The sequence below is a fragment of the Ixodes scapularis genome, unplaced genomic scaffold (genome assembly GCF_016920785.2).
Source record: "Ixodes scapularis isolate PalLabHiFi unplaced genomic scaffold, ASM1692078v2 PGA_scaffold8__174_contigs__length_109621045, whole genome shotgun sequence".
Taxonomy (NCBI): Eukaryota; Metazoa; Arthropoda; class Arachnida; order Ixodida; family Ixodidae; genus Ixodes; species Ixodes scapularis.
This window is the reverse complement of record NW_024609883.1, coordinates 11098271-11168750: the sequence shown is the minus strand read 5'-3', so window position 1 is coordinate 11168750 and position 70480 is coordinate 11098271. Positions and strand designations below refer to the sequence as shown.

Below are 70480 nucleotides of genomic sequence, written 5' to 3'. Positions count from 1 at the left end.
AGTGTATTTGGGGTTTCAAAAGACCAATCTCACTGTCGAAATGCGCTATGCCACTACTTCCGCAGTGCGTAAAGGAAAATTTAGTTTTGTGTACGCATGGCATTGCAAAGCACCAGATGGCACACACAGCGGTCTCTCACTGTGAGCTAGTTATGGCGATGTCACTTATGCAGAGGGTTTTGTGAGCTCGGTCTATTGGTCAACTACTGTTCACGGCATTGTGTTGCAACCAAATGCATTGCTTGCATTACTCAAATATGCAGAAATGTATAAAGCTGTAGGCATTGCTGAACACGGTACACCAGCAAACTGGAAATTTGTGCCTATTGTGTCCGCAGCGAAAAAAGAATCAGCAACGACTGGGAAAGTAGGAAGATCATGGTACATTATTGCTCAGGAAAGCTAATTGTTATATTCTTCTTTCATTGTATACGACATACACTGTCGTTTCAGTCATTCAGAATGCGATGAACGTTAAGTGTCTGAACCAGGCCTCGTGTAAACAAGCAAGCTCGGCGTTTGGACATAGCGGTTGTCACAGCACATGTTGGCTTCGTTGCAGATAACCAACTTAGCCAGCAAAGTATGACTGCAAGCCTGGGGTTTTTAATTTGCACTAAAATGTTCATCTAGATTGAAACGGGCAGAGGTGGGGATCAACCCCACGATTCTAAGATTCTGAACAGATAAATGTGCAGAATCCCCAATGATTGCACATATCAGGCACTATTCAGTCACCCGACATCCACAGCTCTCAAAAATAATCTCGCATGGGAACAAAAGCATACGGAAATGGAATAATCCCTATCTATGAGTGTGCATTTTGTCTGAGCTTTGGAAAGCTATCTGCTAAAAGTGCTAAAAGCAAGGTACCCTTGAAGTGCTCACGAGAATGAAGCCATTTCTTTCTTTGTTTACCAGCTAACAGAGTTTGTGTAGTTGGGTGCCAGCTAACACGTTATACACAATTGACATTCCGAGTTAATATAACTAGGAAAGCTTTAATGGTTCTTTTTTTGTTTGCAGTTGAATTATCCGAGGACGAGGAGGAAGAGGAGGAGGAGGAGGAGGAGGAGGAGGAGGAGGACGACGACGACGACGACGACGATAGTGTTCAACCCACGGCAACAGCAAGAACTCGTAGGGCACGGCCCATGGCAGTGGGTGCATCTGTGAGAGATGCACTTGTTCGCCATGCTTTCACTTAGAAGGACAGTGAGGTTGTTCTGAATTTTTTTTTATAATGTGCGTTCTTGAAGATTTTGGGTCACACATGTGACAATGGTATAATAAAGTTCCCCCAGTGTCATGTGCTTTGCTCTGGCATTGTTATCAGCTCACTGGGCCATTAGAGTCCGCTGTTATGCAAGATACTATGTTGATATGGGGCGTAGTACATCGTTTATTCCTCAGGAAGACTTGTCGTCAAAGTGTACACCATATTTGTGCGCCTTCAGCGGCACCAATTGCTGCTGCGTCACTAGGAGCTGCTGCTGCGTTGCCAGCAGGCCCTGCTGTGCACTGACCAGCAAGTCAAGCTTCTCCAATATTGCCCTTTGTGACTTCAAGATGTCGTGGCCAACCTCGTCGTTGCTGCCTGATGGGGTCGAATAAGGATGAAAGTTTTGTTAACAGAATGCACACATGTACGTGACAGGTACGCATACGGCACATTGATACTTTTGCCCTATGTTGCAGGTGAAGAAAACCAGACTCTGAAATGCAAAAAAAGTCTACATTTTTATATAAGCTTTACCAAAACATTCGGTACTGGAGAAAATGAGACCTCAGCATGGCATATTTATTGGAACTGTTTTTGTTTACGTTCAGCTCTTCAGTTTGGTTTGCTTGTTGCCACCATAGACACATGCCCAAGCCCATCACCTGAGGCGATTGAGGGCTGACATCATTTGTCTAATGTAATGTAAATGGCACCCGACACTTCGTTGCCATGATGGTGACAAACCAGGCTGCAGATCAAACTAGACCTCACCGGCAACATGGGGTCGAAGGTACCAACATGCCCTACTGACCTTCAAAATATTGTCTCGTCTTTTTTTGTTTCAGAATTTCTGAGAATAGCTTTCCTCGAGAAGTGGTCATGTTTAAGAATGAAAACATAGAACAGGAATAACCATCCACCTCTCCTAGCAAAGCTCATTTGCAGTGCGGCACGTTAAATTTGTACTGTTCGACACTCACTCTGTCGAATCGTTGCGGGAGTGGTGGCAGGTCTCTCCGCAGTTGAGGCACTTGCAGCCCTCGCAGCTGCAGCTCTTACCGCTGCAGGCCGGGCTGACCCAGGTCGCGCCGATCCTGGTCTTGCTGAGGCAGGCCGTGAGGCCGTGGCACACGCTGCTGGGTTTTCACCTCTGTTGGGGCCTTTGAAGTAGACAAAATATGATTGGCCCATTATATGCTCTGAGACTACCCTGTAATGACCGAAGCGCCACTGAGACACTACCTTAAACAACCAAACCATTCTATAACGCGTCTGAATGAGGTTAAGTGGAATCGTGACCTCGGTGTTTAACAGTGCACACCAGCAAAGTAGGGTTTTCTGGCATTTAGTGTTATTTAATATGTTGACAGAATGCCCAAACGCATTATCCTCAATATGCTCTCTCTCCCTAAACCAAAATATCCTTTTCCTTCGCTACTCTCTCCAAACCAAAATATCCTTTTCCTTCGCTACTCTCTCCAAACCTAAATATCCTCCTCCCTCTTTCCTTTCTCTCCCTGTAAGCCCAAGGGAGGAAGAACTTAGTTTGTAACTTGGGTTTACATTGGATGTAATGCCATGTGAGACTTAAAATAACTGGAAACGACTTCAACAACACTGTTAGACTAAAAAAAGTAATCTTTTGTTGCCACTGACAATGCTCTATATTGTACAGAAAGCTATTAAAAAGGTGTTCGACAAGTCCGAATGCCACATTTTTTCTTAGTATAATGGTATGAAATAGTACCATATTATCAAGTTATTTGTGACTAGACTTTCAGATACATTAATTTCCTTTTGGAGGGCCAGACCTCAAACACTGCTCTGAATTTAATTACACGCTAACCGTACTATACATTTCACATGCTAAATACAAACATTTATACATCAACACTTGACCTTATTGTGGTTCATAATACTCACTCTGGTTGGAAAGGTCCCCCATATCCCCCAAGCTGTAATTGGAAGAGACAAGAGCACCTTTAACAATCATTTGCACCTGTATATGTCACTCCCTCACTGATCAAAATAAGAACTGACTTTGAGTGCACGGGCCAACCTTGGTCTGGAGCGCTGCTGGGTCCCGCTCCCGGATCCGCGACGAAAGCTGAGAGTACCATGATTATGTCAGGATTTTGTAACAAGCTGAAATATTGCGAACTTACATATGGGTGAAATAAACACCGAGCCGCGGTCGGCGCAACTGCTTGGGGTGGTTCCCGAGCGTCTAGAAAGTTGAAAAGCAAATAGGATGACACTCAAGACGACGCAGTTTTCGATGGCTCCTAATGCCCGCAATGAGTGTCAATCGCACAGTGAAGCCTAGAAGTGCGGTAACGGAACGAATAATATTCCTTCCCGCAGCCGCGCGCTTGAACGCCAGCACCTCGGGCATTGATGAGCATTTAGCACTTACCAGACTGGCGTGCTGGGCGCACACCTATATCGAAGGCCCCTTCTATGCCCACGAGGGCATTTTCACTAAGGAGGCCTATGACGCGCTCCTCAGCCTCCGTCAAATCGGGTTCTCCCGGGCCGCCTCCCGTGGCGTTTTGGCTGCGCCGGACTGCAGCTCCTATGAATTGCGACAAGCTGGAATCACAGTGAGCTCCACACTACATACGTAAGTTAAGAGCGTAGAAATCGACCTTACCGCGGATTTTGTTGGCACTCTTGTAGTCGGCCCACTTTTTTTTTACGTCGGCGACCTCACGTCGGATCCCTGACACCGCGAATAGCGTCGCCGTGATGCGTTCCCACGCCCGCCGCTTGGCTTGGGAGCCGTGCGGGCCGTCTCCCTTCGCTTCGATTGCTCTCTTATTTTTTTCATATCCGTCCACCAAGGCGGTGATCTCGGACTCAGTAAAATTTGGCATCCGCAACTTCTTTGGTGCCGACATCGTGGAAGAGCGTAGCAGACAGCCTCTGTTTTGTGTCTGGCGCACGTGCTCTGCAGCCCGCCGTGAAAACGAGCTCTCTGATTGGCTGATCAGGTTGTTGTAGACGCTGTTGTCATAGCAACAGCCCGCTCTCGCTGTTGGCGAGACACCGGAAGTCGTCGTTTGCCCGCGAGAGAATTTCGCTTTCCTCCTCTCACTTAAGAACGCGTTCGTGAATACCGATTTCTCCTCTTCTTACGATGTTCTTAACTTACGAACTTCTTAGCTAAGTTGTCGTAGCCTAAGAAGCTCTTCGTGAATCTGGCCTCTCTTCTTTCCTCAACCTGACCTAACCGGCTGCGCCCCCCCTTACTATCAAGAAATTCTGGCTCCCGATCACGAGATGGACCGTCTCTTTACGCGCGGAGAACTCGAGTGTGCCTTGAATCAAGGGAAGTTGCACACGGCACCGGGATCAGACAAAATCACTATGGCTATGCTACGAAACCACCCAGACAACACGAAAGAACAACTCCTAGACATGATCAACCAGATCTGGGAAACTGGCAAACTTCCCCAGCAGTGGAAGCACTCCCTCGTCATTCCAATTCCCAAGCCGGGCAAAGACAAAGGTGCACTCTCCAGCTACAGGCCAATCTCTCTAACGTCATGCACATGCAAGTTGATGGAACGAATGGTACTTGCAAGAATCGTATGGCATCTGGAATCTACGGACGCCTTCCACCCCGCCCAGACAGGGTTTCGACCGAGTCTCGGAACGCAAGAAAGCCTCACCCTCATATCGGCTGACGTAATACGAAACATCAACCCCAACCGCGCAACCATCAGAACAATTGTGGCGATTGATGTCAAGAAAGCTTTTGACTCGGTCCCACACGCATCAGTCATCAACGAAGCCCGAAGACTCGGCATAGTCGGAAGGCCGCTGAACTTTGTCAAGAACTTCCTTGAAGGGAGAACGTTCTCGGTACGCTGCGGCTCGCACGACAGCGAACCGAGAGTGAACCGAGTCGGAGTCCCACAAGGCTCCGTGCTGTCACCAACGCTCTTTAATATCGCGATGGCAGCCCTGCCTCACGAACTTGCAAAGATCCCCAACTTGGGCTTCACCGTGTACGCGGATGACGTCTCGATATGGACCAAGAACGACGACATTGCAAGACAGCAAGACACTCTACAAGCGGGCCTAGATACAATCGAAGCCCACCTATGCAGAGTGAAAATGCAAGCCTCTCCGGAGAAAACCAACTACACCGTAATCGCACCGAAAAGACACCATCTCGCCAAGATTGCAGAACAACTAAACCTCGTTCTTGCAGGCAAGCGAATCGAGCCATCCACGTCTGTCAAGATATTAGGGATCACTATTGAGGAGACCGGTAAGGCAGACATCTGGCTACAGGACACACTTAAACATTGCAACTCTGCCCTTAATGCCATTCGGCGCATCTGTAGCGCAAGGGGTGGAGCGTCAGAAGAAATTGCCAGAAGAATGGTCAAAGCTTTAGTAGTTTCGCGTGTCTGCTGCGGGGCTCGACACTACTGGCTGACCAAGGCGCAATGGCAGAAGCTCGAAGCTCTGAACAACCAAGCAAAAAGAATAATCACGGGCCTGCACAAGTTCTGCCCCCTGGGCAAGCTGAACGAACACGCTCAGATTAACTCCCTACACGAAACCGTTGTTGCCCGCACGGTCGCACACGGGGAGAGACTTAAGCACACACGACAAGGGAGAAGGATCCTGGAACTCCTATTGAGATGTACCGGAGACCTACCCAAGCTACCACAGGAACTCCCGCCATGGGAAGATCACGCAGAAATCACAGACAACAAGCCAAGCACGCGGAAGGGCGACAAAAAGCAACAAGACCGCCTCGCTAGGGCACACATCAAGATGACGGAGGCGTGGGAAGAAGGAACGAACGGGATCGTGGCTGCATACACGGACACTGCTTCGATAGACGGCCCAGTCACTCTAAAGACCGCGGCTGTTATCTTTCCAACACTAGGCACAAGCGCAACCAAGAACCTTCCAGCCCGCACCTCGGTGAAAGGGGGAGAACTTGCAGCAGTCGCCTTGCCCTCGAGACGGCCCTTGCATTACCTGAACCACCACCAGAGCATCTCCGGATATTTACGGACTCTCAGGAAGTGGTAAAAGAATGCAGAAAATCAAGAAGCCCTAGCGCAGACGTGCGTAATATCAAGAAACTCGCCTCACTGCTACTAGCAAGAGGCACGACTACGAGAATAGCCTGGATTCCAGCACACGCAGGAATACCCGGCAACGAAGAGGTGCATCGACTCGCCCGCACGTCCCTTCTCGCTCCCCGTGACCGAGACGATACACCTTCACTGCAAGACCACGACCACGGCTACGCTCCCGTCCGCGATCGGGCACCGGCTAGTCGAGCACGAAAGGAAGACTGCAACGATGGAGGGTACGATCCAGGAGAGGAACGTGCCCAAATCAAGCAAGAATACCAATCAACACTCTGGGAGAAACTTCCCCCAACACCAAACCCTCCTCTGCCAACAGGGTTTGGAAGAAGGGCCAAGGTCCTCCTGACCAGGATCAGAACAGACACAACATTAACACCAGCGCGCATAGCATCTTGGAGCCGCGGGAAGAGATCCGGCACCTGCACCAAGTGCAATATGGGTGCCAAGGCGGACACTTTTCACTTGTTGTGGGAATGCCCCAAATACAAGATCACCAGGTCGAAGCACCGACCGAGTAACGTCGCCTCTCTGGAAGGTTGGACACACCCGCCAGGCGAAGAGGACAACAAGAGAAGCATCCTCCGAAGTCTCATAGATTTCATCTACGAGGCGAACCTGGATATCTTTATTTAGCCTAGTTTAATTATTTCTTCTTTTTTTTTGCCAGCGTCCAGACCTTGCAGCCGCCGACGCACTCCCCCATCCCTTACCCTTATTTTATGGCCAATAAACGCTTTCTGAACTGAACTGAGTTGCCATCCCATCTGGCTTCTTATAAAAAGAAAAAGAAGAAAACTGCATATTCTTCTACTGACTTAATGAAAACGGCACCACCAGCACTACCTATGACCAAAATCAGTATCAAGAAAAAGAAGAAAAAAAAAGAGTAGGGGGTTCTGAGTTGCCATCCCATCTGGCTTTTTATAAAAAGAAAAAGAAGAAAACCGCATATTCTTCTACTGACAAAAAAAACGACGACGACGAGTCAGAACAGTAGGTGACTTTTCTGATCACTTCCTTCATATCAACTGAAGTAATCGTATAATTTATTCGCGTACTAACTACAACTGCGGCACTTCATATTTACAATCCTTCGCCCCACGCCCTGAGCGCGTGTGGGGCTTTTGGCTCTTCAACACCATGCAAAACACCGAGCTGAACGATCACGGAACACACTCGTCAGAGTACGTCATATAACATTCTTACTCTGCTGAACCGAGCAACCCAAATGACGTTCCTATGGATTCTAGAGCTGCAGACCTTCTTCCTTCATCACTTTCACAAGGCAGTGAAGCGTCATTGACACCCGGCCAAGGCACACCTCGTGGTACCGACGACGACATGGAAGAATCTGCAATAGCTCAAAGATCTGAGCACGACCGCTACACACTGGTAACATCGAGAAAGCGTCCCAAACCAAGCGAATCACCGCCTAAGGCTCCACAAGTAGGACCAACTGTCATATTTGTACCAGCGAACCACACAGATTCCCTCACCAAACTTAGCATCATGAGAGTTTCCTCCGAGCTGGAAAACCACTGCCCAGAAAGCATCCAGATGATACGCCCAAACAACCGACTGAACTTGATCGCAGTAGACACCAGAAACGCACAGGCTACTCGATCGCTTCTAAAACTAACATCTCTGTGCGGAGTCACTGTGAAGTCGTACGAGCCCGGACCCCGCGATGGAGCCGTCGGCGTCATCAAGGGTGTTGGCGACGACGTTGATGATGCTCTCCTAAAAGCTGGGCTAACCTTGGAGATACCCGTGGTCCACGCCAGAAGACTAGGTAAATCTCAAGTAGTCAGGATCCTTTTTAATGGCCCAAAAATGCCCAAGTACGTGCTGCTCTCACGGGTCAGGTACCAAGTTTTGGATTTCGAAGAGCGCCCCTTGCAGTGCGCCAACTGTGGCCGTTTTGGCCACAAGACTGTGGTCTGTACGAAGAATCAGATGTGCAGTCGATGTGGAGGCAGCCACAGTCGAGCGAGCTGCGACGCTTCTCCCCTGTGTGTTAACTGCGGCAGTGAACATGATGCCCTTGTAGCTTCCTGTCCCAAACAAGTTTAACAAAGAGAACTTGCCAAGAACAAAGGAAGATTTCAGAACAACGATCAGAGCAGCCACAAATACACGCCAGAAGTGGGGCCACCTCCAGAGATTTTAAGGCCCCTACAACCACTCAAACAAGCCAGCAAGGAAACTGCCATCCAGCACCCTGCTGCTCAAGCAATGACACCCAATCTTGAGCCCCGCAAGGAAAGGGGGCCTCCACAGTGTAGCTATAGAGACGCTCTAAAAAATGTGCAGGACAAGAAACATCCACCTACGCCCCCACGTAGCACCCCAACTGCAGCAATGCAATCAAATACACAAGAACATACTAAGGTAAACAAAGACCGAACAACAAATGAGCCCTCTACTCATAACGCTAAACAAGAAGCAGGGTCATTTTGTAGGACAGCAATTAATGTCGTAATTGATTATGTTCGCCGCTTACTTAATGACAGCCAATCAGAGTGGGCGAAAGTTTTACTTAAACTGGTCGACTTCGCACTTCCGTACATCTACACCTTGGTAATGTAGACCCATTTGAAGTTATTCTAAATGCAGCGACTATTTTCCAGTGGAATGCTAATGGACTTAAATCAAGGCTTGGAGATCTAAGACAGTTCACGTGGAAACACCAATTTCCTTTAATTACAATATCAGAGTCTGGAATTCCAGACAAAAATGCCATAAAGCTTTCAGGATATACCTTCGTTACCTCACAAAGGTCAAATGGGGTGAGCAGAGTTTTAATAGGCGTAAGAAAAGATTTAAGTTACATAGAACATGAAGTGGCACCTCATGACACAAATGAATATGCTTGCATAACAGTTAAAAGTAAATCGCGCAAGCTTACGTTGATATCACCGTACATACAACCAAGAGCAACATTCGATACCCAACGGCTAGAAAGGCTTATTCAAGACACTCCTTCCCCTCATATACTTTGCGGAGACTTTAATGCACATCACGAGCTTTGGGGTGGCACCCGAAATGATAAACGGGGTAACACGATTAGCGAACTCACCTCAAAATTAAATCTGGTGCTACTCAATGACGGAAGCCCCACGTTCTATAGAGGAACAACGGTGAGCAGTGCTCTCGATCTGAGTTTTGTCTCTTCAAGCTTTCTTCAAAACGTTTCATGGACTACAGATCTCGAAACTCGAGGTAGTGATCATTATCCTATTCTTCTCACAGTTCGTGATTTTGCCGGTTGTAAGACATCCAACGCCCTTTCATATACTGACTGGAACCTTTTTTCAGAACTAGCAGGGAAATGTATAACAGCAGCAACAACAAACGAGGAGTTTGCACCGTCTATTGCTCACTGCCTAAAACTGTCGACAAAACAGATACATGTACATTTCCATTGTACTGACATTGATGCTGAATATGAAAGATTGCGAGCTATTCGAAGACGAGCTGAACGGAAAGCAAGAAGAACAAAAACTTTAGAGGATTCTCGTGCAGCTCGGAAGGCACAAAAAAAGGTTCACCGCTATTTAGACGCTCTTAGCCGTCGTCGATGGCGCGAATTCTGCAACTCTCTTGACACTGCGAAAGGTCTATCTCATGCATGGAGGGTCGTGAGAGGCCTGAAGACTCGAGCGCAACAACGCCACCCATTCAGAGCATTAAGTCTGTACTACGGATGCTCAGACATTGAAATCGCTGAAGCTTTTTGCAAGCAAGTTACACAATTATATCACCCACAACTTAAAGATCAACCATTCCAAAATCCTGCGCCCCTAACACGTGATGCTTCCTTAGACCTTCCGCTCACATTAAATGAACTAAACTACGCTTTACAAGATATCAAAAAGCACACTTCCCCTGGCCCACACGGGGTCACTTATTCTGCGTTGGCCTGTTTAAACGAATCTGCAAGACTTAGACTCCTGGAATATTATAATACATCATTCCTCACGGGCACACTTCCCACAGAGTGGAAGCAGGCAAACATGGTCCCCATCCTTAAACCCGGTCGGTCTCCTCTCGACCTTGGATCATTCAGACCCATTGCACTCACTAGCTGCATATGTAAGGTCATGGAACGCATGATACTCGCAAGAATGTCATGGTTTCTCGAGAACAGATCATTATATCCAAAGGAGACGGCTGGCTTCAGAGCAGGACGCTCAACTGTAGACAACGTCATTGAACTTATCAGCTCTATCGAACAAGGCCTGCATGAACGCAAGATAACGTCGGCCGTTTTTCTAGACATAGAGAAAGCATTTGACTCAATTGACCATCACTGTATCCTAAACGCCATGAAAAATCAAGGTTTTGGAGGTAGAATATTCAACTGTGTTCAAAACTACTTAAGTGAACGTACGGTTTTTATGGAAACGATTGAGGGCCGAACAACCTTACATAACGTAAAAAGAGGAGTACCACAAGGGGGAGCCCTGAGTCCGCTGCTTTTTAATCTCGCGCTCTTCGACTTACCCCGTCAGGTTTCTAAAGACGTCCGCCTTTCAATATATGCTGACGATATTTGCTTATGGGCCACCAATGCAGATCGCTTTGTCACTCAAAGAAAACTCCATAAATCACTCATAAAAATCAGTAATTTTCTTAATCGTTGTGGTATGAGCCTGTCGGTCGAGAAGACGGTAGCCATCGCCTTTACTCGAATGTCGATGAAGCGATTTCCTATCGTCTTTGGTGGACGAGTAATTCCATTTGTTCTAAAACACAAATTTCTCGGTTTTACAATAGACAAACACCTAGGCTGGAATCACCATACAAAAGAACTAAAATCCAAGCTGGCCTCAGCCGGCAACGTGCTACGCTTCCTGACTGGCACCACGTGGGGAAAATCCTCTAAATCTATGCTAATGCTGCAAACGTATTTAATTAATAGCCTTCTCAGATATAGCTTGCCACTTTTAACTAACATATGTGTATCGGGCACAAAAATCATTGAGGCAGAGCTTTGTAAGTCCCTCAGGATATGCCTGGGTGTACCCCCGGGCACATCAAGTATCGGCACTATTGCCGAAGCAAGGGCATTGCCTCTAGCGATTATGGCAAAACAAGAAGCATTATGTATTCACTTGAGACACAAATTACAACACCGTCAACATCGCTTGTCAGACATAACAAATCTGCGACCAATGTCAAGTTTTGGCAGAATATTATTTATATGTAACAGCAACGTTCCAAACTATGCTGAATTCCATGCAGTCCCAAGATGCCCCCCCTGGACTCTAGCCGTACCCCACGTAATAATAATAATAATAATAATAATAATAATAATAAGTTTATTCACAAAGAAAGCATACATACAATATACTTAGTCTCACAAAAGCACTTGCGTGCTTGTGCGTGAGTACTTACAGTCCAGCATGGGATGAATTTAACAAATCGGAATTATGTAAAACTAAATTGATACACTGATTGGAGTCCTTTTTATGCGGAACTCAACAGAAGTGAAAGAAAACAAATGGTTCATCGCCTTAACAGTATACAAGCACAAACTTTTAGGCCAGTAAGCATGAAACGAAATTACCTATTTTTATACAATATTAGTAATGATTTACATAGACTTTGTAATACCACAAATGACACAGAATAATAAACTCTAGCTTTTAAAATCATGGCAATACAAACAGTCGCGAATAGAACAACAGTGAATGCAGGCGTGCAAAAGGAATGCGAAAATATATTAGGAACGTGAAGAAAGAAAAAAAGAAAAAAAGGCATGGGTCTGGGAGCTCTCTATTCTTCTCCTGGCGTACTGCACCATTTACGCATTTCTTTTTTCACCTGTGCTAAGGATTGCAAATTAAGTAAACCATCGGGAAGATTATTAAAATATGTTGGTACATAATACTCCCTCGACCTTTTCCCATAATTAGTGTATATTCTTGGTATGTGAAATCTCTCTGTGTGCCTTAGTTGTTTTTCTTTAGCGGATGGTATTTTGAAATCGTGTGTGAAATAATATTTCGTGAGGACCATGAATTTATGCAGGTCATTCACTGTTAGCAATTGGAGTTCTGACAGCTGTTCTTGAAACGAAAGACTTTCTAAGTGTGTACCATACGTCATGTTTTGTATCATTTTTTTAATTAGGTTATTTATTTTCTGTAGTTTGTATTTGGATGAAAGTGCATATATGTGGATACCATATCTTAGTTTTGATTCACCTAACATCTGATAAATCAATCGCCTTAGATTAATACTTGCAGAACTTCGGAGTTTATAGAGGTATGAAGAAATTATTCGCAGGTGTTTGAGTAGGTAGTCAATATGATGATTCCAAGATAAATACTCATCAAAGTGTATACCAAGGTACCTAGTTTCACTGGCGTAAGGTAGTGGTAAGCAAGAACATTGTCTACATTCCGATGAATGCAAAAAGATGGGTTGATTAAGGTTAATTCGTTTCTGGTGAGTTCGAAAGCACACGAGGTTCGATTTATCATTGTTCACAAAAATATAGTTTTTTGAAAACCAACTCACAATTTGTTTGATGTCATCCTGTAAAATAGAAACGGCAGTATTATAATCTTCGTGTGTAATAACCAAGGCTGTGTCATCAGCGTATTGATACATTTTTGATTTCAAAGGAAGCAAAGATAGATCGTTCACATATATGTTAAACAGCATGGGACCCAATACCGAACCCTGAGGCACACCAGAGTTCAGGTGCGCAGTAGAACTTGTGCTATTTCCTATTCGAACTCGTTGGGTTCTTTCAGTGAAGTGACCTTTAAAAAATGTACGGAAATGCCCTCTGAAACCAATTTTATCTAGTTTCTCAATTAAAAGTGAGTGATCTATTGTATCAAAGGCCTTTGTCAGGTCTAAAAACAGCGTAAGTACTATTTTGTTATTATCAATTTGTTCATTAATGAAGTCTGTTATCTCCTCCAGTAGAAGTATCGTGCCTCTTTGTTGCCGGAATCCATACTGGCAGTTGCTTATTAGTGAGAATTTGTCACAAAACGAAGTCATGACTTGTAAAACAATTTTTTCCATTATCTGAGAAATTGCCGGCAACAACGCGATGGGCCTGTAATTAGCAATATCTTTCTTGTTTCCTTTCTTATAAATTGGCCGTACTATTGAAACTTTTAACTTACTGGGTATATTTCCTGTAGACAACATACCATTTATTATAGCAAGCAGAACGCGTTTTAAACAGTCTATGTTATGTTTTATATCTCTAAATCTTATTTCATCAAATCCTGCTGGCTTTGTTATAGACATATTGTTAACTATGTATTCTAGATCTGATTCTGTCATTTGGGGCAAGTACGCCGAAACAGTTGAATTCCCTAATAGCTTAGCTGTTCCTACCATGCTGTTTACTTGGTTACGCAAGTCTTGTATCTTTGTGATGAAGGTGTTATTAAACTCATTGCTCAGCTTATCAAAGTCAGTTGCACCGAAAGTTTTTTGTATACATGCATCTATATTATCTTTAGGGGGTCTGCCAATTATTTGATTTACGATATTCCATGTTTCTCTTAAGTTCTTCCCGCACTGCCGGAGTTGCGTCATATGAAATCTCTTTTTAGCAAGTCTAATTTTCGCAGTGAGGTTGTTTCGTACTCGTCTGAATTCTTCTTTTAATTTTATGTCATGCGGATTTTGCTTACACCTATTCCATAATTTGTTTTTTTTCAACACTCATTTCAAGTATTTCTTTATCGATCCAATTATTTCCAGGTTTCCTCGGCTTTAGCTTTATTGTTCTAGTAGACTGTTTGTATATATTTTTAAATGTTTCAACTAACGCATCATAGAGAGTGATGTGATCCAGATGAAGCAAAGCATTCCAGTTATATCTTTGAATAATGTCATCTACTTTCTTATTGTCAATGATTTGTTTACGTTCGTTTTTCCCTTTCACGGTCGTATGCTCTTCGTTTATTATCCTAAGCGCAACAAAATAATGATCTGCTACCTTTTGTTTAATAGTTCCCCCTAGAAATTTTAAGTTACTCAACCTTACTATCACATGATCAATGCACGATCTGGTAATTGTATGCCCTAGGTACTCTTCCCTTGTGTAATCGTTAATTTATTTATTTATTTATTTATTTAGATACCTTAAGGACCCCCTTGGGGGTATTACATAAGGGGTGGGTACAGAGCGTAAAACAAAAGGGTAGAAAACACGCCAAAAACAACTCGCGTACAAAGAGCAAAAACACACAAATGTGAAAGGCAAACTGTACACATATAGATGGTTCGTACAAACCTAAAGTGGGGAGTCTAGCAAGCGTTTCTTAAATTCTATCGGGTCATGAGTGATGATGACGTTCTCGGGAAGATCGTTCCAATCAATGGCAGTGCGTGAAAAAAATGAATTCTGGAAGGTGACGGTTCTTGCTTTGGGGCGTCTTACGCCGAGGTTATGTCCCGTACGACGAAGCCGGTATTCTGAAGATATGATGTATGATGACCGGAGGCACTGACTGTAGTAAAATTTGTGAAAAAGAGATAGCCTAGCAAGTTTACGACGGACAGAAAGGACAGGGAGGTTTGCACGGATTTTAAGATTAGTTACGCTAGAAAAGGAAGAATAATCTGAGTAGATAAAACGTACTGCACGATTCTGGAGTGATTCGAGGTTATTGATGAGATAGGCCTGATGCGGGTCCCAGATGGCAGATGCGTACTCCAATTTAGGACGGACAAGGGATGAGTAGGCAAGCAGCTTTAGGTGAGGAGGGGCTAGCTTAAGGTTACGTTTTAAGAAGCCTAGTGAGCGATTAGCAGTGGAGATAACGTGACTGATATGAGTAGCCCAGGAAAGATCAGATGAGAGGTGGACTCCGAGATACTTATAGGAAAGGCTTTTCTGCAGAGGTACGTTATTAAGTGAGTAGGAAAACACGGAGGGGCTTACACGACGTGTAAATGACACGAGCTGGCATTTCTGGACGTTAAGAGACATCTGCCATTCTTCGCACCACGCTTGAATTCGTATGAGGTCATCTTGAATGAGTTGGTGGTCCGAAGGGTTAGTTACTTGGTGGTAGATGACGCAATCGTCAGCGAAGAGGCGAATATGCGACGTGATTGATACGGGTAGGTCGTTAATGTATATTAGAAATAGGAGTGGTCCAAGGACCGATCCCTGAGGAACGCCTGAGGTGACTTCGGCAATAGAGGATGATGACTGGTTAACGGTAACGAATTGATGTCTATGCGTAAGAAAGCTAATGATCCAGTTCAAAATCGCGGGGTCTAAGTTAAGTTGATTAAGCTTGTATATGAGACGTCTGTGAGGGACCTTATCAAAAGCTTTAGCAAAGTCTAGAAAGATGGCGTCAGTTTGAATGTTAGAGTCGAGGTTAACATGCAGGTCATGGACGAAAGACGCGAGTTGAGTTTCACAGGAGAAGTTTTTTCGGAAGCCGTGTTGGGCGGAATGGATATAGTTGTTTTCTAACAAGTGATGAATGATTTTGGAGTAGATGATATGTTCCATTATTTTACACGACACGCTTGTTAGGGAGATGGGACGGTAGTTAGAAGGGGAGCATTTGTTTCCGTTTTTGTAGATTGGGACGATCTTCCCAACTTTCCAGTCGTATGGCAAGGAACCAGTAGAAAGTGACTGTGCAAAAAGCTTTGCCAATATTACGCTAGATATATCTTTAGTATTTTTCAACACTTTTACATTTATTTCGTCAATACCGGCTGATGAAGAAATCTTAAGGGTGTCGATGATTTTCACAATGCCAGCCGGTTCAAACGTGATCCCATCCATGGATGTAGGAAAGGCAGGAGGAACCATAGAAAACATATCATTGCACTCTTGTGTGAACACTGAACAAAAAACATCATTGAATTTTCCTGCACATTCGTCATCAGGAACCAAAGAGTCATCGTCGTTTTTAAGATTGATTACTATTTCAGGTTTAGGATTAACGACATTCCAAAACTTTTTTGGGTTGCTCTGCAGCATGCATGGGAGATCAACATTAAAAAACGCTCGTTTTTGTGTTCTGATTGCGCTTCTGAATTGTCTGTCGGAACTATAGAACTTATCCCAGTCCGAGCTGCGCTCCGTGGTTTTGGCTTTACGAAAGAGTCTCTTTTTTTTCGTGCTTAAACGTTTCAGGGTAACATTAAACCATGGAGCAGAAGCGCTTTCGAAAAATGTCACAGTTGGGATAAAGCTTTCAGCTAGTTGTTGCATTTTAGATTTGTACATAGTCCAATTTTCACAGACGGACCGATTGTCAAAGTCTATTAAAAGGACATCTAAGAATTTCCCTAGCTCAGTATTCATTCCTTGATAATTCCCTTTCTCGTATAGTTTTACGGTTTTCTTCCGCTTCGATTTTGACTGAATATTTAAAGAAAATGTGCAGTAAATCACTTTATGGTCACTTATTTCGTGTAGGTAGTTTATCGACTTTAGAGAGTCAGGATCAGAAACAAGGATGAGGTCAAGGATGTTCGAAGAGTGGGTGGTTGATCGTGTGGGTTTAGTTACAAGCTGCGAGAGATCGAAATTGAAGCAAAGGTTAACGAAACCAGTCGCTTCACTCGTATCAAGAGGGACCGAAACGGATAAGGCGGGCCAATCAATAGAGGGGTAATTAAAGTCACCGAAAAGCAGAATACTGGATTTGGGATATTTAAGGTACAATTCATTGAAAGCGTCATTGAGGTTAATTAGAAAAGATGGATCGCTGTGAGGGGGTCGGTAACATACACCGATAAGGAGCGAAGCGTGTTGAACCGTGCAAGAAAGCCATAGCATTTCCAACGGTGAAGACAAGCTTACTAGGTTGCACACAAAACTATCTTTTATCGCAATCAAGACCCCCCCTCCCCGGCCACTTTCCCTATCTTTGCGGAATATATTGAACCCAGAAGTGCCCGTAAAAATTTCTGTATCAGTTACCGATGATGACAGCCATGTTTCAGTAAGCGCAATAATGTCACAATCGGTAGATGCAATTAGGCTACATATCTCGTCTTGTTTAGATATCACACTTCTTATATTTGTGTAAATAAAGGACAGTGGCTTTGGGGGAGTGGGTTCATGACCGCGGCGAAAAGATCGGGTTAGTTAAGAAGGACACTCTTTTACGGTGTTTGACGCGTCATCAAAATAGTATCGTTTTTGTCCAATGAGGAGCGTTTTGAAACGTAAGGAAAAGGGCATAGCTTGGTTACGCGCGAAAGTTAACAAATTCCTTCTAGCAAGCTGAACCGAAGGAGAGAAATCTTCACTTACAGCGAAGCTAGTGTCCTTGAACTTTTTACCCTGAGAAAAAATTCGTTCTTTGGTTTTATGAAGAGCAAATTTTACAATTATCGGGCGGTTCTGATTGGGACGATATCGACCTAGTCGGTGGGCACGCTCGATGCCGTCTGGCATGATGTTGATATCAAGATGTTGAGAACAAAGGTTTATTATTTTCTGTTCCGACTGTGCCCACGTTTCCCTATCAGAGTCAGGGAGGCCAAAAAAAAGAAGATTCGAGCGCCGCGATCTATTTTCCGAGTCATCTACGCGTTCAGCCAGGGTCGCTAAACTGTTAGTAAGGGTCGCCGTGACACCGTGGAGTTCGTCAAGATCATTTCGAATTGAATTAAAATGCGAAAACTCCTGCTCTATCCGCGTCATTCTGTCAGACAGAGCGTTGACCGTCTGGTCAGTGAGTGTAAGTTTGTTTTTGATTGCTTTCAGCTCGTCGAGTACAGTTGTTTGGCCGGCGTCAAGTTTAGTCAGCAACGCCATCATAGCTTCTGTGGTGACAGGGCCGGGATTTACCTCTACATCTCCACAGAGGAGCAACAACTGCCGTATCACGGCAGTACACTCAGACACAATGGCAAGACAACACTGGGGGCCTGGTAGCAAGAGCAAACACCTATTACTACTCTTTTTCGTATAAAGGCAGCAGGAATTACGCACTTGTACGAACAAGACGAACGGCGAGTTAGTGCTCATCGTGGTAGCGATGCCACCAGGCCCACAGTCCGGCGCGGTCAATGCTTCCTCGTTTATAGGCGAGTCCGTTGCTGTCGATGCCGCTTGACTTGTAAACTGGCCGAAGATAGTGGCCCAGTCGAAAACGCCGAAAGACAGGCCAGGGGAGTTGATCGCACCGTCATCCCACGAGCAATCAGATGTAGCAAACCACGCACGTGCCGGGCAAAAGTCAGACACAACCGCGGGCTCAGCGAAGGAAACGTTGAAGATCAGGATCTGTACGAACAAGACGAACGGCGAGTTAGTGCTCATCGTGGTAGCGATGCCACCAGGCATTAAATTATATAAACCGTAGTTAGACAATATGTCGAGCTATTCCGTAACACCCGTTTTCTTATGGCACATGGTATCTATATTAAAGTCACCTGCTAATACGAGTTGATCATTGTTATTAAACCTATTTAGTAATTTCGAGAATTCTTCATAAAACAATTCTAAATTATTGCTGGGCGGTCTATACACAGAACAAATTGTAAATGACAGTTCTGCTTTATGAATAGTAATCACAAGAACTTCTGCGTGTTTCAAAGACAGCTCAATACGATCAGTTAGCCAGGTATTTTTTACGTATACAAGAATTCCTCCTCCTTTTCTGCCTTGGCGGCGTGCTGAAAATGCGTGAAATTCATCAAAATTAAAAGACAAAGGCTCTGTCGCCTCGATATTTATTTCGGTTAGTATTAGTACATCTATATCTATGAGTGTATCCCTCAGGTATACATTTAGTTCGCCCCAGTGTTTTTTAAGGCTTCTAACATTGATTTGAATGAGATGGAGAATCTGCCGGCTGCCTTCTATTCCGTCCTCAACTAGTAAATTGTTGGTGTACCTATCCCAATCTGTAAATGAGTTGCACGAGGTCATCTCAGCGGATGTGGTTCAAGTCACTCTCATCCTCGATACGTATCACAGCCGCCCCGTCTTTCCGCCTTCCTAGAATTTTTCCATTACTCATCCAGACATATTTATAGCCTTTTTCCTTTGCACATTCTTTCGCGTTCCAAAACAACCATCGCTGGAGCTTCGTTAGGTTCTCGTTGATAAAAATGCGTTCAGATTTTAATGCGGAACGCTTATTGACCCATCTATCTCTCTCCGACCTGTCCCTGAACCGCACGATGATTGGCGGGATTTTTCCTTCCCTCGCTTTCAATCTATGCACAGACTCAATCTTATCCGGTTGAGGCACAGGAAGGTCCAGCCTTGCTGCTAGATTACCGAGAACCGCTGCCAGGTCTTCTTGATTATACTGGACGATACCGTGAATTTCTATGTTCTTCCGCCGCGAATATTGCTCAGCGTTTTCAACCGCCCATTCAAGCTCTTTAATTCGCGCGTCCCTTTCTGTACCTAGTTTTTCTAGTTCTTTTGTCTTTTTTTTTCAGCTCGTTTGTGACATGTGAGAGTGAGTCAACTTTTTTTATCAAGTCGTCGTACTGCTTCGACAGCATGTCAGTTGTTTTCTCGATCGCTTCGATGGTCTTTTCCTGCTTATCCAGTTTCTGAATAACTGTGTCATGCTTTGTTGCCTGCAAATTTAGTTTTTTTTAATAGTCTCGATTCTACTCAAGACCTCCATTAGTGTTTGGTTAGTTTTTAAGAGCTGCGTCATCAGGTCTTTCTGAGACTGAGTGCCTTCTTCAGTTTCGGGGGCAAGTGCTCCTGTCTGACTGTCAGTTGGCAGCGATTGCCGCTGGAAGTGTACAGTACATGTTGTACACCTCCAAGACAACAAATCAGAGGGAGTCATAGCTTTGAATTTAGTTTTGCTAACTCCCGCACATTTTCCAACATGGTAGAAAAGGTTGCATTCTGCACATTTTAGCTTTTGGCTGTCAGGTGTTAGTTGTTTCAAACAAGCGATGCAATCAATGCTCTCTTCAGGCGAAGACATGATTTGCAATGCACCACAGCAATGTACAACAGCAGGCAGACCAGCGGAGTGATGAATGCAGTCAAAGGTCAAACTAAGACCTGCACCCACCTGAGGGTCAAAGCGGAGATGTTAAAATCGCCTCGTACACTCCGCTGGACTGCGCTGCTTCCACGCTTGTCTGTCGCTTATATGCCGCGGCGTCGGTGGGCGTTGCTCCGTATCTTCGACATCCGCAGCCCGTCAGCGGTCCTTGCGTGGTGACGTTGCAGCTGCGATGGTAGTGCAGTTGCAGACGACCGGCGATGTTAGCCTGAGGGTCAAAGCGGAGATGTTAAAATCGCCTCGTACACTCCGCTGGACTGTAAATTTTAACATTCCTGGATTTACAAAAAAGACTGCTCAAGCTCAACCAGTCGTACTGCAACACGTACTAAACCTTCTACATGACAAGTACCGTAACAGTACTCATGTTTACTCTGAAGGGTCCACGCGCTCGGAAAGTTCATCATCTGCATTCGTCATACCCAGACTAGGTGTTGTGGAGGCACTGAAACACTGTCGAGTTGTCTCCTCTACCGCAGCAGAACTCTGCGCGCTGAACATGGCCCTATGCTACATTACCAAGTCTACAAGGAGATCGAGGTGGACGATATTCACCGACTCACGAGCGGCATTACAAATGCTACAACGGTCACCTTTAAAATCATCAAACCCAGCGCTGGTTGTGAAAACACTTTACAACTATGCCGCAGCAACAAACAAGGGTCATACAGTTGACTTTCAATGGGTACCCGGACACACAGGAATTCCTGGGAACGAGTCGGCTGACGCTGAAGCAGAAAATGCGCATAACCTTGCTCCATCTGAAAACATTCCTTTCACTCGACAAGAGGCTGCAAGACATGTGGCATCATTCGGTAAAAACACTTTCCTGGGTGAATGGTCGTCCACCAAAAACTGCTACCCATACCTCCACCAAATCGACCCGGGACTAGAAAACTCTATTCCTCAAAAATTACCTCGAAACGTGTAAACTTGTTTGCATAGATGTCGCTTGAATTCTGCTTTCAGAAATATTCAGATGCACAAATTCGGGTTTATTTCAAGTCCGAAATGTCTACAATGCAACGTCCCTGAAGACCTCCACCACGTCATCTGTGAGTGCGAGTTGTTTAACAGAGAGACGCGCACTTCACGACACTATTCAGAAATTAAGTAGCGATCCATTCAGTCTAAACAAGATCCTTGGCCCTTGGAACGATCGAAAAAGCCAACAGAGCGCTATAGACGCCTTAGTGGTTTACTTAGAGAAAACAGACCTAATTAGCCGTCTTTGATTTAAATTCCTTACCCAAATAACTTCTAGCTCTTGATAAGGCAGGGAAGTGACGCTGTGTGCAGTAGATACTTAATGAGGTGGAAACGGCAGTCACTGAACCCCCATCTCTCTTTACTGTAGAAATATCTGAATATCCGTTTCATTGTGACATCTCTTATGTGACGGTCTTTTAAAGTGTCCGGAGACCTCACGGTCGAACTCAACCGAACACAATGTTGAATGATACAGACTGTTATACATGAAGATGGGCTTTTTAACTAACACTGTCGCATTACAAAAGCGATCTTTTTTTTTTTCTTTTTTTTTTCATTGTGTACATATTTACAAATTTTCACTATTCTGTGATAACTGATTTGTTGCACCAGACTGTATGCGCTCCGTATTTTGCTACCTTTATTTTTTCCTCTTCCCTGTCCTCTGTTATCCCACTCCCAATCCCCACGCAGAGTAGCCAACCGAGACTCCTTCGGTTAATTTCTCTGTTTTTTCCTGATCATTAAATGAATGAATTCTACTGACATGAATGAAAACGGCACCACCAGCGCTACCTATGACCAAAATCAGTATCAAGAAAAAGAAGGGAAAAAAAGAGTAGGGTGTTCTGAGTTGCCATCCCATCTGGCTTCTTATAAAAAGAAAAATACGAAAACCACACATTCTTCTACTGACATGAATGAAAACGGCACCACCAGCACTACCTATGACCAAAATCAGTATCAAGAAAAAGAAGAAAAAAAAAGAGTAGGGGGTTCTGAGTTGCCATCCCATCTGGCTTCTTATAAAAAGAAAAAGAAGAAAACCGCATATTCTTCTACTGACATGAATGAAAACGGCACCACCAGCGCTACCTATGACCAAAATCAGTATCAAGAAAAAGAAGGAAAAAAAAAAGAGTAGGGTGTTTTGAGTTGCCATCCCATTAGGCTTCTTAAAAAAAGAAAAAGAAAACCACATATTCTCCTACTGACATGGGATTCTGGCCTCAGCTCTCGAGGAGACCAGACGCACGTTCCTGAGCTCCCGCTTCAGGCTTAACCATTGCCCCAATCCGAGGGGGTCTCAGCACCCCCTCGTTGCCGCCCTGGACACCGAGGACCGACGCGGAGACCTCGCCTAACCAACCGACAAGCCAAGGAATCCTTGGACCTCCTCGAAAGGGGATTTTCAAGGGTCCGAAGATGAACAATGGAAGCGGAACGCCGAAGCCTAACGCCGCTCTCGCGCAGGCAGTTCAAATGAACAGCGGCAACGCTGCAATACCGGCCGCAGCTCCACAACGCAGCCTCGTAATTGACTTTGACTACTTCCGGACGTGCACCGCCAACAAGGAATGGGTAAGCACCTGCATGGCGAATCAAGCATTTATTCAGCAATGCATAGACCAGCGGGAGAGACTTCAACCCTTTCTGTCAGCTCTGAAATGCGACGTCGGTTCCAGAGAAAACATCGACGCAAGATCACCACCCTGCAGTCAAGTTTCTGCTGTGTACGAAGACTTTCCCATGCTCGCGAGTAGCTCGCCCAGAGATCTGCCGATGACAACCTATGAAAAAAAAACCTAAATTTGACGAACAACACAGCCCTGTCATGATGGACAGTAATAAGGATGGCCGACAGGCGGTACGAGGGAAACGTAAATACGACCTGATTTCAACGCAGCAACGTGAGTCTTCTGATGAAAGGACCCAGAAGCCCCTCACGCAGACGGTTGTTCTCCGACCAGTGTGTAAAATGAACGTCGAGGACTTCTCAACCAAGGAGATTCGCGCCGCCATCGAGAAAACCGGCGTAAAGAACATGAGTGACTTCACCGTGCATAGACACGAAAAAGCGAACACCATCGCCATTACAACCAGGAACAGCTTGCTCGCGGAAAAATTTCTCCAAATCAGGGAAATTCCTACCGAGCGACAAGGCCCACAAGAAGTGCAGCCCTACAAGGCACTAGGCTCCAACGAGGTGAGAGGTGTCATCTACCTTCACTCACCACATGAAGAACCCGAAACTCTCGTAAATGAACTTAACTGCAACACACACAAGATCATCGCGGCAAGAGCCCTGGGCATCAAGAAAAGGACCATTCTAATTTCCTTTGGGGGACGAACGTTGCCGCGGCACGTTCGCTACGTTTTCGAAGTCTACAGGGTCGCAGAATACAGACCAAGGCCGCTGGTTTGTTTCGGATGTCACCAAATTGGTCACAAGGCTGATGTGTGCCCCAATAACATCCGGAGGTGCGGATCATGCGGACAAGAACACGGAGAGGTGGAGGATTGCCAGGCTGCACCAAAGTGCGTCAACTGCAACGGAGCACACGTCGCCACAAGCAACGAGTGCCCTAAAAGGAAAATTCCGCCGAGAAGCGACTCGCACAAGAAGCGACAAAAGAAGCCCGCACCGCGAGTTGACGAAGACCTCCAAGATGATATAATTGTTTTGACGCCGTCGCCTTTCCTGCCGCTGTCGGCTCGGCCGGACGTTTAATGGGAAGATAGAGTAAGAATGAATCAAGGAGCATTCAACCCCGTACGTCCACGCCGCCCTATGGCTTCAACGACAGCCGCGGACAAGCAACAATTGAGACTGGGGCAACAGATTCCAGCAGAACAACTTGCAGACATCCTACCGAGAGACCCCTCCGCTTGGGAAGCAAAGCTTTCTGCCATGTGCCAAAAGGTTGAGGAAGGCCTGGCCTCTATTTAATCCAACACTAGAAGAATTGAAAGATTCGAGTCTCTAGCAACTGAGATCCTCACCAGAATGAAATCCATCGGGGAAAAAATAGACAGATACCCGGTACCCACCAATGAATGATAGCCAGAAAAGAAATGTGAAACCGGACGATTCGCAAAGACGCAAGCCCTCGCCCCTGGATTCTTCAATGGAATTGTAGAGGATTCGCAAACAAAGCAGCGGAGCTGCAACTACGACTTCAAAGAATGGGCAAGAAAAGACCGGCGGTCATTCTCCTCCAAGAGACCAACTCCGAAAGGGTTAAGCTTAGTGGCTACAAGACATACAGCGCACCATCCATACCGAGAGCGATCCCGCACAAAAAGGGCACGGATAGAGAAGAAACAGTGATCTTAGGACAGGTGGCCATTTTAGTCGACGAGCACGTTCCGCACGCGCAAAGGGAATCGACAGACCTGTGCAACGAAGCGAGAGAGGTAGTCGTAGTACAGATCAAACACAACAAAACGACTCTTACGGTGGCTTCGACCTATATAAGGCCCGCCGTCAAAAGAGGAGATGATGTGAGCTGGCTTGCACAAATGAAACCTCGACATAAAAAGGAAGCCATAATAATAGGAGGAGATTTCAACGCTCCACACGAGCAATGGGGCTACAAACGCTCACACCCTCGAGGCAAGGCGCTGAAGAGCAAGTCAAAGGAGCTAGGTTTCGTTTTAATCAACGAACCCGGCACGCCCACGAGAATCGGACTTCACGCGAAGCAAGCAGATACCACGCCAGACCTCACGTGGGCAACCAAGAATGTTAAGGCGAACTGGAGAACTATGCACGACGCAATGGGCAGCGATCACCTGCCCATCAAAATCGAGCTACCGACCAAAGACCGGTACAAACGAGACGCACCCTTCATCAGATGGGATAAGTTTCGCGAAACCATCCAGACGGCCACTTCCTCACTCCCCTTAGACCAACAAATCCAACTAGCAATTAAAGCGGCAACAAAGACCTACAAAGTTAAAGAAGGCACCCCTAACCCTGACCTACATTTGCTCAACCTTTGGGCTGCTAGACTCCAGGCTCAACAGCGATACAGAAAGGCAAAACGTAACATTCGTTTCAAGATTAAACTCAACATCGCCACGGCCAAAGCCAAATATTACACAAAGGAGCTCAAGCGGCAAATCTGGAGACGGCACTGCAACTCGTTCAACGAAAAGACTGGCTTGAGGAGAATATGGCGGACATACAAAGGTATGTCCGGCAAGAAACGAAACAAGTGCACTGCTCAAAACCTCGCCATCAGACTAGGAATCGCGGAGGAAGAACTTGCCGTAAGGGCAGGCGAACACTTCTTTCCGCAACCAACACCGCAACAGCTGCAACACCGCTACACAGAAGTGATCCCTGCACTCGACCATCCGTCACCAGCTGACGCGCCATTTAACATGGGGGAACTAATGGCAGCTCTGGCTTCGGCAAACAACACCGCGCCGGGGCCGGACAGGATCACAATTACAGCCCTCAAGAATTTACCGGAGGAAAAGAAGACAGAACTACTAAAGTGGTTCAACGAAGTGTGGGAAACAGGACAGCTACCAGAAGCGTGGAAGCTCTCCACCGTAATTCCTATTCCCAAACCAGGCAAGCTCACTGACTCGATTCAGAACCTACGACCCATCTCTCTCACTTCGAATCTATGTAAGACTATGGAGAGAATGGTTCTGGCGAGAATCACGTGGCTCCTCGAAATCAACAGTCAGGCATATTGCACCCGGACAGACCGGCTTCAGGCCGGGTCTTTCAACGCAAGACAGTTTGGCAATGATTCACAAAGACGTCACCTCAAAACGACCCTGCTACAATCCCCGGCTGATCGTCGCGATCGACATTAAGAAAGCCTTTGATTCCGTACCACACGACGCAGTCTTACGTGGCGCAGTAAAAAGAGGGATCAAGGGGAAAACTTTGAAGTTTATTCGGTCCTTCTTGGATGAAAGGAAATTCGAGACGGCCATTGGACAATCCCGAGGACCGAAGACGGAGAATAAAATCGGAGTCCCGCAAGGAGCCGTGATCTCGCCGACACTTTTTAATATGGTGATGGCGGATCTTGCACTCTCACTCGAGCTATTCCCAGATTTGGGATACACAATTTACGCTGACGACATTACCATCTGGATGAAGGGCGGCAGCGTTTCCAAACAAAGTGTCACGCTGCAAAAAGCACTCGACGCCATACAAGATTTTTCCGAACGAACAGGACTTCAACTCTCACCCGAAAAAACGAACTACATCGCCATTTCTGACCGAAGGGGGCGAAAAGAAAATGTGGGAAGTAAAATCAAACTTTTTGTCAACGGCACACAAATTCGTCAACAACCGACCATCAAGATTCTTGGTATCCCGATCGATGAGAACGGAAAAGCGGGAAGTTGGTATAAGCAAGTTAGAAGCCAATGGAAAGAGGCGCTTAACCTAATCAAACGCACCACCGGAAAAGCTTGGGGAGCCCAAGATCAGACCCCCAAGACCATGGTCAAGGCCCTCCTTGTGCCTAAAGCAACTTATGGGATCAATTACCTTAATCTCACCCAAGCACAGAAGAACGGACTAGAGGCACTAAACAGGGAAGCCTTAAGAGTTATCACCGGACTTCCCAAGTGCACCAAAATCGAAACACTTTACCAAATAGCAGGTCTCAACACCATCGAGGAGATCGCGAAAGAAAACAAAACAGGCCAAGTGCTGAGGCTCCAGAAAACCAAACCGGGACGGGAGATCCTCAAAGATCTCGGGTACTGTAAAGAAACCTACCCGGTGTTTACGGAACCTCCCCCACCCTGGGAAGACGAAATAGTGGTTGACACTAGACCCACCCCACAAAATCAAGGAAAGAATGAAATGAAGAGAAGAAAGCACGCTGCAAGTAAACACCTAGACGAGGTGCTAGCACTTCTCGAAGACGACGAGAACGCTATTATATACACGGACGCAACAAAAGACGTAAGCGGCACAGCCATCGCGTACTACTGTGCTAACACCCACAAACGCTTCGCCGCTACACTATGCAGCGAAACCAACGTCAAGGAAGCTGAACTTCAAGCTATTGAGAAGGCCATCATAGAATTCAAAGACGTCAAACTAAAACGTAGACTTTAAATCTACACAGACTGCAAAGAAGCTGTTCAAGAATGCAGCAAACACGACAGTCGCAGCAAGACCGTCCGAACAATCAAGACGACGGCCAAACAACTTCGAATCCAAGGATATAACATTAAAATTCGATGGATCCCTGGTCACCAAAGTATCCAAGGGAACGACGAGGCGCATGCAGCCGCACGGGAACAGCTACAGGCATCCCTGCCCGGCCAAGGCTCAATTCGCCTCGTCGACAGAAATGACACAATCGAAGAGACCGATCCGGCTGATCTTAAAGCACAAGAACGCGAAGAGAGAAGAAGACGTCTCAACGAACAGCTGCAACAAGACGAACACCCGCTTCCCTCGACGTCGTACAGCCGATGGGAGAGGGTGTGCCTGCGAAGACTCCCCACGGGAACAGCCATGACCCCAGCCAGAATAAACAAGTTTAAATGGAAAGACAACGAAGAAGACCCACAAGCCGGATTATGCGAAAAATGCCTTGTGCCCGCGGATACACAGCATATATTCTGGGATTGTCCAAGTAGTGCAGAAGAAAGAAAGAATTAATTTGGAGTCGCTCTCCCAGCCTGTGAGACCAAGCTGCCTCCAAGAATGGATCCTCCCGGTCGGCGGCCCCGAACACCGGAAGGCAATAGAGAGTATTAGGGAGTTTTAGAATAACGTGCGCAATTTTAGCGCACGCTAGCGCTAAATTTAGCGCTTGTATTAGCGCCCGCGACGCAAGAGAGTTTTAGAATAGCGTTACTCCGTCGCGACGCAAAAGCCCAAGCATCTCGCGCTTGCGACGCCACCAAGATAGTCACAATTTTTATTTCACTCACGAAATGCTGTAACTTTAGAAAGAAACAAGCTTTTTGGTCCAGAGTACCACTTTAGGCTCGTTTAAACACGAGAATGCGACGCGAGCGGTTGACCGGTCGTGCCCGCTTGCGTCGTCTCGGCAAGAGAGGTCTCGTGTACTGACCTTCGCACATCGTACCTTCGCCGAGAAGTGTTCGCGCGTCGCAAGCATCATGTTGCCGGTGATCGTTGCCAAACCGAGTACAATTTCGTCTCGTATTGAAAATCGCAGTCGCCAGGATGCCGCCGACGTCGCACTCACGACGCCGCCAAAGCAGCCGCCGATATAATCTTGGAAGCCGCCATTTTTGCTTAACTCTGCTCGTCTTGGCTTTAGCCAACTTCTCATCATGAATCCTTCTTGGAAAAGCGCAAAGGCTCTTTGCGTACGCACGCTATTTCCGAGAAATAGCGCACGCTAAAATTGCGCACGCAAAGCGCAGAACCTGGTTTGCGTTCGGAGCATGCGCAGTGGCGACGACGCTATTCTTTGCGTACGCAAAGCTTTAGCGTGCGCTATTCTAAAACTCCCTATTAGCTTACCGCCTACCGGGCGACCGGGGGGTTACCGCGACCGTCACTGCAGAACTGCGCATGCGCCAATTATGCCACGCTACTCAGTTTACCGCGTTTACCGTCAATGGCGACTGCCGGGCATCGGCTCCGACGGCCGGCGTAGACTAATCACTTACTGTTTTGGAATGGCGGGGGAGGCGTCTAGAAACAATCGTCGCACCACATAACATGGGAAAGGGCAAGTGAAGCGGCTCTGGTTGGCCTATAAAGGCTTTCGCCTACCCGAGGTCCATAGCAAAAATCCGGGCTTCCATGGCCGCTAGAGCACTATATAGCTCCTACGGAGCAGAGTAACGCAATCCTTTGAACCCCGTGTTTTGCCGACAACATGGCCGACAGAGCGGCTCGGCGCGAGTCACGTGGTACTCAGGGTTCCAAGAGGCGGCCCGCCCTATGGGAGAATACATGGAGATCGACACAACACGGCTGATAAAAAAATGAACGGCGAGTTCACACTTTTCAAAACTAGTCTGTCGTGAAGTTAGTAAAGCACTAAACACTTTATCAAAGTTTTAACAATATCGGATGCGTGTGCAAATTTTGAGGAGGCAATTTCCAAGGCAATGGCGTTTGAAGCAGACGATTTTTGCTCGCAGCGGAGATGGGCTTTTCGGGTTGGCCCACTGATCTCTATGTCTATTTGCTGGATCGCGTTTGACCAGCTCCTCCTATGGACCGGAATGCGGTCACTGGCGGCCATCTTTAGGTAGAGTTATATCATCTCTAGCCATCATAGTAATATGGCGGACAGCGCAATGGCGGCAGGGTGCCATAAAAATAGCCGTAGATCTAGTACACTGTACCATGGGAGATATTTCGTGCTTGATTGAAGTTGTTCGACGAAGCAGATTCTTGAAACCCGGCGTGAACGGTAGCCTCATCTTTGAGGACCCGGCAAAAGTTCTACGAAAGCGCAGCACCGGGGGAAAACAGCGCAGCTCGCATCAAAAGCAGACTCCGTACCATCGTCTGCTTTCGATGCTTCTTTCGATGCGACTTTCGATACCTGCTGTGCTGCTTTTCTCCCGGTGCTGCGATTTCGTGAAACTTTTACCAGGTCCTCAAGAACCGGACTACTGTTCACGCCGGGTTTCAAAAACATGTTTCGTCAAATAATTTTAATCAAGCACGCAATATCACCCACGCTATTTTGACCGCAGCCTGCCAACCCACCTGCCAAAACGCTATCTGCCATGGATGGATGATAGCGGCTGCAGCAGCTTACATTGGCTAGAGGTGATATAACTCTACCTAAAGATGGCCGCCAGTGACCGCATTCGCGGAGCGGGCAAACGCGATCCAGCAATTGTCATAGAGATCAGTGGGTTGGCCGGAGCGGGTTAGAGCACTATATAGCTCCTACGGAGCAGAGTAGCGCAATCCTTTGAACCCCGTGTTTTGCCGACAACATGGCCGACAGAGCGGCTCGGCGCGAGTCACGTGGTACTCAGGGTTCCAGGAGGCGGCCCGCCCTATGGGAGAATACATGGAGATCGATACAACACGGCTGATTAAAAAATGAACGGCGAGTTCACACTTTTCAAAACTAGTCTGCCTTGAAGTTAGTAAAGCACTAAACAATTGATCAAAGTTTTAATAATATCGGATGCGTGTGCAAATTTTGAGAAGGCAATTTCCAAGGCAATGGCGTTTGAAGCAGACGATTTTTGCTCGCAGCGGAGATGCGCTTTTCGGGTTGGCCGGAGTGGGTCACGTGAATGGTGTGACGTCGCCGTGTCGTCTGCTGCATGATGCCGCTCAAGCAATTTTTAAAAAAAAGTCAGGTCCTTGCGGGGCACAAAACTTAGCGCAAATTATTCTAAAATGTTCCATTATTATGTAAAAAACAATTGCCACTCCGTACACCCCCACATTACTGAAGAAACAGCGATTGTCTCACGTTCTCCATGCATTTCTGACCGCAGTTGGAACCTCCGGGCGTTCGCCGCTAGTCGCCGAGAGGCGGCGTTCTAGATTGCGCTACTCTGCTCCGAAGGAGCTATATAGTGCTCTAGAGCGGGTCACGTGAATGGTGTGACGTCGCCGTGTCGTCTGCTGCATGATGCCGCTCAGGCAATTTTTAAAAAAAAGTCAGGTCCTTGCGGGGCACAAAACATAGCGCAAATTATTCTAAAGTATTCCATTATTATGTCAAAAATGATTGCGATTCCGTACATTCCCACAATACTGGAGAAACAACGATTTTCTCACGTTCTCCATGCATTTCTGACCGCAGTTGGAGCCTCCGGGCGTTCGCCGCTAGTCGCCGAGAGGCGGCGTTCTAGATTGCGCTACTCTAGAGTGCCTTCATACACACGCGCGCTTTTGCTTGAGTGGTGACATCTCAGCCATTTTTCCGCCCAATCGTTTTTTTGTGCATTTTGAAGTGCGCGCCATCCGGTGACACTCAGCTCGAGCGCGTAGCTTTCGCTAATGCATAGACGCCATTTTACCGCCCAAGTCACGCACCGAGTGCGCGAGAGCGTCACGCGCTGGCACTTTCAGGGCAACAATGGATGTCTTCACCTTGAGACAGACAGACATGAAGGCACCCTACGCTACTCTGCTCCGAAGGAGCTATATAGTGCTCTAATGGCCGCCGGACAGGCCGGTTGAATAGATGGATGGTAACTGCTATGCCCCTTGTTTCGGGCGGCAACCTGAGCCACCTAGCCGACATTAGAGACTGGTGCTGATGGCAATGGAGCTGCGAATGCAAACAAGCAGCGTACAGGATGATGCTGTTTGCTTGCATTCGTGGGCTAACGCACCACAGCTCGGAGCACGTGTAGCGAAAGCTCGCGCTGCAGAACTCAGAGCACTGGGTTCAAATCCCCGTCCCTGCTCGGTTCGATCTGGACGAGCATCGTACCGGCTGCGTTCGTATAACCATGACTGGTGGTGCACGTTAAAGACTCCAGGTTTTCGGTCGTACCGCACTGGCCACACTGCCCATCTACAGCGAAGAAACAGTATCGCCAAATTCAGGCAGACTAACCTCGCGCTGTGTAAATATTCACACAACGACCAATTTCACTTTTTCTTTTGGCTTGCATTCGTTCCAATAAGCTTTCTATTCATTTGCGCGCTCCAATAAATTACCAGTTGCCACAAATCTCTTCAAGTAACCGCATGTTTTTTGTTTTGTTTTTTTATCACAGGGAACAAACAAATATATGAAAGAAAAGTAGAGGATCCAACATTACATTGCAATTTCTTAGCAAGCTAGCCAAGACTAGACTGCAGCGTCTGAAAGGTGTATCCACACGACGGACCGGTCCGCGGACCGATTGATCACGTGATGCGCGGCCCGCGGGCTGCCCGGCTGCAATGAGCATCCACACGGCGGACCAAAAGAGCAGACGACAGAGTGAACGGGCCGGTCTAACCCTCGACCTCACAGCTCCGCCAAACGCATGCAACGAGCTGCTTTGAGGCTATTTGTAAGGAGCCAAGATGGAGGTTGAACGAAAGTGACTTTTGGCCGCGGTGGCCCTGGCGTTGACTATTGAGGACGAGGAGGACATAGGTGAACCGAAAAGGGCATGCATCTATTGTCCCACAGAGCGGGGAATTGCTCCACGAGCGCGATGAAGTAAAAAGTTGCATCGTCGCACCATGCCGCCATCGTCGCACAACAAAGGGTCCGTCTTCTTTGTCTTCAACAGTTGGCGCCAAAAGAACACTACTTTGGATTTGGATTCCAATCTAAACAACAAAAGTCAGCTTGTTGCCAGACTTAGCACTCAATTATACTAAAAACGCCGCGGTCCGCCGCCAAGGTCCGGGCAAGAAAAGCGCTTGGCATTTCTCACAAGCGCGGGCCGCGGACCGGCAGCGGACCTCGAAAAGCGGTGACGTAAGATCACGTGATGCGCGGCCCGCGGACCAAAACAGCAATTTGGTCCGTCGTGTGGATACACCTTAAGGTGTATCCACACGACGGACCAAATCGCCGTTTTGGTCCGCGGGCCGCGCATCACGTGATCTTACGTCACCGGTTTTCAAGGTCCGCCGGTGGTCCGCGGCCCGCGCTTCTGAGAAATGCCAAGCTACTTTTCTCGCCCGGACCTTGGCGGCGGACCGCGGCGTTTTTAGTATAATTGAAGCGCTAAGTCTGGCAACAAGCTGACTTTTGTTGTTTGGATTGGAATCCAAATCCAAAGTCGTTTTCTTTTGGCGCCAACTGCTGAAGACGAAGAAGACGAACCTTTTGTTGTGCGACGGTGCAACTTTTTACTTCATCGCGCTCGTGGAGCAATTCCCCGCTCTGTGGGACAATAGTCGCGACGACTACTCAAATAATCATCTACAGATGTCCCCGTGCCTTTTTCGCTTCACTTAGGTCCTCCTCGTTCTCAAGAGTCAACGCCAGGGCCACCGCGGCCAAACGTCTCTTTCGTTCAACCTCCATCTTGGCTCCTTACAAATAGCCTCAAAGCAGCTCGCTGCTTGCGTTTGGCGGAGCTGTGAGGTCGAGGGTTAGACCGGCCCGTTCGCTCTGTCGTCTGCTCTTTTGGTCCGCCGTGTGGATGCTCATTGCAGCCGGGCGGCCCGCGGGCCGGGCATCACGTGATCAATCGGTCCGCGGCCCGGTCCGTCGCGTGGATACACCTTTAGCGATCATGGCAGTGGCGCGTAGTGAGAAGGTAGTATGTGGCCCTGCGCCTGTTTTGAGAATGCGTTTCAGCGCGTCCGTTGGAGAAAGAAGAAACTTCCATAGGCGCGGTCAGGCGCGGTTACGGTATGCTAAAACGTTCTTTACCCGCTACGCTCTCGATCCGGTACCGGCTCGATGGTCGCGGTCGCGGTAACCCCGGCGGTCGCCCGGTACGCGGTAAGCTAAAACTCTCTAATATTAGATTCCCTGATCGACTACATAAAGTCGGCAGGGCTTGTACATTGTATATAACTCCCTTCACCTTCCTCCCCTTCCTCCTGTCACCAATGTCTAGTTTCAAGGGCGACAGGCATCCCCCACACTCGGTTCCACAAATAAAACATTTTCTCTCTCTCTCTCCTACTGACATGAATGAAAACGTAGGGTGCCTACATGTCTGTCTGTCTCAGGGTGAAGACATCCATTGTTGCCCCGAATGTGCCAGCGCGTGACGCTCTCGCGCACTCGGTGCGTGACTTGGGCGGTGAAATGGCGTCTATGCATTAGCCAAAGCTACGCGCCCGAGCTGAGTGACACCAGATTGCGCGCACTTCAAAATGCATACAAAAAACAATTGGGCGGAAAAATGGCTGAGATGTCACCACTCAAGCAAAAGCGCGCGTGTGTATGAAGGCACTCTATGAAAACGGCACCACCAGCGCTACCTATGACCAAAATCAGTATCAAGAAAAAGAAGAAAAAAAAAGAGTAGGGGGTTCTAGTTGCCATACCATCTGGCTTAATACGAAAACCACACATTCTTCTACTGACATGAATGAAAACGGCACCACCAGCACTACCTATGACCAGAATCAGTATCAAGAAAAAGAAGAAAAAAAAAAGAGTAGGGGGTTCTGAGCAGAGTTCTGAGTTGCCATCCCATCTGGCTTCTTATAAAAAGAAAAAGAAGAAAACCGCATATTCTTCTACTGACATGAATGAAAACGGCACCACCAGCGCTACCTATGACCAAAATCAGTATCAAGAAAAAGAAAGAAAAAAAAGAGTAGTGTGTTCTGAGTTGCCATCCCATCTGGCTTCTTAAAAAAAGAAAAAGAAAACCACACATTCTCCTACTGACATGAATGAAAACGGCACCATCAGCACTACCTATGACCAAAATCAGTATCATCAGCACCACCGGAGCTTCGCCCCAATCAACATCATTCACCACGTGGAGATGCGGTAATTTTACATATTCTATCAATGGAGTACCACTTTTTCACTTTGAATACACTGGTGCTTCTCATGCATGTCGTTATTATACAACATATAAATTACCTGCTGTAGTGAAACAAGTCACTTTCTATGTTTCTTTTTTATTGTCTTTCTTTTTTTTCCTTTTATTGTATTTCCAGTAAGTGCCGCCTTGCTAATATGTTATTATTAAAACGGGCCCAAACTAGAAAAAAGCTGTGGGCCCAGATGGTTCTCAATAATTTGTACGCTGCAACTCATGACAATAAACCCAATTGATTGATTGATCCATTCGATCAGCTAAAATGCTACCACCAAATTAAGCACCAATAATCAAGATGCCATGTTATCTAAAGACCGAACGTCAGAACACAGGAACGTTGAAAAGTTAAAATAGCACCCCAGGAGTAGGAACAATTAAGTCAAGAGCGCTTAGTCGCCACTGTGGACAACCGGGCCAAGGTCGACATATTAATCTACCTCCAAGGAATTGACACCATATGTCAATTTGAATTGCAATCAACAAGCAGTCACTCTGCTATGTGGCGGAGCAAACATATACGTTTTCTCGCTTTGAAAGCTCTAATCACGACGAGGAAATTATATTATGGTGCAGAAAACATATTTACAGTTACTGAGCAAGAGTAACATAGGCCATTTCAAGTGTTGTGCACTCAGCACGTATTCATATGTCATTATATAACTTTGGAAGAAAAGGAACATTTTCTTTGTAAGCATTCCTACCAGCGATTCTACCTATCGACCAATTTATTAATCAGCGTTCTGATAGTTAGCGGTGCTAATCAGTTCGCCAAATGACATGTCGACATATATTGCGTCGTTTTGCCAAGTGCAACCCTGTTGTTTTTGCAACAAACTTTTTGCGTCTCATCCGGTTTACAGGAAAGTAAGAGTGGGGGGGGGGGGGGGGGGACGACCACGCTTAGAATTTAGCGGCTTCCAGATTCAACTTCGCACTAAAAAATTTGTCGACGAAACATCGCAGCACATATCCAGAAAGCACTGCAATGGGCACATTTGACTCCATTAGCTTGCACCGGTGCAGGAATGTGCAGGGTAGGGCATTGCACGCCCGATTGTGTTTTGAGATGGACTGCACATCAGTGTTGCGGAGTTGCCACTCCGGAGTTGGAATGATTCCGGAATCATTCCGCATTTTCGCGACCCCGGAATGGTATGGGAATGGAATGGCGGCAACGTTCAGGGGAATGGAATGGGAATGGAATTAGAATCCTTTTGCCCGGAATGGAATGGGAATGGAATGGGGCAGGTTCTTTATATTTTATTTATTTATTTTTTACGTTCAGCTATACCGAGCTAGTCAAAGAGTCGGTTGTTCAGAAATAAAATGAGCGGGAAACTGCGAACCCGTGTAAGGCCCCAGCAGACTTATGCGCAAAAGAAAAAAAATGCAATACAAAAAACAAGCGTCAAAGCAAGAAACAGAGGGGGGAGGGGGGGGGGGGGGGGGGGGGCGGCGGTGGCGCCTTTCATCAGTGAAGTTCAACACATATCCGAATACGTCTGCGCCTGTAATATTGCACGGCTCAAGGGTACGTCATCAGCCGACGCGAACGTGACCTGCTGCTCTGGTGATCCGATACCCAGGAAGGAGGCCAGACGTGGCCTCGCTGTGCGGACCCAGACTTCGTACACTTTCGACTCGTCTCGAGCGCGCTGTTTCTCGAAGAGCTCGCACCTGTGCCGGCCATCTCAGGTCGCAATCCACGAGGTCACTGTTTGAATGATGCTAGGCGAGAGAGAGAGAGAAAAATCTTTTATTGGCGGAATATGAGAATTCCTTAGAGTGCGGTCCTCGTTGTGGCCGTTGTGGCGGCGACCTCCTTTGCCCTTTCCACCAAGGCGCTGTGCACCTCTGGGTCGGAGCTTCGGAGCGAGGTCTCCCACTCATCATGGGATGGGATTGAGGGAAAAGGGTCTTGTGGGCAAGCCCATATTATGTGGGGCAGAGTGGCTTTGTCTCCACATAGGGTGCATTCCGAGGTGGGGTACATTGAGGGGAAGATGTGGGTGAGGATAGCGGGGTTAGGAAAAGTGCCCGTCTGGAGTTGGCGCCAACTGTGGGCCTGCTCCAGGGTAAGGGACTTGTCGGCTGGCGGGTATACCTGACGGGAGAGGAGGTAGTGTGTGGTGATTTCATGGAAGCTGGATGGACGAAACTTGAAGACTGCCATTCATGCGTTGGAGTCGGAGAGTCGGCAGGAAGGACCGTCACAACAGGGATGCCACCGTATCGATTTTTCAACCGTAACAGAAGATAATACATGTGCTTCACGATGCTTCAGGTGGTCCACTTTTCTCGAAAATTCCAAATGCAACTGCGTGCATGGTCTTCGACGAGGTCACCTACAACGAAAGTATGTATTGTCCTTTCATACAGCAGCGTGGGTAAAGTTTCATGTTCAAGGCAACACCTACAGATTCAAGAATACTAGTCCATCCCACCGTGACGTCATGTGATCAGTGCTGACAGGGGCGCCCTTATTGGACAGGGAAGTGGTGATGTTTTGATGGAATTAATTTTAGAGTTCGAAATCTTTTCGCATCACTGGTCAGTCGGACATAATGCCAGGGAAGGGACCGCGGTCAATCCTTGATGGAACGTTTTTTTAAACCCATTGAGGACTCTTCGTCCGGGACCACTACCTTCAAGGCGAAGTGCAAATTCCTGCAGAAAAGTAATTTCTGGGCCAAAAAAAAAGAAAAATCTTCCACTTCAAATTTAAAGCCTCATCTCAGTTGGCGTCTGAAAGAAATTTGAAAAATGTATTGCATTATCAGTATTTATTTTTTTGCCCTCCCTAAAATGTATCCTTGTATTTGTATTTCCAAAGACTTTTTGCCTCTTTTTAAAATGTATTTCCTATACGTATGATGATACATTTTTATAGATATATTTGAGACTTGAGTCTCAGTATCTTAGCAACTATTTTCATCTATCCCAGTATTTGTATTTCCAAATAGATTTCTAAATATTTCTGCCCAACGCTGCAACGTAACGTAGCTGTCAAGTGACACTTTTAACGTTTAGGAATTGGAGGAATGGAATAGCGACTCATCCATTCCAGGAGTGGGAATGGGCCCAGTGTCCCCATTCCTAGGAGTTGAAAGGAATGGAATTATCGAAAACTCAAATTCCCCGGAATGGAATTGGAATGGAATGGGGGTGCCCATTCCGCAACACTGCTGCACATGTGCAGGTACAGCATATTAGTATTCTACTACACTGTAGAGCAAGTAAATTGAATTAGCCCAGTATGGGCAAACTTGTGCGACCACAAGTTGCCCAGCAGACGTGTTCCGACAAAACGTTTTCCGAATTTTTTTTTTTTTTTTTTAATTTAACGTTCATTTTTATGGAACTGTAAATTTCCCAGGAGATGAGTGCAACGAGATGCGAGAGCGCAGAGTTCCGACTGGAGTGAATAGTGGGTAGACGCAAAGCCCTAGCAGCTCTTGCCTCTACTCACTGCTCGAACGAGTTTAAAAAAACGACCGGCGAACACAAGGGTTCCACGTCCAACCGTACTCGGAGAGAGTAGACAAAAAGGCAGCTAGCTTTACGTCGAACAATTATTATTCCAACTGAAGATCGGTGAAAAGCGTCCTCGAACCCTCCCGTAGACTCAAGGCGAGGGAAGAACCATGGATTTGGAAGCTATCGGATCAGAGTTTTGAAGGTTCTCCGCATGGCGCCAAAACACGACGCCCGCCGGCTCAAGCGTTTGCTGGTGGCAAAGCGAACCGGACGAGGTCGTGTTTCGCGCCTGGGATATCCGTTCCAGTTCATCACTTCCGATAGGTTTCGGGCCGGACATATCATAGCACGCGGCTCAAATCTCCTCGTTTGTCATCACTTCGAACAGAGCTAGGCCTAAGCGACCCGGTGCGCTCCGTCCGATCAAATAAGATCATAGTGTATCTCAGAGCGACGATCAAATGAAGGCGAGTAAAAGGAGTGAAAGGTTAGGTTCGAAGAAAATGGAAGACACACGGAGAAAGGGAGATAGGAAAGAGTTACGAACGGAGCGGACAAAGACAGCGTGATGACAAGACGAAGGATGAAGGTGAAGTGAAAAATGGCGGCGACGCTGGCGACGCTGCGGCGGAATTAAGGTGGAACGGAGCAACCAAGACACAAAACGAAAAATTCAATAGCCCATAAAAGCAAAATAAAACTACAATATAAAATCAAATAAACAAATTTAAAATTACTTTATTTAAGCTTGGTTTTATTGACTTAGTGATTAGAAACGAGACAAGGAGCGCAACATCACCACTTGAGCTCAACACGCCATTCTGACGTCACTGCGCCAGGAAGCATACAGAGGCATCGCCCTGTTACATATCCATTTTCTCGTACCCCACAAAAGGTATGTCGTGTTTTCCTACTTGTCGCTAAGTTTAGACGCGACGCGGACAGTTATTCGTCCTTTTAATTAATCGGTTCGTCGTTTCCTGCTGTCAGCACGTCATCCGAACGCCGCCGTACATCGGCGCCCACTAGGCCTACTGTCTGCTTGCTCGGGGTGGCTCATTCGAGGAAAAGAAAATAGACGCCGTTTGTATTCACGTGCTCGGCACCTCCGTTTAAATAGTGTCACTCTCGGTGACTGCTGAGAAGCTGGGTGAGTCGGCAAGAGCGGACACGGCCAATGTGGGGAGATATTCGAGGTTTGGCGACCCAATCAAGGGGACCGTCGCCGACACCCATAAAAGGCATCATTTTGAGTCATTTCTGGTACGATGACCGTCGATTTGAGTCACGGCTCACCCTGCCGATATTTTCGGTGGTTTCGTCTCCCCCCAACCGTAAATGTTGCAGCGTGGAAGCTTTTGACAACGCTTTTGGTGGTACGAACCGCAGAACGTTGCTACAACATTCCGTAGTGGGGCGTGTTAGTTGTAAAACAAACAAAAACAAGAAAGGCGTTTTGAAGGTTTTGTTGCCGTATGAACTTGAAGGCCCGTAGAAACAGGAGTTGCCCGCCCCCTGGAAGACCACCTGCTGCGTTTAAGGAGGCTTTCCTGTCGTCCCTGCTCGTTATTGAGCGCGGGGTCGAATGCGGCTACGTCGGTACTTCCCAATTGTCGGTCTGCAAAATCTACTTTGCGTTCGGAATTTGTGAAGTCTTCATTGTCTTGGTTGGTTTATCCAAAGGGGTCGGTGTCCTTTTGTGCTCGCGATTAACGAACTGATGTTTTTTCTATTTTTCGTATACATATTGCCAGCACGTAAACGGTTTGTCTGGAGGGAGGATTGGAAAGGGCGTTTCTGCTCCGTTATTGCAGATAAATTGCTCGTCACTGCTGACTGACCTTGTACACCGACCTATAGCTTCCTGGTGTGTTCAACGGTCGAAACGTGGAGCTACATTCCTGCTTAGTGTCTGGAGCAGTCATTATTTTTTGTTTGTAGAGGTGGGGAAACTGATTAAGACCAAGTGAGCGTGTGACTTCAAGAGCACCCAGCACTATTTAAGAGGAGAAAGTTGAATTAAGACGAGCTATGTTGCGCACAAATCGTTTCAGTGGCTGTTAATTTTTGTCATCTACCTGATCGATCAAATGTTGAGTTAATGCTGAAGTCCACCCAATCGTATGCTTGCCAAATGCTCAACAGGGCAACACGATTGGATAATCCACGACTGCTCTTGCCATTTGGCTGTTGTAGAACGCTGCTAACTTTACTGCCTGATATCTGCACTGAATCAGCAACAGCTGGCCATCTGAGCTAGGCTTTGACAACAAGAAATTACCAGCCCCTGAAATTGTAGATGTCAGTAGCTCCAATTAGACATCAGCTTGCCAGCACAAGATGAAAAGACCTAATGCCTACTGCCAGCATATGCTCATTTATAAATAATGCAAAAATGTTAACAAAGGACAGTAAAAGTGGAGGCAAGCCGTTTCAACTTCATGATGGTAATACCCAAGACTTGAGTAGAAATAGGAAAAACACGGACTATCCCACTTCTTGCCGTCTCTCCCCCATGTGCGTTTCTTTTCTGTCTCCGTAGGGTTCCAAATGCTGGTGCGGTTCCCGTCCAAGAGTCTCGGTCGCACGCCGCGCGCGTCCCTCCAGTATTGAATTTTGTGACAGACGGCAGCTCGCGTCTTTGCGTTTCCCCGATGCAAGTTAACCGGCTTGCCTCTTCTTTCTTTAGACTACGTGAAAGACTCCTTTCAAAGCCCCATGAAGTCACATAAGCGGTCGCCATTTCTCAGGCACAGAGCATTTGATTAAATCGAAGTCCTAGCTGAACACCGGTATTGAACACCAGCTTGGCACCAGTGTCGAGAACATGCAGAGAGTGCACGCCTAAACTGCGGCGGAATATGCGCAGCAGCCGCTAGATGGTGCACAATTTTGAAAAGGGTCTATTACGGTAGTCTTTTTGCCTTAACCTGCCCAACTACAAGAAAGGCACAAATTCCCTTCGTCATGCCCCAGTCTAGACGCAAGAGTCTGGCGCCAGATTCTGCGGCGCGAAACTCGGCGTGCTAGCGTCTGTCTCGAACGACTCCCAGAGCCCCGTCTGCCCCTAACTAGATCAAGGTCCGTCCGGAGACTGTTGCGTACGAGGAATTAAGGGGCTCTCGAAAGGAGGTTACTGCCCCGCTGCCTCCCTTCCCCGTCCCAGCACTTCCTTCCCTGGAAGTAGAGGGGGAGGCGACTTCCTTCCCGTTAACCGCATTTCGAAGCAAGCACGCGGGGTTTATCCCACACGCCGCGCCGTCCCCACGCTAGCCGACGGCGAGGAGGGAGCTACGGGCCGGTTGAACCAGCGGCCCACCTCTTTCGGACCGTGTGACCGCAACCTCGGCGAGTACGATCCCTCCGAGAAGGCAGTCGGGCAATGGGACGAGCCGAGGTGCAGCTTTGGCTCCGTAGACTTTAATGGGGCAGGGTGCGGCGACGGCTTTTCACCTGGAGTGGCGCCAGGTCTGCTTGTGGGGGGAGAGACCCTGCCGCAGACCCGGCTGCTCCTGTCTGTCAGTTGGGGTGTCCCGGCCATCCACCTGTCCTTTCGGGCCCACAGCCTTGCGGGGGAGCTTGCGTGTCACTGCCAACTTCCTGGCTGGCCCCCTTCTTCGGTCGTCTTTGGAGTGTTTCTGGGGCGTACCTCGCTTTTATGTCGGTCGGTGCGGTCGTGGCTCTTGTGGTGGAAAAGGAGTTGTTCCATGCTGCGACTGTTTTTTCTGAAGTCGCGTGCACACTGTGGTGGTTAGAGATGGCATGTGGAGTTGTTGTTTATGAATTTGGCCATCTCTGTGATTTTATATCTCTGGTTGGCTGACTCTAACGATAGCCAAGATGGTGGGGCATTTGTTTCCGGCATAGGCGCCGGTGACCGAGATTTCGGCTGCATGTTAACGGCACATGGGCACTCTTGTTTAATCCCTAAGTTTTTGTTTAATCCCTAAGTTGTTTAATCCCTAAGTTTTGGCTCACCTAAGTTTTTCACTTAGGTGAGCCAAATGCCCTTCATTGGTGTGGCACGTAAGCCCCCAATGTTTCAATATTATAGAGTTGCTTGAGGTGCTGTATAAGCTACACAGCATATGTAGCAGTGCTGGATAAGGATGGCGCGAAATTAAGCTGCGACATTACGTCAAAAGCAATTTGTCGACTGGCTTATCCCACTGGCTAGTGAATCCTGCAAACATGTAATGTAAGGGTTGCATTGCTGCATACTGATTGGACACCAAGTTTTGTTACAAGTTTTGTGCAATCAAGGTGTATATTTAGGGTTTCGTGTTTTCAAAGTTTGCTTTTTTTCAAAATAGCTTCTTTTTTTATTTGGAAGGGGGCGATTTATTTTTGCTTACAGATCCGGTGTTTTCCTGTGTCAATTTCCAGGTCAGAAAGACAATCTGCATTTACCGCGTATTATGTTTCAGAAAATGAGACGAGGGAATGGAATTTAGCTTTCAGAGAACATTGGCTATGATCCGACTCCTTAGAGAGTGTATTTTTGCCGTAAAGAAATGAAAATGTGATAAGGGATGTGGTTTTGAAGAATGAAACAGCCTCGCAGACAGTTCAGGGGGGTTTTAAATAAGGTTAGCACAAAATTAAACTAACACACAAATTTTTATCCTGTGTAGCTTTGGCTTTTCTTAGTTAAAGACAACTCCAGTTCGGGGTTTCTTGGTTTTCACCGATTTTGGTAAAACAGTCTCAGAGTTAATTTTCGGGGTTTATCTGTATTTACTGAAAACATAAAACCCTAGTTATATTCCAGTATGTTCGCTTTTTTTACTCCGAAATTTGGAATAAATAATTTTGTAAGGCCTGCTTCAGACGGGGCAATTTCTCCCAGCAACTTCACGTTGCAATACCAGCACAGGGGCCACCTGTGTTCATATGCAGTATCCGATTGCTGCAATTTGCCATCATTATCATTCAATTTTATTTTTCTTCAACTATTTAGACACACAGTAATGTGCTATAAACATGTTTTTATGAATTTAAGTGGCGTTGAGAATACTAACTCATGTTTCTGAAATGGTTTATTTTCAAAAGCTACTAATTTCAAGCCAGAAGCAAGTCTTAGTTCTCATCATCATTGGCACAGGGTACCGCAAGAAAATATTGCATCCCTGATTAGCTGCTGCCGCTTCGAACGTTTTTGAATTGCTCAGAGTTGCTCGCTTGTTTCGAGCCGGATTCGACCTTAGCAATTCATGTCTGTCTATGGAAAGCTAGGGAACAACCCGCCAGCAATCCCCAAAAAATGGTGAGAAAGTTGCCCCCGTCTGAAGTGGGCCTAAGTAGTTGCAAATTGCAGAGTTTGCGATATCTGCTGCCATTAGCAAATGCTTCTGGTAAAAAATGTGCGCTTTGCAGTCGTGCAAAAAAACATACTTAGCGAATTGGATATGATTGCAAATGCGCAATAACCCACGCTAGCCAATACATTTTTACACCTGTGCTTGAAATTGATCTCTGCCGTCATGGGCTTCATGTTGTAAAAAGATGAGGCCTTGCAAATGTGATGTTGTTTACAGCCTAGGCATTGCATCCGAGATTTTCCGTAGTTGAGCCATTACCGAGGTCCGTCACAATCGCTGCTTGCAAATCGTTGAGCAAAAAGCCTGTAGCATTTCATCTTGCCGTCAAAATGAAATTGCAGTGCTGCAGCTTACACCAGTTGTTTGTTCAAGGTGTCGTCAGTCTTCCGTCAGTACTAGCTTGTGCCACCACGGGAAACGAAACGTCCATTGGCTTTTCAAGAAATTAGTCAAAGTCAAACTTCACGTTGAATGTTTAGACACAGTGAGGTTAGTCTGCCAGAGCCTTTCCGTTAGAGTTACATGCTCGGATTGAAAGTTTGGCAGTCCAGTATGGTTTCATACCTCATTCAATCAATCAACCAATCAACAGCCTCTCTTTCATTAGCTGACCCCACTCCTTTCGTGCGGGTGTGAGCGGTACAAGTAGGTATGAGCGAAAGACAAAACATGTCCAAATGAGCATGTTGCTTCCAGCAGCTTGGCGGTGAACAGGGTATAACCTGGTGTCCTTAACTTGCATCACGCACTGATGATATACGGGTGCATGTATATCAGAGAGGCCTTTATTTGAACAGCACCTATGCGGAGAGCAAGTCGTCTGCTTCTCGCGCAGGAGTTGCGGTGATGTCAGAACGATGCCGAGCTCTGATTGCCTTTGTCTGAAAGGAACGGTAGACCTCAATGCTAGATGCCTTGATGTCTGCCCACAATCTTTTTTCAATCGGCCAATAAGAGCACGGCGTTCTGACATCATCGCAATCCCTGTGCAAGAGGCAGACAAGCTTGCACTCTGCATAAGAGCCCAACTACCCAGAACGCAATTTGTGGCTCGAAATTCGTTTTGCTTCTGCCCGAAAACAGCTGGTCGAGAATTGGCCAGTTTCAGTTGCGCTCACTCTCTTTTTCACGGTGACATAACTTGCAAACTATGTGTCCTAAATATATTAAAAGTCGGGGTAGTCTAGTACCTGTGGCAGGTTGCACAACCTAGCCCAGCACTCTGGATACATTGTCCGCATCTCGTTCTGACCGTCGTCGCTCTCAATGGTCACTGGTGGGATAATAACGGCCAGATGCCTTTGTGGAATGCTTCCAGCATGCACTCGTTGCCACGCTGAAACAGCATCGAAGTCCGACCCTGTCGCTGTCGAGGCCGGCCTTCGATCGCTGACAAGGCTCGGCTTGTCAGTGACCCGCGGAGTGTTCTAACCCTGGTGGTGTTTTTGTGCTTGCAGCCGTAGCCCTGTCTGGGTCAACGATGAGGGAGTACAAGATCGTGGTGTTGGGAAGCGGAGGCGTCGGTAAAAGCGCCCTAGTAAGTGACCCGCATTCTTCCGTGCCGCGGTTGCGGCGCGTTTGGAGATGCGAGTCCCCAGCGGTAACCTGTTCCTTCGTCTCTTTTCCCGTTACAGACGGTACAATTTGTCCAGGGCATCTTCGTGGAGAAGTATGACCCCACCATCGAGGACAGTTACCGTAAGGTGAGTCTCAGCAGCCTGAGTCTCGCCTTTAGCGGCATCCCACTGATGTGACGAAATGGAACCCGGTTTGCAAACGCAACCGAGCCAGTTTTGCTTAGACCTAACTGCCGCATCGGTGAAACTGAACTGGCTTCGCCGGTCCAATGTTCTGGGGATCCATCCCCGCACATGTTGATCGAAACGCTACCTCTTTCACTTGCAGGCGAGGTCAACGGTGGGGTGTGGTGGACGATCACTTCCGTGCTCGTTCTGCCAGCATGCTCAAATTGTCAATTTTAGGGTCTAAATTTCGGTACGAGGCATACAAAAGTTCCAGAACATGACAATCCCCCCTATTTTTGTATTGCATCATGTTAGAGGGAAAAGAAAAAAGGATGTCATCTGTAATTTTAGTTTTTTTCTACTCATAAATTTTATCTTAGGAGGGGACTGTAGACTGTACATGGGGCTGTCATCTTTTCTTGATGATTGTTTTAAAGAAAAAATTGCTGATCTTGCTTTTTTTTTTTTTTTTTTCAGCAAGTGGAAGTGGACGGCCAGCAGTGCATGCTGGAAATCCTCGACACTGCGGGCACGGTGAGTTTGTAATTTTTACTTGAAAAAATGGGTGTTCTTTGGTGAAGTGGAGGCTTGTTTCAAATGCCTTTGACAGCAAGGTGATTGGGTGTCCCCTTAGAGTTCCTACAGAAGGGCGACATAGAAATCAAAATGAGTCCCAATTGCATACCTGCCAACTCTTCCGAATTTTTCGTAAAATGTATGAATTGGGACTAATTTTACGATTTTACGAATCTTGCTTCGAATCTTACGAAAATATATTTTTTTGTAATTTCTTTTTTTTTTTTTTTTTTTTTGTTGATCCGTTGTTGGCGATATCTTGCACCGCCACATGAGGGCGATGACTACTGTCCACGGCAGCGTCGTAGTTTTTACTATCCGTCTATCCGGTGGCCACGGATCGAAAACCCATCCAAAGCTCATAGCCGTGTGTTCGGTGGCGCACGTTGGTTCGGCGTGCTCAGACGTTGTTCGGCCTTGTTGTTTCGGCCAGTTTCAAGGCGAGAAGTACGGCGTCTGCATTTGTTGCACGTGTAACCGTAGCATTCTCCTGGTCGCTGTGGCTTCGCAGCGCCATGGCAAACTTCAAACCTCAAAAAAGGCACTTTCAGATATTCCTGAAGTCCTTCACGTCAAAATTCCCATGCTTCGTGCCGCCCAAAAAGCGAGAGAAGTTTGGAATCTGTAGCACGTGCACATGTGGTATAAGCATTTCGCACAGTGGCCGGGCTGACATTAGGCTGCACATCGCTTCTCTTAACCCCCTTCCCCCCCCCCCCCCCCCCCCCCCCCCCCCCCCGCGACCGCGGGACTTTTACGAATTTGAAAGTTCACAGGTTGGCAGGTATGCAATTGTGATCTCGATCAGTTACCCTCAATTGCACAAGGCTTTATGATCTCCATACTGGGCACTGTGGAAGCTTAGCCCAGCACCATAAAGCGATTACATTTATTAACGTGTATCCGACTGCGAAGTTAGACTTAATCCTTCTAACATTACGTCACAGTCGGCACTTGTCCAGTTGGAAAATGCTGGCATGTTGCAATGTGCTGGGATCGAAGGAGTTCAGTAGGGCAATACTTAAAAGATACTTATCCCAAATGTACTGCCTCTTGCTCAGCTTGACTTATTTTAATGCTTGATTGCCAAGAAGCATCAAGCAACCAAAATGCAGTTTTTTTGTTTTTTTTTTGCACTTTATCGTTACAGATAAGAGCAATTAGGTGTTTTAACGTGTCCCGTTTTTAAAGGCTAGTTCACAAATGGCAAACAAGTTTTGTGGAATGGAATTTCGGTAACTAATTTGTTGTAATAAAATGTTCCTAAGAAGGACATGCCAATGTAATTGCTCCCATGAAAGCTATACTTTCTTGATTAGATGGAATGCAAACAGGGTATTTTTCTTGCCCTGTTTTGAGCCTGCTCAAAGTTACATTTGTTAGGGAGGAAGTGACCTCAATCCGTGCTTTTCTCAATCTGGAAGAATCTTTCGCATTTGTTTGTTTCCGAAGTTAGTACGAAAAGATTTTGTGACCTGACGGCACATCTTTTGCCATGTTCCCTCATTCAATAGTACATGGTCTGAAAAAAATGAGTGGACGCGTAAGTATCGATGCTTTGGAGTCCATTAATTTGAGTTCAGTCGTTGGTGTCACGGTTTTGTCGCTGCAAGTGTCCAATGCAACTCTAGACCACCAACAGTGTCCCCTGTTCGGTAGCCCATGCAGTTGAGAAGTGGTGGTGCTTTGAGCTTCTGAAGGTCCAGTGCCACATTACCTCCAAACCAAAGTGAGCGGCTCGAGAAGACTCGGTTTTGAGTGGCCCATTTCTCTTTTTGTATCGGTTGGATCAGATGTGCTGCAAAGTACAAAGGAACTTTAGTACTTAGAGTTACGTTTCGCGTTTGAGGGCGGTCGCAGTCCTTAGGAAGTGGCTATAACGCCGAAAGAGTTGAATGGCATTTTGCCCGTTTAGCTTTTCATTACCAGGGTGTCTAGCAACCGGGAATTGTCAGGGAAATTGTCGAAAATGAGCCGGAAACGCCGTCGAGTGCCCCGAGCAAAGACTTGAGGGCTTGGGGGCAGAACAATAAGCAATAAATTCTGCTTAGAGCGGAGCGCGGGCTCTGCTTACCAGATTAGAGTGTGCTACCCGATGCAAAGGGAACAGCCGACAAATCCAGTCCAAGCCCTAGATTGGATTGAGGGCACAACACTAGGCTAGATACAGTTAGAGCTACTAGATTTAGTAACAAATGAAAAAGCCGCAGACCCCAATTCACTCCAAGGCTTCCGCCGAAAGTATCCGAAAGTGCGCATCTGGCGGCCACGCTGCCATTCGGTTATTGACGTTTGTGGTTGAGCGTCGTGTTTTCATGGTGTTTCCGGACGCAGCCTCTTTACTGACAATGTTGATGGCAAAAAAAAGTACTCATATATTTCGGAGTGGACGAACCCGAATATTTCAGAATATGCAAGTTGGATTAAGCCCATGCAAAATGATCCTCACAGTGCTGAATGCCTTTGTTGTAATGGTCTTATATATTTAACCGCCTCTGCAGCGGTCAGCGAATTTCACCTGAAATGTTCAGGGAAAACCTAGAAAAGTGGGGGAATTTCCAAATAATTTGCTAGGCACCCTGATTACTGTAGAAGGCTGTTAGTTTGTATCGTGCCATTCCCCCTTTTCCTGCACTTTCTCCTCTAGCCATTCATTTCTAGAGCTCTCAGGTTGGGAGAGTGTGGGGCATGTTACGGTGATACCTGTTGCAGGCTCTTCCCACTGCTGGAAATTACGTCCATTGTTGTATTAATGTTGTAGTTGGCGATGTAGGGCATCCACCGCCGATGTTGCAAAATCCTGAAAAACGATTGCCCACCACCCGCGGGAATTGAACCAGGACCCCCTGTGTGCAAAGTGGAGACGTTACCACTAAGCTATGCCACGGTGTAGCTTAGTGGTATTGTCGTAGCACCGTCAATGCCAAGAGCTCGTGCCGGAAAATATGCGTTCATGTGCTCTGGAACTGAAGAGAAACAAAAGCATTTGGAACAAAATGGTCGGATGTTGTTTTTTTTTCCGAACCCTTTTGTTCACATACTCCACGGTATGCGTGCGATGCCCAAAGACTTGGCCGTGACGTGTCTCAGCCATCGCTGGTACCGTACCGCGGAATTAACGCGGGTGTGCTCAAAGTTTTGTTGCGGCCACTAGCTGGACCATCAAGTATGAGGCTACAAATGCACACTTATAACTTTTCCAGGGGTACTCGAAGCATTTTTAAAACAACCCTATTTCCTCAATCATCCCCTTGTTTCACATAAACGCTTCTACCGTTCTCGCTGGTGTTTCGCTTATGGCCAAGGTCTAGGCATCGAGAGGGCAAAGACGAGGCTGTCATCGTTTCTGTTTAGTGCCTTAGACTGAGCGTTCCTCATCCTGTTCCAGGAACAATTCACGGCCATGCGAGACCTCTACATGAAGAATGGGCAGGGCTTTGTGCTTGTCTACTCCATCACGGCCCAGTCGACCTTCAACGACCTCCAAGACCTCCGCGAACAGATCCTCAGAGTCAAAGACATGGACGACGTACGTGCGCTCCTCCTTTTCCTCACTTCCTTCGGCCGCCTCGGCCGTCCCGAGGCGAGGCGCCGGCTTGCGGATCCCCGGGTGGCGGGTTCGAATCCCGGCTGGGGTTCTCGCAATCTGACGGAAGTTCGTCGACACGCAACCGAGGTTTCAGTTGCACGTCGAAATGTCCCCGGGCGGTCAGAATTAACCTTCGTTCCTTCGCCGGGGCGTGCCAGTTTCCCTGCGTTGGTTTGGCACATAAAGCCCCCAAATTTGGCTTTGTTAGTCTTGGGTGGGGGTGAGGGGGCGTAGGATTTGCCAACCCGCCTCTGCGGGTGCTTGCACGGGGTGGGTGCCTGCCAGGTAGTTGGGGTGCCATGGTCACTGGTGGAATTAGAATGGCAAAAAGTTTTTTTCACTTCTCCCGCCTCCTGCGCGAACTTCCCACTTTCCCTAGCGCTTTGGCACCTCACGGGCCTCCAGTGTACATGCGCAGCCAAAGCATGGCAGTGAGTGCGTCTGTGCTGGAGGCCGGGAATTCGAAAGAGACGTCCCGTGGTTCTCGTTCTGTCACTTATTATGGCAGTTGAAGAGGGTTCTGCAGATGGGGTTGTGTTCTTTCTGTCTTGCAAAAAAATAAGCAACCAAGAGACAAGCAACATCCTCGACTAAGAAAGGCGAATCTGTTGTCCAAGTTCGGTGCTTGCGCAACAGATTTTTTCGCGGTCTGTTGTGGGATCTGTTCCTTCCAAAGAATGCATAGCTAAAGTAGTAGCTGGGTGAAATAATTCTGACTACTTAAAACGACTATCTTCGTGGGCTCAATATTTTGCGAATTCGGTGAAGTCTGGTTTTCGGGGATACTTTGCGGGGCACCGAAACTTTGCGAATTGGGAGTGGTATGCTTTGTATTTGTTATGATAAAAAAGCATATTTGGAGGAACTATTTTTCGCAATATTATTCGAGTTGCGAATTTCGCCAAAATTAGGTCATTGCGAAAATTGGGTCGTTTACGGTATATCCCGGAGCAGCTTTGCCGTGCGTGACAAGCATTCAACATACTGTAAACGGCCTAAATTTCGTGAGGACCCAATTTTTGCGATATGAGGGATATTGTGAGAAATTGATCCCGCAAACGCATCGTTCCAGGGTTACAAATATGCCGGGTGCTTCTGCGTAGACTTCCAACCCTTCCTAAAATTAGGGTGTTTGATAGAAAAAGTTGTTTCTTGGGAACAAGCTGCCAGCCACGGCGGACGTCGGAGATTGCAGAAAAGAATACAGTGTAGACCGCATATAACGTATGTCTCGGCAGTCGCGAAAATCCGCACTATAAGCGGTACCGCACTATAACCAAAACCTCAATTTCTCAGGCCAAAATACATGCCATGAGACAACTTACCTTTGTAAAAGAATTTATTTTATCTTAGATGAAAAATAAAGCTTAGTTTGAGGAAAGTCTTTATTTCACCAGACTAGTACAGTTCTGTTTCAAGTCTTTCACACATTTCGAAAGAAATGAGCGGCTTTTGCCTGGCGCAGCCTTTTAACGGCGTCGCGGATTGCGGACGGACGTTGCGAGCGTTCAGGATTGCTAACCCTAATCCCTTTTCTCCGGAGATGAAAACGCATGAAAATTCGCATCCTTCATACGGTACGCGCCAGTAATACCTTCAACTTGAGCGCCAAATAAGAAATCCGGGCGATGTTCGAGGACACAAAAGCTTAGAAATCACCACTGTAGTCGAAGTAAACAAACACGACGACACGGGCGTTTCTGCCGTCTTGAGAGCGCCGCCACAACATCGCCGCACGAGTAGGTGGATCTTCCCTTCTTGTACGTGCTGGGTTATCATAGCGACACACAACGAAAATTCACAGTCAAGGATAGCGCTTTTACGCAGAACGATGAGATGCACGCCGTCTACGACGACGATCACAACCGACGCCATGTTTGCGGAATAGAAGCAGCCGGCCCGCGACCAGCATGTAACACGCGCGAACACTTCTCCTCGACCTGAGATTGGTCTGTCGTTGCGGTTGTTTTCCAACTCAGCGGAGGGACGCACGCACGTGAACGACTCGTGCGTGCGTCCCTCCGTCGCTATGGCAACTGAAGCCTCTCCCTTCGCTTCTCTCCGCGTTTTCGAGCAACCTCCTTGCCCCGCGAGTGCAGTTTGCGGCTCGCGCCGTCAGCGCCGTTATCTAGTGTCGCACAGGGAAGCGAGCTCGCTGCTCCGGTCGTCGGCGCGGTCGGCGGGCTGTGCCAAAAACCACACTATAACCGGTATTTCCCTTCGCGCGCCTGCATTTTAAGCGCTATGTAATTACATGGAGTTCTATGGGAGGTGAACCGGTGGTTTAAAAAAACCGCGTTATACCCAGTCCTGCACTATAAGCGGTTACGTTGTAAGTGGTCTACACTGTAATATGCGTCAAGTCACCGAATAATCACCCTAAATTTACTCATTATCTTTTTAATTGGTGAAAATAAACATCTGATTCCATGTAGAAACTTGCTGAGCGTTATCAAAAACCTTTCATTCTGTTAATTTTAGGACGACCTGAATCGTGAGTGTGCACTAAAGTTGCCGCTCGTGCAGGAGGTGCAAGGTTGGCGGTGCAAATAATAAAAATACCATCTGCATCTTGGCATCATCGGTGCAGCTTAGTTTGTAGCACCATTTTCCGAGAATAGCCGTTCATATGGGGTGTGACAGACCGGAAAATATGGTGACCCGAGAAGGCTGACCGATCACGCCGACGGCATCTCGGGGTGGCAGGTTCCCATGATCCTGATTGGCAACAAGTGCGACCTGGAGGACGAGCGGGTGGTGGGCAAGGACCAGGGCATCAACCTGGCCCGCAACTTCAGCAACTGCGCCTTCCTCGAGAGCTCGGCCAAGGCCAAGATCAACGTGAACGAGATCTTCTACGACCTGGTGCGGCAGATCAACCGCAAGAACCCCGAGAAGAAGATGAATCCAAAGAAGAAGACCAAGTGCGTCCTCTTGTAGGTGCGCCGCAGGTGAGTTGCCCTCCGCGTCCTCCTCCGCCTTCTGCCCGGAACCGTGGGATGGGTGGAACTGGGGCAATTCAATAAGCCGCGCTTCGCAGTGACGACACTTTAGACGTCTGATGGATGGTTGGATGTTAATGGCTGTATTCTATATTACGGGCGGTAGCTCGTGCCACTTAGCCTAAAAACAAAACAAAAAAATGTGGTCCCTCCCCTTTTAAGCAAATGCAGTTGTGTAACTACCGCCAGGCTGTGGGGGAGATCGCCAGGAGGACCTTTGGGGGATTAGGCAAAACAACTAAAAAGTGAAAGCCGTTTACAACTCCCTGTAACCTGTAACCTGTAATCAGTGATTATGACGTCATCAAGGGGGTCACGTGACATCGGCGGGGGTCACGTGACCCCGGTGGGGGGCTCGCGCGGTGCATTATGGGACATTTCCCATAATGCACCGCGCGGTTACGTTGACGCCGACGCCGCTCAAGCCGGAAACGGGCCCCTAAGAGCTGCGCTCTAAAACCGCGTACGAGGGAGTCGCCAATTTTAGAGCGCAGCTCTTAGGGGCCCGTTTCGGGGGGAGGGGGTCACGTGACCCCCCCCCCCCCCCCCCCCCCCCCCCCCCGAGATCACGTGACCCCTGGGGTCACGTGACTACCGGCAGGTGACGTGACCCCCCTCAGTACCCTTCCCTACTCCTCCTCAAGAGCTGCGCTCCATTCGGTGTTACAGGGATTTGTGAACGGCTTTCATTTTTCTCTGGTTGAAACCTTGTTGGCATCACCCCAGCACCAGACTTGCTGGGGGACAGGCTTGAGATGGGCCGGAGACACGTGGGAGGGGGTCCGAATTTTCCTCCGTCCCCGCTATAGTCGGTTGCAACTCAACAAGGTAGGGCGAGGGAAACGATGGCTGGGGAGGAGGAAGCAGGTGGAACGCTAGAGAGGTTTCCCCCTCTCCAGGATTGTCTGCTTCCTCCTTCCCCGGCCTTCCTTTCCCTTGCCCTACCTTCTTGAGTTCCAACAAACTATAGTCTCTCAGCTGTGCTAGTTATTGGTACTTGGTCCAGTTTTCCCCAGGTAATTTCACCAGCACTCTAATCTCGTTGTTATGTCTCGGTACCTCTAAATGAGAATTGCCAATTATCTGAAACTTCATGCGAAATCGCGGGAAACTTTGCTGCGCTCAGAAGTGTTAAGACAGTCCACGACAGGGCAAGACACTCATTGTATCAAAACCTGGTGAAGTTTCATTTTCAAACCATAACGATGGCAAATACTTTCCGAAATTCAGTCTGGCCACTTTGATCGCTATCATATGTGGAAAGGCATCTGTGCCATACCAATGGCGGCCTTCTAGCGACTCATAAAGAAGACGTTGAAGATGCTTCTAAGCGGATGATGCGAGGCCTGTACATTCGGGGGGTCAGTACCACGCAGCGTAGGAATTAAACGCAAGAGCTACGTAAGAGTTTATTTCTAATAAACTCAGATTCAGTCACTCTGCGGGGCGGCACACAATTGGCTTTAAAGCATTTTGGTGTATAGAACTTTCCCGAGGCATCTGAGTCGGTTGGAGCTTTGTTCTGAATGCAGGTTCTTGGTCACCATCAAACTGAAAGTGATTGAGAAAGAACTCGAACGGAAGAATTCCTCGCGTGCCGTTGACTTGCAAAAGTGACGGTGCCGATACAAGTTCATTTCCGCCATTGATATGGCAAAAGCTAAACTGCTTTAACGAACCACCAGATGGCACTGAATTTCGGAAAGGGTCTATTGTGCTCGCTCTGCACTGTGCGCCAATGAGCGGCACCCCCAATGAACTAAGAATGAAGTGCCGATTCGTTAGGCATAGCTCGTATAATGACTGGGTGGAACAAGATGGTTGTCAAAAGACCTTTCTGTTTGTTTGTACATTTATTGTAGTCTGAATTAGAGCATTGAGTGTGTAACAAAGACTTTAATTGTGCCCAAGTGTCATTTCTCAGGTTGGACGAGCTTGCCAAATCAGCGTCTATTTAAGATGTTCCATTTTTCTGGGCCAACGTACCATTTGTCTTAGAGCAGGGCATTACTCGTAGTAACATCCAGTGTCGTATTAAGAAGACAAGTCTTTGAGAAGCTTATGCGCTCAGAGTTTTCTTCGACTTGTAATTCTTTTCCACATGCAACAGTAACATCTCGGATGGAAAAAATTTTTTTCAAAAATATAAAATTGGGCGGATTGTTTAGTAGACAAGGGGTCGCCCTTGAAGCCAAGGCAATACCAAATCTCGCTGTAGGTGAGCAATTTAGTCCAAGCAGTACAACTGCTAACCTTGGGTCTTTGCAGTCTATCACATAGTAGTGGATACGTGACTGCTTGCTGATAGTATGCTCTGCCATCGTGTTTTGATCCATAGTTCAGGGGTGGAACGGCTGCGCCATTTGCGCCATTTTGCGCCAGACGCATTTGTCTGCGCCATTTTGCGGAAACTGCGCCACTGCCAATAGCTTGCGCCATTATGCGCCAAATCGCACAACGTGCGCCCCAAAAATTGTATTTTGTCTTGGTTTCGGTTTCTATCGACTCGACTGGCAACAATGAGCACGTTTAGCTTGGTCGGCCCTGCAATCCTTTGTTCTGTTTATTCTCCCTATGTATCTCGATTCGGAAGCGCGCCTAAAAACTCGGGGATCGGATTCCAAGCGCTACACCACCTGCATGCGACTGGATTGTTATTCTTCAACCATCAGCGATTAAGCAAGTCGGCCGAGGTGAGGTCGAGTCGTTAAGCGTCAGATTGCCTGAGGCTCTGCGGCCCGGGATCCAGAAGTCAGCCAGTGGAAAAAAAAAATGAGCAAAAGATTCCGTTTACTACTTAATCGTTATAAGTTGGAACCGCATTCCTGCAAGATAAATTGTGATTTGATAGAACTGGAAACGCTGTCCGATCCGAAATTTTGCCGTCCAGCAGCTCTCACGCGAGCGGTAGATCTGCTCGGCGTACTTTAACCTTGCTCTTGTTAATCGCTTTGAATACAATAACTCTGTTAATCGTAGTCTGCTGCTTCGATATTGAGTTGCACAATAGGATAAACTCGAAATTTGTTGCCCTGTTCCTCCACGCAGCGGCACGTCCGTTGCTTACGCACGTCACGTGGTTCGCACATATAATTACTATGTCGAGCACGTGAGTTGTGCGATAAGCAGTGCTGGTTTGCATCTTGAGCAGCTGAAAGCCACTCACAAAATATCAAGGACGCTATCTTCAGAAACGTATGGTACTTGCGTTTTGGCTCTCATTAAGGCTCACAAAGTTCCAAGTTTTCGCATCTGTTACACTGTTATCCCAACTACCTAGGTTCCTAACCTCTCATGTTCATCTGTGCTGCTAAGCACTATTGAAATTGCTCCCGTGCTCGTCTAAGACACAAGCTGAAGTGCAATGAAAACTGATCTGAGCTGCTCCTAGCCTGCTCCAGAATGTAGTTTTAGCTGCTCCCAACCTGCTCCAAAACACCGGTTTCAGCTGCTCCCGTGACTGCTCCCAAATACATTTGATGAGTTCCACCCCTGATAGTTTATGCTTGGGGTTAGAGATCAAGTTGCAACCGATGGCCGTCCTTGGTGCTGTATGTATTACAATTGACCCAGTGAGCTATCCAAGGCAGAAAGTAACGCTACGAGGTGCGTAATTTATAAAACTTGAGCCGGACACCTTTCAATGATCCCTCTAAGGGTGTTACGTCTCAGAGCACGATTTATTCCATCATTTCTTTGCTTGTAAAGGGACTGAACCACTTTGTGTTTGGCCGATTTTTCTCTTAAAATCAGTATCAAAGATAGATGACCTCATAACTATTGCAGACACCAGGTGCACCATCGAATGAGAAGGGCTTCTCCGGAGCTTCTCATCTGATGGCACCCTCTGGTGTCAGCAATAGTTGAGGTGATCGACCTTTTGATACCAATTGGAATAGAGAAATTGGCCATGCATGAATGTAATGTTTGGATATTAGGATGCTTGGTGCCCATAGATTGAGTTAGGAGCATAAATGGACTATTGCAGAAAGTGGTCTAGTGCCCCTTTAATCTTTGATTCGAACTATCTTGGGGACAAGGACTGTCAAGGACACTTGGGAGCTCGAGGAACCCACGAGGTTGCTCCGGTTAACCACGGGGGGAACTCGGTTTAAGAGCCCGCAACCTAGATAGTGCGTCCTAGTTTAGTTTCAAGAGCGCATTTTACATACTTTGAGCAACGCCGGCAAACGCTAACTCGGACCCGTGCTTGCAGTGTCTGGAGACCTCGGGCGTCGAGCCTCCGGGCGTCCGCAGAGCCAACCAGAGCAGCGCGGCAACGGAGGAGGCGTCACGCCCGAAGTTTCCTTTGGAAGCATCCTCTCGGGAGTTCTTTCTTTTACCGTTCTTACTGTTCCCGCTACCGTTTCGGAGTAACTTTCCTATTTTCACGACGCCCCCTTCGAATGGATTTCGCGACCCCCCCCCCCAATTCACGAATGCGCGCATAGGCACAACGCGCCATGTCTGTCGCCCCCCCTAGAGCGAGGTTGGTGTAACGCCTCTGGTTAGCCAGCCCTGCACATTGTACATGTGAGCCCCTTCGTCCGAAACAGATACAGACTGTCCGATGCTCAACCCGAGGAAAAGACGGCCACGATTTTCGGACGCGTGCCGTCGTTGCGGCGGCATCATCGTTTTCTTCTCTGTCACGAGTGCCCTCTCTCCCCCCCCCCCCCCCCCCCCCCCCCCCCCCCGCGGTTGTTGTTGCTTCGCACCGTTTTTAAGAAGGATGTCTGTAGCACATTAAGTTTCGTTGTTTGTGCCATGAAGCCTCACGTTTGCAAAGGGGGTGTAATGTGACATCCCCCCCCCCACCCCAGTAAGGGGGCGTGATTTCCCACTGAGTAGCAGAAGGGAGTGCATGCAGGAAAAAAAGGGTGTCATCTTACTCCCTTTTCAGCGGTGGAGTCTGTTTACCAATGGACAGCAGAAAGTTTATGCTGGAAAGAAGGTTGTTTCAAAGTTCAGCAGAGGAGCTTATATCCTAATGGGCACCAGAAAGGGAGTGCATGCAGCAAAAAGGTGGGCGTAATTGGACTGCCCTACCAGCAGAGGAGTCTTGATTTCACAATTGGCAGTAGAAGAGGAGGGCATGCTGGAAAGTCGGGGTCCTATCAGACTCCCTCTACAGCAGAAGTCTTGACTTTCCCACTGAACAGTAGAAACAAAGTGAATGCAGGAAAGAAGGTTTAATATGAGTCCCTCTTCTGCAGAGGAGTTCCGATTCCTCAACGGGCAGGAGAAAGGCCCTGGCAGCATTAGTTTTTTTTTTAGGTGTAGCTCTTTCGGGATCGAGTGAAGAACACTCTTCTCGATGTCGCCATTTATCTGCACAGCTTCTGGGTGTACCAACCCCCGCATTGGTGCGTTGTTGGCACCCATGTAGGCATGATCCCCATTTTTGCATGGTTTGAACTGCATTCCCGCTCCCCAGTTACACCTTTGTTTCCAGTGGCTGTTATTTTTTTTTTTTTTTTAGGCTCTGCTTCTTGCACAATGAACTCACCTCTGTGGCCACGTTGTACATAAACGACATCGAGCAATCATGCTTCTGGAGGACGCCGAAATAATTGTCCGCAAATGTTTTTTTTCTCCATGCGGAAAAGGGGGAGGAGGGCATCTCGAAAAAGTTCACTCTCTATTTATTAATTCTGTTCTGGCAAGTTTTATTTTCCTTTATCTGTTGAGGATGTGTGTGTTTGTGCACATTGCTGTCTCGGTGCACACTTCGGGTACCGTACCTTTAGTTGTTTTTTTTTGTCGAGGCTGCAGTTTTTAAGGCACGCGCACGATTTCGAGCAGTTTTTAAAAGAACAGGCGTGCGAGGTGGCGTTTTAGAGTTGAAGGCTGTCGTTCTGTAGGTGCAATCCTGAGAGATTTATTTTTTAGCCTCGCATGCATTTTTGGGTCCGAGGAACTGTTTTTTTTTCCGTGTTGACGAGCACTCACTCTTACTCGTTTTTGGCCAAATGTAGCGTTGTTAACATTACTACAAACATGAATTTGAATTGTGCCTGTGGTGCTACAGATTGATTGTAGGGACGAAAAAGTTCCGTACATACACGAGAGAGTAAATAAACTTTTTAATCAGCAATTTCGTGCTCTGTTTTCTTTGCCGAGATGGGACGCTACTCCCAGTGCTGACTCGACCATGTTGCATCGTTCGGAAGCCTCCCTCATTCAGGTTTTAAGGAGCCAGAGGCAAGCCAGGCTCGGGTAAAGCCAACATGTTTTCCCGGTGGTGCATCGCAACACCGGCAAAAATTGCGCAACGTTTGCACGACGGAACGCGTTTAGACAGCTACAGCTGTGCTGCTTATTCGACGATATGACGATCGATTGACCTTGCACCGATTGTACGTTGTACGGTGATCTAATATTGACGTTGCGTCGATTTTGCATCGATACATTGTTGATGAATAAATAATTTTAGGGTCGTGATGCGTTTTCTCGCCAAATTTAGCGGGGAAACTGAATTAGTACCCAAGTCACGCGACGTCAATTTTTTAGCTAAATTTAGCGGGGAACCTAAATATGTCTAGGTCCCGCAACGTCAATTTTCTAGCCAAATTTAGCAGGGAAACTGATTTGGTGCATAGGTCACTTGACATTAAGTGTTCCACCAAGTTTATCAGGAAAACTGAGGGAATAGGGAGACGTAAATGTTTCCGCTAAATTTAACAGGGGAGTTTATATTGTCTAGTTCCGGTGCCGTCGGGTCACTTACATTAATTTTAGCGCCAAATTTAGCGGGAAAACTTTTCGTTTGCGCTCGCGTCGTCGAAACACCGGGAAACAATCGGCCAACAGCTGTCGCTGCAAAAAGAAAAAATATATGTATAAACAAAATTCCAAATTTAAAAAGAAATTGGATGTTCTGTTATGTATACCGTGACATAAATTCTGATGAACTCGACAGACTAAGGTTGTGGCTCCTCGTACCTCGTTTTTGCCTTGGATCGGACACGTAATTGCGTCTCGCGTTTCTTTAGACGACGGGAAGTTTGTCAGCCCCCTTTCCGTCCAGCTGTAGATGAGAAATTTGGCCAATGCGGTCCAACTTTCAAGCTATAGTCTTCAAAAGTGGTTATACGAGCGCACGCGGATACTAGGCTCATCTGGGCCGGAATGCGCAGGCGGTGCTTTTACTTGTTTTAAACGTGTCTGTTGCCAAGCAAGGTAAGAAACTGTGCGAAAATTGCGCAGATTTGTTCTGGATGAACTTGTTTATACTCCGTACACCCCTAAGCCGACGGTGCGGTGGGAAACTATGTGCTTGAACTGCTTGTGCGTATCTTCTGCTCCTTGAGCGCGCTTTCACCCACGTTCAGGGGGCGGGGTCGGACGATGAAAGGGAGGCGTTTGATTGGTCCAGCGAGCTCGTACCTCCCACCACACTGTCGGCTGAGGGGAGAACAGAGTGTAGAGGAAAGCATTTAGGTTTTTGTGAGAATGAAGCATCTGCAAACCGTTTGGCACTCTCTGCCAATACTCTGCCGTGCATGGCTACGTACGAAAATTCCCAAGGTCTCGTAATTCGGCATTCCTGATTCCGGGCCGAGGGGCACACTAATGTTCGTTGGCATCTAATTGTTGTCTATGGAAGTGACCTTTAATTTTTATTAACTACGTCGGAGGGCTAAGAAAAATGAATAAGTTGGGTCCGCGTTACTGCGGTGCTCTAATACCCTTGTTACACGGGCACACTTAACTGCAGTTACGCTAAACCACAATTAGCGCACAATACTTGCCGACAACATTCTGCGGCGATGCAGTCGGAGCTATGGGCGAACGTGCGCTTGAGCATCTTGAGCACCCATCAAAGCAGTGCACGCGCTGTCTTCACTTCTTTTGAGATAGCTGTCCGAGGGTATAGTGCGGCAAATGTGCTGCCACGTAACCGCAGTTAAAGCTGAGTTAACCACGGTTAAGTGTGCCCGTGTAACGGGTATAAGGATGTCTCGACAATTGTACTCGCATATTTCCAAACATTGAGAAACGTGCCGCCATACCTAAAGCCCCTTGATATGTTTGCGTTTGTCGTGCAGGTAGCGTCAAATGCGCGAGTGCACGAGACCCGGGTCTCGAGCGGCCCTTGGAAGCGAACGGCAGCGCAGCACTGAAATGAGCGGCCCTAGGAAGCGAATGGCGGCGGAGCACCCGCTCGTGGCACGTGTCTCGTGCGGTTCCACAACAATGGTTGGCGGTACTTGTAAAAAACGTCTGTATCAAGGGGCTTAGCCATACCTGGGTCGGGAATTCGAAATGTCCCGCACGATTTGATGAGCTGTGGACGGGGCGGGCGAATAATATGTTGTGGCATTAGTTTATTTGCTTTTAAAAATTACCCAAATCGCAAAGGCTGGTTTTTTTTTTGTACGTTGGATGAGCTCGAGTATTAGTTCAGGAAGTATTTTTGTTTCAAACGTCTTACTGACTGCAATACGGCAATTCAGTGCACGGAAGTCTACTGCTATGTTGGGAATGTTTAGCGCACAAAAGCGTGTCGCGAAAAAAGCAAGACACAAAATGTAAAAATGGGAAAAACCAACCTGTGGATTTCAAATTGGTTGTGGATATAAATATTGACGATGCGCTTGTGGTCGTCTTGCAAGTAGCGTCGCATGCGCCAAAGCCCAAAACCCGTGCCTCCTGCAGCCCCTGGAAGCAAAAGGCGGTGCCGCACTAAATGGGTAGCCCTTACAAGCGAATGGCATTGCCACAAGCAGTACAACTGCTTGTGGCACCCGTCTCGTGCAATCACTCGACGGCGGTTGTCGACACTTAAGAAACGCAAAGCGGGAATTTTATCCAGGGACTTTAACTACCGTAAGTGCAGTAACACCTGCCATCTGGTGAGAACACGATCCAAAATTCCTTTGTGGAACAAGTCCAATGTTCCATTTTCTTCAGAACTTTTTCTTTTCAATACTTCTTTCTAGGTAGTAAGTAATTGGTAGAACTAAAAATAATTAGTCATTAGTTCTTTATACAGTGGGAGGTTAGTCTGCCAGAAACATGGTGGCATTGTTATCCATTGTAGACGAGACATTTAGCCAGTGCTGTACAACTGTTAGCCTGGGGTCCTTTTCGTGCGTCGCGCAGTAGTGACGCCCGACCGCACTCCTGTAGGATGCAAATCCAGATCAAAACGGGCAGGGGTGGGGATGGAACACTGGAACAACTAGCAAGTACCGAAGCCTATGGTAGGGGTACATGGGTGGTAGTGGAAGTAGAAGAAGAGGAATGTTCCGACCCCAACCGACCTGCAACTGGCGGTTGTCCTCGGTTCATCCCGAAGACGAGACTGCAGGCCCTGCAATTCCCAGCAGCCCCCCTCTTCGAAGTGACGATGCTCGGCTCCTCGACGCCCACGTCCTGCGAAGAACTTCCTTTCGAGAGCACGAGGAAACCGTCGCGAGTAGGCCTGCGGGCGGTCCCTTCGCCGTGGGCGTCGGCCCTGCCTCCCACGGCCCCCGATTTCGCCTCTCTGCGGACTGCGGCCGCAAGGGAAGGCCCGAATACGGTTTTCCAGGCCCGCAAACCCCAGAGCGCCAAGCGTGCAATGTCCGTCGGATGCCAGGTCGTCTTCTCCTCCCAGGATGTTACGACGAGCACGTTCTATTCGCGAACCAGCGAGTCAGAAACGTCGGTGGAAGTGTGCCCCCACTGCCTGCGGGAGGACCAGCTGCGAAGTCCACGGTTCCCGGGCTGGCCATTGCCGTGGTTCTCTCTGCCCAGGCCGCAGTTCCCGTTCCCCGCCGGTTCGCTCTGCACATGCGCCAGCCCAATCTCGGCTCTGTTGCCGCCTCCGCACCCGAACTACGGACCGCCGAACCTCCCGTACTTCCCCTCACTTCCGAGCTATCCGTTCTGCTACTACCCGCAGCATCCCATCGTGATGCCATTCGACGTCTGGTTCCACTCGAACCCGAGCACTGAAGAGGGTCCGGCCATCATGGAATGTGTGGTAGAGCCGTTCGAAGGTGGCGTTCTGGACGAGGAGGTTGATCGCAGTATGGGAATTCAGAAGGATAGCCCGCCTTCGAAGACTACGTCCGTCGCAGCCATTGCTGCCGGCGGGTCTGCGGATGCGCCGAGCAGCAGAGCCAGTGATTCTGGACTGCCGGAGGCAAGGCCGAAACCAGCTGGATGTACTCCAAAGAGTGCCAGCCCGGCGACCCGAGGTGTTGAGCTTCTTTCGGCAACTGTCGAGGGTGCCGGGGAGTCGGACAAGACTAAGACCGCTGCAGCGACACCTTTGGAAGTCCAGAAAGACGAAGCTGCCGGAAGCACGGGGTCACCAGCTGGCACGGCATCCGGCGTCGACTCGAAGCCAACGGAAGAGCGGCGTGAGGGGGGAAGCACCGGTGCGAGCCCGCCTCTAGAAGCGGCAACAAAGGCAGCTGAAGTGCCGGGCTCCGGAGCGTCGATCGAGCGTTCCAGCGCAACACCGAATGGCGTGCCGGAACAGGCTCTGCAAGCGCAGGCTGCTCAGAAAACTGCGGATCCGAAAGTGAACTTTAAAAGTCCCGGTGTTTCCAAGCCAACTTCTTCGAGTCTGGCAGAAAGCGACCTCACCTCGAGCACTGTCACGGCTGTCAGTTCACTGCCGGGGGTAAGGCTTCTTCCAGTCCAGCTGTTTTAGTGCAGCGACTGGTACTACCCGACGTTCCTCGTTGAAGTCGGGGCAGCTGGTGGACTGGCAGACGCACGCTGTCCCTGTCTTCATCCAGTTCTCTCCATTTACATTGCAGTCCCTTCTATATATACACCTTTTTTGTTTAGCCTCGTACCCAGCCACGTTGTTACCATATCCGGTATGCGTTCCGAAAAAAAGCAAAAGATTTCAACCTTGAAAAAGAAAAAAATATATAGAAAGGACATAACAAGAAGGAACGACTGTTGCAATTAAAATCTTAACATGTTCTACTGGCGAGACGAGGGGAAAGCAATGTTTTCACGCATACCGGAAGTTCCAGAATTGAAGATGGCGGCGCCCACGTAGAAAAGGTGTATAGTAATAGCGAGTTTGTTTCACACGCACTGGCACCGTTCGAGTTCTCTCCCAGAATGCATCGCACTCACTGAGTGTTGCACGGAAAACTGGACTCAAACGAACTCGCCAAATGCACCGAGTGCAGAAGACTGATGCTGTCGCCATCTATGTTGTAGAAAAGGTACCGACTTCAAACCGAAACTAGTGCCTTTCTGTTCGGAGTGATGCGTGGGAATGCGAGAATGCAGTCGCTACAAACGTTTATCTACAAACGTTGGCAACTGCAACCTGTAGTTCAGAGTTGCGATGTCTTCAAGCAGCTCGGCTGCCGTAGGGATAGTTACAGACGGCGTAAATTTCCGCAACCAGCTGTCTACAAAGCAACTGGTTGCGATCTTTCAATCCTTATAACCGTTTACACTGAAGAAAACTGATGATGCTGTCTGAGCAGAAGCTTGATCCGTTTGAGCATGGTATTATGCGTGAACCACTGAAAGGGTACGGCTTAAAACTAGCCTGTTGGAATATCCAGCAAAACTGGGACTTTCAATTTGGATCGTCATTATAGGTGGATTAGATATTGGCCTTGGTGAGGGCGTCGAGAACGAGAGCTTTCTCGAACAAAATACGACGGGGCAAGTTAGCTGCGTAGGTAAATGTTAAACATGATGATGTTGCCCAATCCTCGGGTAAAGTCACCATCTTTAGTTTTCTCTGATGCTTATTGGGCAGTCAGAGGTTTCTGCTGGGGGAGTTTTATCGACAAATGTTAAATTTTTCACCCGCACACGGATGGTGATCGACATCTCGGGGGCCGCTGTTGCGTTTGTTCTGAGCATTTCCTTACACACTGGTATATGACAGCGTTTGTACGGCAACAGAGCAATTTAAAACCTGCAAATAAATCACGGGTTGTCAATTGCTTCCTCCGTGAAATAGCAGGCGCTCACAATTCAAGCTCGCGTTTGATTTCGTTACCCGCGGGACGCGATTTCTATCAGAAAATCTACTTTTTTTTCCGTTCGGTTCCGCGACACATCGCAGCAGACAAACCCTCGTCGTCTGCTCCCGCTCCTCGCCGGCCCCGCCGGAGCGAGGCATGACAGGATTGCATTTTGGCGCACTCCCGATTTTCTCGGTGCAGCGAGTGCATGCACGCGTGGGGTGTCAGCGCTGAAACGAACTCGGAGAGTGCAACCACTCGTGGAGCGCCGGCCGAAACGAACCCGTTCCACGCTGCGAGTGGGCACGCGTGGGCACGAGTGCCGTGAAACGAACTCGCTATCAGTTACAGCTCAAGAAGGTAGGGCGAGGGAAAGGAAGGCTGGAGAGGAAGAAGCAGATGGAACACTGGAGGGAAAAGGGGGAAACGTCCTCCTCTCTCCAGCATCCCCTCTGCTTCCTCCTCCCCACCTTTCCCTCTCCCTACCTTCTTCAGTTGCAATGGACTAGCATGTTGTAGCAGGCTAAGGTTCAGTAGAGATAGCTGCAAGTCAGAAACGGCCGTAAAATATTGATCATTCGTCCACCCATGATACAATATATCTGTTGTGTCGCACACCACCCAAGTTTGAAGATGGGCTTGGAAAACTGGGGAATGGGCACTTGTTAAGGCAGAGTGCAGAAATGCAAAAGGGCCATGTGATCATGTGCGCATCAGTGCTTTGCACCGAGGTTTCCCGAGAGGCAGCTGATGTGGAGAAGCTTCTCTGCTTGCTGGGTGTGCCCAGAGGCTGGGTGTGGGTACTCGATACGCCCTTTGCTCTTTCTTCTGACATTTCATAAATAGTGGGTGTCAGAGGTGCACGCTCGGTAATTTATGGTATCTAATGTAAAGTACATCTTTAGTGTGCAGCAATTGTAACTGCCTTACACACAGTTTCTAGTAGCTTGTAAGTATTGCAAGTTACGTATGTTTCTGGCATCTCGAGCAAAGCAAGAAACGACTCGTATCTGCAAAGGCTGGTGGCGGAACTAATCGGTAACGCTGCGATTTGGACATTTAATAATAAATTCTTCATCCCGAACAAGGTGGAAAGAAGCAATAGGAACGCTTTTAATATGCAACATGCGAGACAATGTGTCCCTGTACGAAGTATTCGAAGACAAGTTGAATGGAAGACCAGATCGGTGTAATTGGCATAAAACGGCTAATTTCAACACTGCCAATCGAAAAAACAATTTACAGATTTATGGGGTGAATTGTTTAGAGAAGCGATTCTCAAACTGGGTGCACAGACCCCCAGAGGTCCGCACTGGTTCAGGTTATTTCTCCTCCGAAAACAGGTAAAGCACTACAGAGAGTTGAAGTCATCGGACCAAACACCTTTGTGCCTATAATGATGTTCAATAATCACAGTGCGCTGTTGCTGATGTCTTGTTTTTAGTACATTTTTACAAATATCAATTTTAGCTCGCAGAAATCAATGGCACTTTACTAATTAGATTGAGATGTATTGGGAATGAGCACCAGAAGAAACCCTAGTGCAAAATCAATAAGTTAAGTGGGCCAAGTGATGGCACGTCGTTACAACTTCCATACATGCTCGGAACCTCCAACAAGGTTCCGAGCATGTATGGAAGTTGGCTACGGAAGCGGCAGTATCATCCAGAGGCATTGTTCCGGCTGCACGTAGGGCAATCACTTCCGCGAACTGGCCAAGAGCAATGTGCATCGTGGCATCGAAGCATACCGTAACGCACCGAGCGTGCACCCGGGTCACAATAAGTGGCCCCCGCTACTTTTAAAATGTTTAAAAACTAATTGAAGGACATATCGAGCACTGCCTCCGAACTTCCAAACCCACCTAGGAAAACAAGGTGCTCCTTGTCAGCCGCTGCTCCAAGTACCCCACTGTAAAGTTGTGAAGCCCAAATCATCGGCACCCCCTTCTCCATGTTTGCTCTTGAACCGAACAAGCACTCATCCCCCAGGTTTTAGAAATTGTCTCTCAATAGAAGTTTCCAATAAACCTTCGAGGCCTTTCGTTGATCCCTCGTTACACCGCATGGTGCGGGAACGATTGGGGACGCTTGCTCGGCGTTTCACCGGACCCTTTCCCAGGACGCAGGCGGCGGGACGGAGCAACTGGATGCAAGTCCGGACAAAAGCCCAGGCACATGCTCGCCCGACGCCTCCCCAGACCCGAAGGACGAGGACGTTGCAACCAGCCCCACCGTCGAAGAGCACGAAGTCGACATGGAAACGCAGGAGGAGAGTCTGGCAGAAGCAGAGGTAATTTCATTTCTTTTCGCTTATTTTGCTTCAAAGGCATTTAGCGACGCATTACACGAGGAGGAAAAGAGAGAAAGTAAGGGAGGTTGCAATATATATGCGTGGCACGTAAACAAAAATTATAACTGTAGTCGGTGGCAGGTTCAGAACCTAGGAGATGAGCTGCCTCAAACATCTTCAATAACACTTGGTTTGTACGTTGGAGGTGTTGGAGGTGGAGCCTTTCTGGGGTTCTTAACCCGTCACCGACCATGGTAATAGATGTCCCGCTATATACCGTAAAATACCGAGCATGCACCCACGTTGCAATAACCACCGATCCCTTACTTTCGAAAGACTTCGATAATCGCTGAAAGAAATCAATCGCCCACTACCCTCAAACTCCCCCCCCCAAGTTTAAAATTGCATGAAAGGTGCGTCAAGAACCCAGTCCTGGCACTGACAAAAATTTTGCCTTTCGGGGCTGGGCAAGACGTGCGTAAACTGACGTATGTGTATCGTTGCAAATAAGAGTGTCTCCCACTGGTCAGTATGGTTTGTTTTCTTTCATCAAATTCAGAGAATTGATTCCCAACACAAACTCTCAACGTAGGGAATCTAAACGTTTTATCCCTAGGACAAGCTCGCACCCTCTGCCGCCCGTGCACTTGTCCGCGTCCTTTACGGAAGTCGAGCCACGTGTCGTCTGCTATTGGGGAGGAGGACAGACCGTGACACCCCAAGCGGTTAACTTAACAACTACACGGATGGGGACAACAAATACAATGACGCAGCGCTCGGCCGACAGAACCGAACGCGGCGTCAGCGTTCGGCTGGAGTTCGTGTTCTCCGGCGAGGGGGAGGAGGGGCTCTTTTGTTTCCACTCGGCCTGCATGAACAATGCAGCATGCCCGATCCCAGCTCAGCACAAAAGCCGAAGTGGGTCAAGCTCGCATTCTCTGAGGATAGATCCGGCACTTAACGTCGCTTCGTCGATTGTTAGTATTTTTTACATTAAACTGCGCCCCGCGCTCTATTGTAGAAGATGACATGGCCATGCCCATAAGGCCTGTCGGCATGTGCACAGGCCTTGTGTTGAGTAAACACCAAGCGTGGGGAAAACAAGCGGGTCAGAGCGCCCCCTATGGTTCGATCTCCTGTCCAATAGGGCCAGTAAATCGGCCTTCGCTTCAAAGTAACAACACTTCGGCCATCTTGGTGCGTGAAATCATTCTTGCCAGTTATCTGAAACTTTATCTCAAATTGCTGGAGGTGGTTTTTTTGTCCTCCTGAAACGTGAAAACACTCTGTGCCAAAGTAAAACGACATTGCCGGCACTTCCCGACACTGCATCTAAAGCTCGGGAAATCGCATTTTCTAATTGTAACAATCGCCATTTGCACCCGTTCTGCACTGAGCACCAAAATGGCGGTGTCCACAAGAAAACCGGGAGAATGAAGTGCTGCTACTCTTAGGCTTGCTTAGTGGCTCTACGTTGCTTCTCATCCTAAACAGGAAGACGATCCACTAGCCGAGACCGAGCTTGGTGCGGACGTCTCCAAGAAGGGAAGATACACCAGGGCTGGCATCATCTGTGCAATGGTTATGCTTTCCTTGGTGCTTCTATTCATCGTCTATGGCATTGCGGCACCCGGCTCTGCGCAAAAAGGACGAATTCTGGGCACGACGCCCCTCTTCGTCGACGTCGATGTCGGGGGCAACGAGTCTGAGGCAGTCGCCGTTCAAGACGAACTGCATGTCATCGACATTCCGCTCGACTTCTGAGCGGCCTAACCGGCGTAGGGTCAACCGGATGTTGCCAACTAAGAACCTGCTGTTGCCAACACTGGGCTCAATATTCTAGAGCTGTTTTATCAAAGGACATGATAACTATATAGCCAATGTTATAGATTAACCAATTTTTGTTCGACAACAGTTCATTGTGAACCATTTTATACAAAGATCAAGCCGGGTCAACCGTTTGCATTGATTACACTCGGCATCAACTATCTTGTGCTATGTTGTCGAGGCTATTGTAGCTTCAGCAATGCCGCAGCCCCGCACCATTGCAAGCACAAGTGTTTGCGTTTCGTATGCACGTGCTCTCGTGCAAATAGGTTTGGCAGCGTTGGTGCGACTTGGGGTTATGCTAGCCTTGACATGGCAGCACAAAATAGTTGACGCTGAATATATACTAGGGTACTCAAGATCAAGGAGATGCAGGAAAGAAGCAAAAGCATAACCCCGACGGTTTCTTTCATCGCTTACAAGTTTCCTCTGTTTTGGGTGTGTAGGCTATTTTAAAAGGGGCTGATTACTTAAGCTCTATGAAGAAATAATTACCATAGGAATACTTTGATTTGGGCACCCATGAATATACCTATGCCAAAACTTCTGTGGTGATTGCGTACAATAAATGTTATTAACAACCCCCTGTGGTGGGCTCCGAAATTTTATAAAGGTCAGCCTTGTTCAGCAAACACCACTCAATAAAACGGCGTTTCAGCAAATAGCCAGTTTCGGCCCGCATTTCGTATATTAAAATCAATTCCGCTAGGTTGCATCCATAGATTGGAGCTGTGCAGATAAATGCCTCTCCCAAAAGTAAGCTACCAGAAGTAAACAGTCAATTGCATTTGTTGTCTTAATTTCTGGTATTTCAATGAGGGCTAAAAGATTTAACACTTCGTTCAGCCGTCCAGCTTACGACTCCCGCCGCGATACGACGCCATGTTGAGAATTACGCAGAGAATGCACAGAGTGCTTGTGGTTCTCTGTGAAACTTTTTTTTTTTCTCAATCGACATAATGTGCCTTCAATGACCTACAACTTTGATTAAATTTGGTGATTGTGTCTAAACCTCAGAAAACGGCCCGTGACCACAGAGAAGAGAACGAGCGCGACTCAAATTGGCGAGTTCTCGATCGGCGGTTTTCGGGCAAAGAGAAAACGAATTTCAAGCCGCAAATTGTTTTTTTTTTTTTTTTTTCTGGGTAATTGAACGCTTGTATGTCATGTACCAAAAAAAAAAAAAAAAAAAAACTTTGGTGAGCATAAATACACTGTCAGTGTTTCGGAGCCTGTAAAATATCCTTTACTAGTTGCACAACTCCTAAACCTCTGCTGCTGGTGATGTAGCGAAAGTGAAGTTCTCAAAATAAGAGATTTTATGTGCACGAAGCAATTACAGCTCCACTGTCGAATGAAGCCACATCCATACTTCGCTTCAGGCGATCGGCGAGGAGATCGAATTATAGAGGGCACCCTGCCCAGTTCGTTTTCGACAGAGCTCGGTGTTTATGAAACACGAGGCCTGTATGCCGGATTATTTATGTGGGCTTCCTCGCTGGGGCCCAGCCAAACGCTGGTGCGGCATTCGGCTACGTCAGCCGAGCACTGCTTTGGAAACAGAAATAGTCCATGTTGTTGTTGCCGTGGATTTAATTACCAACCTAGCCGCTGCTGGCGTGACGGTTGGATCTCCTTAATAGAGAAAATGCTGCCAGTAGACAAAAGATTGTCCTCCTGCGGAAGAAGTCACTCGAGGACAATTAGCTGCCAACACCAGATCACCATACAAAAGAAATATAGACAAGATGCTAGCAGGATACTCCCTCAATTAAAGAAGTGCAGTGGTTCAAGTTTAGTCAGTGGTGTACCGAATGGAGTTTCTGCCATGGGCCGTTTTAGGAAACTGGCCCTTCCGTACAAGTGCTCGTGGAATCTCTCAGTTCTGTGCAAGAATTGCATGCTTTGTGTGGACCTCATGTAGGTGGAGT

At 47.5% G+C, this 70480-nt stretch overlaps 5 protein-coding genes and 1 pseudogene across 6 annotated transcripts in view; 4 read left to right on the top strand and 2 right to left on the bottom strand.

Moving 5' to 3' along the window:
- Positions 1-1030, top strand: part of LOC115326308 (putative nuclease HARBI1) — a 2505-nt gene extending 1475 nt beyond the window's left edge. Inside the window, exons 2-3 of the mRNA XM_040207472.3 lie at positions 1-3; positions 1027-1030. The exon at positions 1-3 is cut by the window's left edge and continues 319 nt beyond it. Coding sequence (XP_040063406.3) covers positions 1-3; positions 1027-1030 — 7 coding nt within the window. The remainder of the gene's footprint in view (positions 4-1026) is intronic.
- A 379-nt stretch (positions 1031-1409) lies between these two features.
- LOC120837857 lies at positions 1410-3398 on the bottom strand. The gene is made up of 4 exons (XM_040499861.2): positions 3263-3398; positions 3146-3177; positions 2203-2382; positions 1410-1597 (listed from the first exon to the last, which is right to left on the bottom strand). The coding sequence occupies exons 1-4, from the start codon at positions 3340-3342 to the stop codon at positions 1410-1412; spliced, it is 480 nt and encodes a 159-aa protein (XP_040355795.1). The 5' UTR covers positions 3343-3398.
- A 1946-nt stretch (positions 3399-5344) lies between these two features.
- LOC115326315 lies at positions 5345-6978 on the top strand (annotated as a pseudogene).
- Positions 6979-17412: 10434 nt separating this feature from the next.
- Positions 17413-18283, bottom strand: LOC120837858 (the record flags this gene model as incomplete). Its single annotated transcript, XM_042286813.1, has 2 exons — positions 17413-18037; positions 18086-18283. Coding segments are annotated over 2 exons (783 nt in total), but the record flags the coding sequence as incomplete, so codon positions are not given.
- Positions 18284-39058: 20775 nt separating this feature from the next.
- LOC115313968 (ras-related protein Rap-1A) lies at positions 39059-58582 on the top strand. The gene is made up of 7 exons (XM_040207480.3): positions 39059-39147; positions 45031-45110; positions 45208-45276; positions 45796-45852; positions 49283-49423; positions 52190-52434; positions 56702-58582. The coding sequence occupies exons 2-6, from the start codon at positions 45054-45056 to the stop codon at positions 52421-52423; spliced, it is 558 nt and encodes a 185-aa protein (XP_040063414.1). The 5' UTR covers positions 39059-39147; positions 45031-45053; the 3' UTR covers positions 52424-52434; positions 56702-58582.
- Positions 58583-60677: 2095 nt separating this feature from the next.
- On the top strand, positions 60678-69132 carry LOC8034401. 2 transcript variants are annotated; one of them, XM_040207479.2, is made up of 3 exons: positions 60678-63106; positions 66552-66716; positions 68217-69132. In XM_040207479.2, exons 1-3 carry the CDS (start codon positions 61622-61624, stop codon positions 68484-68486), a joined length of 1920 nt encoding a protein of 639 aa, XP_040063413.2. In that variant the 5' UTR covers positions 60678-61621; the 3' UTR covers positions 68487-69132. The 2 variants fall into 2 exon arrangements, with proteins under 2 accessions (XP_040063413.2, XP_029828826.3); XM_029972966.3 differs by having other exon boundaries at positions 66552-66722.
- Positions 69133-70480: the final 1348 nt, after the last annotated feature.

Coding starts and splice junctions, on each gene's coding strand:
- LOC120837857 (XM_040499861.2), bottom strand. CDS start 3,342: ATGGTACTCTCAGCTTTCGTCGCGGATCCGGGAGCGGGACCCAGCAGC. Junction 2,383..3,145: donor GGGGGACCTTTCCAACCAGA/GTGAGTATTATG, acceptor TCTACTTCAAAG/GCCCCAACAGAGGTGAAAAC. Junction 1,598..2,202: donor TCCCGCAACGATTCGACAGA/GTGAGTGTCGAA, acceptor CGACCCCATCAG/GCAGCAACGACGAGGTTGGC.
- LOC115313968 (XM_040207480.3), top strand. CDS start 45,054: ATGAGGGAGTACAAGATCGTGGTGTTGGGAAGCGGAGGCGTCGGTAAA. Junction 45,111..45,207: donor GCGTCGGTAAAAGCGCCCTA/GTAAGTGACCCG, acceptor TTCCCGTTACAG/ACGGTACAATTTGTCCAGGG. Junction 45,853..49,282: donor TCCTCGACACTGCGGGCACG/GTGAGTTTGTAA, acceptor ATCCTGTTCCAG/GAACAATTCACGGCCATGCG.
- LOC8034401 (XM_029972966.3), top strand. CDS start 61,622: ATGCAAATCCAGATCAAAACGGGCAGGGGTGGGGATGGAACACTGGAA. Junction 63,107..66,551: donor CTGTCAGTTCACTGCCGGGG/GTAAGGCTTCTT, acceptor ACCCTTTCCCAG/GACGCAGGCGGCGGGACGGA. Junction 66,723..68,216: donor AGAGTCTGGCAGAAGCAGAG/GTAATTTCATTT, acceptor CATCCTAAACAG/GAAGACGATCCACTAGCCGA.